Source organism: Triturus cristatus, chromosome 2_2 (genome assembly GCF_964204655.1).
Source record: "Triturus cristatus chromosome 2_2, aTriCri1.1, whole genome shotgun sequence".
Classification (NCBI taxonomy): Eukaryota; Metazoa; Chordata; class Amphibia; order Caudata; family Salamandridae; genus Triturus; species Triturus cristatus.
In genome coordinates, this window is record NC_140582.1 from 547573482 (window position 1) to 547634105 (window position 60624).

The 60624-nt window shown below is 45.1% G+C and overlaps 1 pseudogene across 1 annotated transcript; it reads right to left on the reverse strand.

Moving 5' to 3' along the window:
• Positions 1-13144: 13144 nt before the first annotated feature.
• Positions 13145-60024, reverse strand: LOC146862491 (fibrinogen alpha chain-like; annotated as a pseudogene). Its single transcript, XR_014978135.1, has 3 exons — positions 58264-60024; positions 25435-25580; positions 13145-18114 (listed from the first exon to the last, which is right to left on the reverse strand). The product of XR_014978135.1 is annotated as a fibrinogen alpha chain-like (transcript).
• Between the last annotated feature and the right edge of the window lie 600 nt (positions 60025-60624).

The window sequence follows — 60624 nt, forward strand, 5'->3', positions numbered from 1 at the left end:
TTTAATAATACAAGCCCCAAGTTAATACCAGTTAAAGAATCATCTATGTTAGTAGCGAGGAGGACAACCAGTGTAGGCAGTTTTAGAATCTTAAAGTCATTTAAAGCTAGTGATACAGAAGGAATCACCTACTACAAATGAAGCACTACATGCAGCTATTCCATGAATCACTACTCCCTTATCATCTATTTCATTTAAATGATACACCTTAGGAAATACTAAAGCTAAGTGGCAACTTCCAATCCAATTAATTGGAAGTTGGAAATAAGCATTCATTCTGTATACATGATAAACTCCCCTAATAAACTTTCCTTTCCCACCAAAAACTCAACTCCAATAGGCTTATAGGCCCAATGACTCTTTCTCAGAAGTTCTGGATTTTGAACTTCATCTTTCTCTTCTTCCAGTTCAAACTCAATTTTGGATGCACCCCTAAATTCTTCATTGCTTCTTCCTCTTTTCCCCAATTTTTCCATTCCTTATTTCTTTCTTCTTCTTAAAACGTTCAACTCCTCTCATTTAATTATTCTATAAAAATCCTTCTTGTCTCTGTTCAACTTACATGAAGCATTAGAACTAGAAGAGGTGGTAGGCTTAATGTGTGCGATAAGTCTCATATAAGGCAAAACTCAAACCACATACTTGGTTCCCTTTCGAAAATTCTAAACACTAATCATTGGTAAATTATCTATAGAGAGATCATACTTTGGAAAATAATATTCAAAGTGCGCATGAGGATAGATGAAATTCATGAATATGGCGCAGGACAAAGCACAGGTAAATTGCAAATAATGATAAGGCACCCCAGCTGCTGCTGAGGTGGGTCAACAAGTAGAAATAGGGCATCCCTTTCCATTCATAACATTCAAGTACTTGTGCAATAGGAGAAAGAACACATTCTTAGAAAAGTTTCCCTCAGAACCACCCCTAATCTCTTTAAAAAATTATATTTATTTCTTGCATTTTTATGTTTGTCAGGAAGTTACACAATTTCACATTAGTCGATCATTCCAAATCTTAGCTTCTTTTTTTCCAGTGAATTGCAGATGTACCAATAGTGTAGCAATAGCATATCATGTCCCACAGTTTAAAAGGAAAGCAAACATCATAGCCCTAATCAAGTAGTTAGTCTTTCAGTTGGAAAAGTTTTGCGTTAGGCACAAGGAAGTCAATTAACATACTGCCCATTGGTTGGGTCTCCCCTGTGGTATTCGCCGCAAGCATTTGTTTAGCAATTATGTGATTCATGTCCATATGTGGCTCATTGCCGCCCCCCCCCTTCACAGCAAGTGTTTCTCTGGGGGGAACCTTAATGTTCTAAGTAGCTCATGCCAAAGTTCCGAATTGTTCATGAGTCTGGGGTTAGTCTGGACTAGTTTAATTCTAGCCCCTTCAGCTGTGCAACATTCACCCGTACCTTTCAACCACCCATCGACCGTTTAGAGCCCTGGTACTGAGCAAGTGGATCACTAATCTCCTTCTGGCTCACAGCAGGGTGAGAACTTTTCTTGGTTGGGCGCTTCATGGGAGGCACCTCCATTCCCAGGGCCGGACTGGGAAAGCAAACCAGCCCTGGAAATTAAGTTACACCGGCGTGGGGGGAGGAGGGGTGCATGCGGGGATGGTGCTGGTGGGAAGCACTGCTGCTTCTGCTTTTGGTACAGGGTGCTGATATTGCAGCATTGCTGCAAAACCAGCCCCCTGTACCAAAAACATCCCCCACCGGTCCAAAACCGGCCCACACTCTTCTTGCCCACCGGGGAAATGCCCAGTACACGCTTTGGCCAGTCCGGCCCTCTCCATTCCCAGCAGAAGCCTCACGGACCACACTGTAGGTCTAGACGTAACCTATCGTTTGCATATGCCTGCCGCCTGCTCCCAGTATCCTTAGATTTTGATACATGCCCATGTCAGGTGATGGTACATCTTTCCATCTTGGTCATATTCTGGACACTAAAGTGATTTTGTATTGTCTAAGCTATGGAACATGAAAGGGTTATGCATGAAAGGTGTACAAAGTTGATTGTATCATACGGAACCTGCAATTGCTGGTTCCAGTTTTAACGAGCATGAGGCTTACAGCCATTGCTGATCACAGACCTGCATGTAACAGTCTGTTTGCCACTTTTAGTTTGAGTGTAGTATGGGCATGGCATTGTCTGCCCTGATAGCCTATAGGCCTATCACCTATCACGCCTGTGCCTCTGTTTGTTTGTAGGATTAAATGCAGCACTGCTGAGCTACATGGTTAGATGGCATGTGTGTCCCATGATTATTGGGCCACTAGGTGGTTTGCCCAGCAGTGCAAGAACTATCCCTCTTCCCCCTGAATGGGTTTTTTTCCTTAGACCCATGAAAACATCCGTCCATTGGCGTATAGGTCACCCGTCTCATGGCATCCCTCCATCTTCCAGAGTCTCCTATTTAGTACCCTATCTATGCATTGACACAAGGGGAGGTCCAAGATCACCATTGTCCAGGAGTAGTGTAAGTTTTGTCCCAGCAAGTGCATATTAAACCTCAGGCATGCAGTGAGAATCTTAAGATTCTTTTGTCGGGCATCTATGTGACCTTCCTTCTGTATATGGTCTGTGTCAGTTCTGACTGCATTCTTTCGCCTTTCAGTAGAGTTCAGCCTATACAGCAGTCCATGTCATATCATACGAGCCAGCCATAAGCTGCAGTTGCGAGGTCTGGTACACTTGCAGATCAGGGACCCGGAGATCTCCCTGCTCGTTTGTGGACTGCAGTAACTCCATTTTGACCCTGCTCCTTTTCCTCCTCCATATCAAGCTGATCAGTGCCAATTTAAGCTTCATTAGTATGTCATGGACCATCAGGAGCATGCTACACTGGAATAAATATAAGCATCTTGGAAGCACCAACATTTTGGATATGGATAGTCTGCCTGGTACAGACAGGGGTGCAGATATCTAGTGATCTAGTCTGCCCGGAATATCTGTTAAACGTTTATCTGGTTTTAGTGCTATCCACCTATCCCGGTCACTGGTCACTTGAATCCACAGATACCTAAATGAGGTAAGTTCACATGGTATCTCCAGTGGGGTAGTTGGTCCCTTGTCGCCCTACTCAGTCACCCCATGGGGTATATCACTGATTTCTCTCTAAAATTATCTAGTATCCCAGTTAAGATGCTCAGGTATATCCTCGGGTTAGTTAAATATCTCTATGTAATATCTTTATGTTAAGTCTATGTTGCTATTCCAAATGAATTACATTTGGCTTAGGTTGGGTGGAAGCATTCTCAGCAGATGAATAAAGACCCACTAACAGGCTAATCATTAATACATCTAAGGCACTTGCCACATTTTTTTTTATTGTAACTTTATATCTTTATTGTGCATTAAACACCATAATTTCTCTCAATTCAGATCAAAAAGAAAAAGGAACAAATCAAAGTAAAAGTCAAAACTCTACTTGTTTCTTCTACTGTGTAAATTCAGCTAAACTGTCAGTTTATTCAAGCTCACAAGGCACTAGCCCCCTTGCCACCACCGGGGACTCCACCCATGGCTCCCATTGCCAGAATCATGAACTACCAAGAAAGAGACGCCATCCTGAGGGCTGCCATGGAAATGTCAGTTAAGCAATTTGAAAATCAGAACATTGCTATATACCCAGACTACACCCAAAAGGTCCAGGAGAGGCGCATATACGTTTTTGCAGCAAAGAAGAAACTTCGGGAGATGGACATCAAGTACATGCTACTATACCCATTGAAGCTCTGAGTCACAGCCGCTGGAAAATTGCAATTCCTTCAGAGCCCTGAGGAAGAACGGTCCTGGCTGGATATGTCTGATCAGATCCTGGTGCACACATTGAGCAGTGCAGACCCAAATCAAATCAAATCAAAAATAACTTTATTCGATTGTTAAAAACAACCATAAAAGCATACATTAAAAAATCATTGCGTTTAAAAAAAATCACAACAGTTCATTTAGCGATAACTCAATGGCTTAAACACCAGAATTATTAATACTAATCATTCAAGGACTTAATAAAGTGCATTATATTATACTTTTCCTAGTGCAAATTAATTTTTTTTTAAACAATGTAATTGTGGCAACACAAAAATGATTATCCAAATGTAGGATATCTAACATAGACAAACGACATTGCCGATGACCCACCTCTCTCAAAAATGGCAGTAAAACTGTGTGCCTAATATAACTGTAAAATTTACAAAATAAAACAACATGGATAGTACTTTGAGGGGAAACATCATCACAAGGACAGGGCAATAATTTGTGCGTCCAATCATTTGTTATAGGAAAACTAACCAATCTGTGGAAGATTCCAAATCTGAAACGTGATAGTACGAATCTATCATAGTTACCAGGGACATACAGCAAATAGGGTTGAATATTAAAAGTTGTTAAAATTAATTGGTGTTGCAGGACAGTAGGTTTTAGGATTTCCACAGAAATTCTCGCGGAATCCAAAAAAGCAGGGCCCTCCTTCTTCAAATCCTTACGCGATATGGCTGAGATAGTTAGACAATTTAAAAAATAATCCAGCTTTCCCATGTCAGCTAAAAATTTACGTATATATCTCAGCCATGGTATCCTCATCGCTCCTTCCAATTCCAAGATATCTATCAATATATCTCTATTAAACTTGGTTTCATCTTTAGTCCACATCCTGTGCCATAGTAGCACTGGTTCAAGTTTAATAAGATCAGATATAAAAGGAAGACCCAATTCTGCATGACAATTATAGTTAGAGGAACTCTTGGGTATGGCGAGCATAAATTTCAAGAAGGAGTTTTCAACTGCCTGAATGGGAGCAGAGTCAGCAAAGCCCCAAACCCCACTACCGTACATTGCACCAGACACGCATTTAGCTTTGTAAATCTTAATTAATTCTACCAGCGGTCTGGTACCCAGTTTCATGGAGAAGGATTTAAGGGCGGCAGTCGAGCGAACCAATGCAAGTTTTTTCGCTGCCACTGCCGGGCCCCAAGAGTCATTCTGGTTGAACAAGATACCCAAATAAGAAAATTGTTTAGTGGAATCAAGCTTCTGTCCTGCTATAAAAATGGCCTTTTTAATTTTGGGAGTGCAGATCCATTATCCTCATTGCATAAGGAGGGGCTTTCGAGCCACCCCACGGGTCGGGGCAGGGGTTGGTGTGGGATGCGGGGGTCCACCTGCATTGTGATCAAAGAGGACAGCACCATAGCCTCAGCTGCAGACAGTCATTCCTTGGTGTACAAAACTCTGATTACTTCGGCTCCTGCTGGAGTTGGCGACTTTGACTTTCCAAATAATCAGAGGGGAATGGATCACTTGTACCTGTGTAACCAGGGTTCAATGTTCTTTCCGTCTTTAAAAAACCTCATTCACGTACAAAGGTCGTGAGGCGGTATATTTTGATTCTCAGCCTTATTAAAAACGTGACAGCATCATCATTGGGTTTCTTTTTTTGTTTGTATGCTATCCTCCACCCGGAAGAAAAACCGCTGGTTATAGCAGTAGTGATCAGAGATATAAAAAGTGGGGGTGCTCAAGTGAGGTGAGTTAAAAGGACCTCACATTGCCCAGAAGGCTTAGGGTGGTGACAGCTTTCCTGTGGAATTCCACCAGGCTTTTAACCCCTTCCCTTACCCAGCACTTGTTTGATGTGCGCCTGGAAGCAAAAAATGCCAGGGTACTGCCCGTGTCCATGCTCGAAGCTTACATATCTATGATGTTAAAACCAGGGTCAGATAATTCGGATACCTTCTCCTGTAGACCTTTACTATTATCAATAAGGATATGAATACTCTTTGGAATGGGCTCTCGCTCCTGGTGTGCTCAGTCATTAAACACTTTGGGCCTGATTACGATCTTGACAGATGGGAAAGTCTGTCACAAATGTGATGGAGATCCCATCTGCCATAATACAAGTTCCATAGGATATAATGGTATTGTAATTTGGTGGACTGGATATTTGTCACGTTTGTGACAGAGTAACCCTGTCCACCAAGAACATAATCAGGCCTTTAGTCCATGATGATCAATGTAGGTTCTTACCTGGTAGCAATACCACTAGGAATCTCCAGAGATTAACACATATATTGAACAAGGTTGAGGGCAGGAAGGACGAACTCACCATCACCTCAATAGTTATTGGAAAAAGCTTTTGATATGGTGGATTGGTAGTACCTCATGCAGGTACTAGGTGCTACGGGGTTCGGCCCTCAATTTTGCTCCTGCATGTACCTATTGCACACGGGCCCCACTGCCAGGGTGAGAGCTGGCAAACTATGCTCTGAAGGCTGGCCCATCGGTACAGGGACACAACAGGGCTGCCCACTATCTCTGTTCATTGTTGCCCTCGCCTTGGAGCCCTTGGCCATTTGGAATTGGCAGGAGATGGCATCTAGGGGGCTTATAGTTAGTTGATACTACTCACATCGGGGCATATTATCAAGAATGGCGTTAAAATTTTTGGCCGCTTTAGCGGCAGGAAACTGCCGCTAAAGCGGCGATAATGGGCTTTATAATATGCCCTAGAGAATTCCAATAGAAGCCCATGTTCACACCAGAACATGGGCTTCTATGGGAATTCTCTGCGGCATATTATCAAGCCCATTATCGCCGCTTTAGCGGCAGTTTCCTGCCGTTAAAGCGGCGATAATTTTAACGCCGTTCTTGATAATATGCCACTTGGTGTCTTTTTACGCAGACAACTCCCTTCTTTACTTACCGTCACTTAGGCACTCGCTCACCCTACTGCTAGAGTGGGTAGACAGGTTTGGGGAGATCTCTGGCCTCCAGATTAATTACAAGAAATCATTGCTCTTTCTACTGTGCACTTTTTTTAGTTACGGTCCCCTGGGACCTTTCTGGTCCTTCCCCCCCTCCCCGGTGGGAATGCAATAAATTGTGTTTTTTGGGATGATTGTAGCGCACACCACTCAACAATACTTACAGTACAATATTGTCAGGGTCATAGATGGATTCAGATCCTTCATCTGGTGTTGGAACACACTCCCGCTCTCTAGCAAGGGGCGCGTTGCCATGTCTAAAATGGTTCTTTTGCCACGGTGCCTGTACTGTATTCATCACTCATTTGACCGCCCCCTCCCCGGATATTTCCAGGCACCTGAATACCCTACTTACCTCTTTGATACGGGCATGGGGACACAGCCCATATCTGTTCCATTCTGTTCCATCCTTTGGGGGAGGGAGGAATGGCAGTCCCAAACTTGGAGCAATACTACTTGGCTTTGCAAATGCAACATGCGGCACACTGGCCGGCGGGAGGGGTTTTATTGGGAGACAGGGCTATTGATGGGCTCCTCTAGTGACTTCACACTGCCCCGGATCCTGGTGGTGGGAGGACAAAGAGAGGGTCACGTGCCATCCTTGGTGAAACATACTGCTCAGCTATGTGAACGCACCTTGAAGCTGATCCTCAAAAGGCCCCCTTTGCTGCGAAGTTTGTGTTCAGGGACCTGCCGGCATTCAGGGCACTTGCAGACTCAGGGGACATGTCCCCTCAGCGGGAAGGAGGGTGCAAAATGTTAGGGAACTTGTTTACAAATGTAGAATTTATATCCTTTGAAGCCGTCCAATATAGTTTTAGTCTGGAAAGAGGGCACTTCATGCACCATGCCAGCCTCACAGCTATAACTAAAGACATGGCCCTCTTTCCTAGCAGCTCGGAACTCTTCACACACACTTCAGGCCCTGCTGGACCTGGGAGGAGGACGGGACCTGGTCACATACCTCTACAAGGCCATGTCAGCAGACAGGCCACTTGAACCACCCCCTTCCAGAGCGGCTTGGAATGAAGAACTTGGGATACAAATTGAGGACGCACAGGGGGCAAGAATGTATGTGTGGCCTAGTACAGTCTGTTTTCAGCAACGCCAGATTCAAGCTCACACACTTTCATTTCCTGCGGCGCACTTACATAACACCTCTGACCCCGCACAAAATAAACTCTTCAAAATACCCACATTGCCCCCGCTGTCGACAGACGACAGCCTACTCTTTCCACCTACCTTGGCTTCTCCCTATGGTTTATGCCTTATGGATGAAGGTGGGTGAGAGGGGGAGGGCAGCAGTGACAATCCCATGACGTCCAGAACCCATGGCCGGTCTTCTGGCGAAAGCTCGCCATAAAAAGGCCATAAAATGGCTTTTAAATTCTTACATTTGCTCCTAGTCCTAGCCAAATGGCGAGTTGCAATAACTTGGATGGGTACAGAGGCCCTAAACTCGGACGCTGGGGGGCGACATAGCCGAATGGGCAGCAGTGGAAGAATCGCAATTTAAAAGATGCAGAAGTGATTATCAATCGGGAGAGGACCGGGAGACGTGGGAAGGGCAGCTGGCTGCATCTCTGGAGCCCCGGGCTCCAAGCTGGGGTCAATAGTTGAGAGCGACGATTCCTCTGGATCTACTGATGTTCAGGTCTTTCTGCTCTCCGTAGCCTGACAGGCCTGTGCGCCATGTGATGCATACACATTGGTACTTGACGTTGGGTATCACCCCCTGCACACCGATTCTTCTTAAACTGTTTAAGTGCAGTTTGTGCTGATTCGCCCTCTCACTGCGTTCTCAATGGCAGAAGAATGTTTGAAAGAAAAATTGATAACAAGATTTCTCCCTTCATAATTAGTCGTCTAAGGTTCGCTGAGGTCAAAAGGCTATGAGGTTCTGAAGTCAAGGGGGGGCTGAATCACCAAATATCAGAATTTCTGAATTCTCTGAATTAAGTTTCAGACCACTGTGTTTCATTCAATTTGCAACCAAAGACAAACAGCTGTGGAAATTCTCCATGACCGAGCTGTCGATTTGCTGAAATGACAGCATCACCTGGGTGACATCTGCAGAAGATACTAAGTTAAAGCCCCATTGTTCTACAACCCTCCCCAGAGGAGCCATATAAATGTTATCAAGTGAGCACGGAAAAGATACAGGTCAGTCTCATTAAAATATACAAAACTTCCGCAGGGTTTGACTGTGGCGTTCGAAATAGCAGATAAGACATACAGGCTGCTTGCACTCACAGGTGAAGCTCAGAGTCCTCCATTCAATTAAGAAATTCCATCATAATCTCAAAGAACAAAACATTCTTATTTACATGAGAACTTAGTAAAAAATGAGTATTACACGTTGTCAATGTTGCGACAGCTTTTCAACTAGAAAAGAAATGTTCGAGTTTCACAAACCAAAGTGGCAACCCATAGAGCCATTTTAAAACACAGGTCCACCTTAAACGTGGAAAAATATACATTCAATATATTTGCATCTTGCACGTCAATGTCGATATTTATGCAAAGCATTTAATAATTACAAATCGTCATCATCAGTGTCTTCTATGAATTTGACTAGTTTTCCATTTCTCTTCAACAGTCCCATATCGTCTCAGGCTGTCTTTCAGACATGTCCAGATCTGTTGCTAGTGTTTCTGTTTCCGCTGCCTTTCTCAGAGTCCCCCAGGGTTTATTTGGTTCCACTTGTACATTTCTCTCATTGTCCCAGACTCTTCCTGGTTTCGTTTGACATGCACGCACAGGCTCTGTAACTGTCTGTCCTGGACTATTTCTTCTCTCCTGCAGTCTCTGAATGTCTCCATCCCTCTCTGTTCCAGGCTGTCTGTGTCGCTGCTACCTCGCCATGCCTCCCAGGGACCCCTGTCCCTAACAGCCTCACTTTGTATCTCCTTTCTGCCAGCTCTCTCTCCCTATCTCAAGCTGCCTGTGTCTCTGCTCCCCTATCATTGACTGTCTGATCTACATTCTCATGTTCTGCTGCCTTTCAGCCTTTTCACTGCTCAATGTGCCAAGCTCTCTGTGGCTGTCTCTATCTCTGACTTCCTCAGGCTTTTCCAAGCAGTCAAAGGCTGCTTCTGCTCCCCCGCAAAATAACCGATCCCTCTTTCTGAATGTCTCAGGATATTTCTGCACGGTCAAAATGTGCCTGCACTCCAGCAGTCCTTCGGGCTATTTTTGCACCCCTTCCCTAGTCACAGTTTCCCTGGCCCAGGCCTCACTAGTTCTAGGGATGGATTTCTTTGCTGTTCCTGCCCATACTCTCCTACTACTCACGTTTCCAGATGTCACACTTCCACCCCGGTGGCATTCTTCTTTCCTGACTGCCTGCTGACACACACTGTGACTAACTGCACCAGGGCATGCATTATGACTGATCACCATGAGACTGTCAGTCACACTTTGGCCTACATCTACTGAGGATTGCATGGGCGCTTGCGTTGTGCTGCACATTTCTGCGTATCCTCATAGGCCTTTTCACTGGTGAGTACACTGTCAAAGCTATATGTCACTTTTCAATGCTTTGTGCCACACTGCCAGGAACCATGCAAAACATTGGTAAATAGCCCCCTATGTGTGTCTCAGCATGGCACCTGGCCCCTGGTTTAGCTAGATGCCCCTTGAAGGGTCTGGAGCTGAACAACACTGCTGTGTGTACATTGGACTGGACTCAAAGTCTTACTATAAGTTTGCCAGTATTTTGCAAGCTGCATTGCGGTGACCCCTGCTTTATGCAATTGAATGCTTCGGCCATCTTGGAACAAGAGGCACCTCTTCCCTGCAGCAAGTGTTGAAATGATTGTCTAATGTAGTGATTTTGATTGAGTTTTGAGAGATACTTGCGCTGCTGCCTCCCGTGCTCTCTAACATGAGGTCGCTGCGCGGGAAGGGCGTGTGTGCCTGAGAAGAGCTGTCGTTGTCTATGTTGTCTGCTACAGGATTCACGGAAGGTTGTTCCTTTCTGCCCAACTGTAAGTCTTACTGAAGCTTGAGAAGTCAACAATTAGCTTTGTCAATAATTGTTTTTTGGCATAAAATAATTTTATTGACCAATGCATTAATTCACATAGTTACTATCATACAAGCCTACAATTGGAAATTAGGAACAATATCCTAAGAAAAGTAATAAAGATATAACAGAACTTGTTGATTATACACATTTAGCATTAAATACAATTTTGCCCAACAAGAACAACTAGCACATTTCAGGATCTTAAATAACTTAATTCAATATACATAATGGGGGTTCATAAGAAGAGAGGGTACACATAAGAAAGAGAAAACAACATCTGGTAAAATGAACTACAAATCAGATACAACATAGCACACTGGATCATTTAAACTTAAAAATTCTTCACAGCTTTTGCTGTAAAGATCACCCTCCTCTTTAACACAAGTTGCAGCCCTCTCAATCATAGCCAGACTTAACATTTCCAGTAACCTGCAATCTATTGCAAAATTAGAAGCACACATCCAGTTGTCGATAACTCTGTAATGTGCTCTCATTATTGCTCTTGTTATCTTCAGTCTCCTGTGAGTGTCAGTTTCGTGCCAAGGTGAGCCATCTTTGAATTACATTTCCAGCTTGGATAAACTGATTCCTACACCACATACCAAACAAATATTGGCAAAACAGATAGGTCTGGTGGTGGCTGCCCGTCTTCTGGTTTTGTCAATTCCTGTTGTGTTTTGTGACGGTATTTGTAAAACATTTTAGTTGAGGACACTTCTAGGTCCTCGATCTCAACAATATAAAAACAAAATTGACTAAAATCAGTGGAAGGGTCTACTTTGTGTGAGGATGTGCTCCTTGTGAAAGAGCTGCCATCACTCACAGTAAACTCATCCAAGGCTGAATTGGGCGGACCCTTTAACCCATGCTGTGTACTATGGGTGGGTAAAAATATAAATGACACAACAACAGAGCAAAGGATGAGGAGGACCGTCCAAAAGCCCCCCAAAATAAGTATATATATATATATATATATATATATTCACTGAAAAAACCATAGGTTTCAGGGGCATTGTAGTTAGCTGGACATTTCCCTCATACAAAACCATTGAAATTCCCTCGTTATAGTTAGTTCAGCTAACTATAACTCGCACCCCCGCAATGCACTGCTGATGACGTCACATATTACATCACTCATGACATGGTCAGTGACATCACTGATGACATCTCAAATGACATAACTGATGACATCACTGATGACATCATTCAGTGTCTGTCTGTTTCTGTGAAGTAAAATTTTGTTTCATATATATGCCAAGCTGTATTGGGGAATGAGTGGGTGTATAAGTGTCTGTATGAAGGATTTAGTAGGTGCATAACTGACTGTATAAGTGAATGATTAAACGTATCTTACTGAATGCATGGGTTAGTGACTAAACTGTGTGAATGTCTGTATGCGTCTGTCTGTTGGTGTGTAAGCGGATGCATGGTTTTGTTAATAGGTACATGAATGTCTATATAAGTTATTGATTGGTTGTCTGAGTATCTGTATGGGTGCCTGAGTGTTTGTGTGGGTGGGATGTGTGTGACTCTGTGCATAGGTGTGTCAGTGGGTGATTCACTGGGTGCATGGTTTCAACACTAGGTCTGTAATGGACTGTATGGGTGGGTGAATATGTGTATGGTTGTGTTAGTGTGTGAATATATATTTCATTAATACATGTGTAATTTACTACATATGTGAACGGCAGTATATATGTTTGTTGGAGTACAGAAATGACTATAACAGAGAGTGTGTGATAGTGTGAGTGGTTGTATGGATGAGTGTGTGCTTGTATCATTGATTGTATAAGACCATAAGAATGTGCTAGTATGTGTATGAGTAATTGAGCTTGTGTGTGTACAACTGTGTAGGTGAGTAAATGGCAGTGTGATTAATTATTTGCATGACTGAGTATGTGTGTGAGTACCTCTATGGATGAGTAGCGGTGTGTGAGTGTTTATATAGGTGTATGAGTGCATATGATAGTCCTGTACTGAGCGACCATAAGTATGAGTGACTGTATGGGGGAGTGAGTGGATGGGTGTTTAGACCTACGACTCTGTGATGGGGTATGTACTTATTGGTGTTGGAGTGTCTATGGTTTTGAGAGTGGCAGTATGTAATTTAAAGTGGGTGTATCAAAGGTTATATTAGATTGTGAGAAGATGCATCAAATGATCACATGAATGACGTCATCAGTGATGTCATCAGTGATGTCATTTGAGATGTCATCAGTGATGTCATCAGTGATGTTACTGACCATGTCATGAGTGATGTAATATGTGACGTCATCAGCAGTGCATTGCGGGGACGCGAGTTATAGTTAGCTGAACTAACTATAACGGGGGAATTTCAATGGTTTTGTACGAGGGAAATGTCCAGCTAACTATAACGCCCCTAAAACCTATGATTTTTTCAGTGAATTTCTAAGGTTTTTTAAATGCTAATTCCTAACTATAACGTTCCTGAAACCTATGATTTTTTCAGTGAATTTCAAAGGTTTTTTAAATGCTAATTCCTAAGTATAACATACCTGAAACCTATGGTTTTTTAAGTGAATTTCAAAGGTTTTTTAAATGCTAATTCCTATCTATAAGTTATCTTAAAACCTATGATTTTTAATGATTTTCATAGGATTTCTAAATCCTTATTTTTCAATGTATCAATTACTTTTTTTTATATTGTTTTTCACCATTTTTTAAAGTTTTGTTCTCACTTATTTCTTTTAAAAATTAAAAAATATTATTTGTTTTTAATGAATATTTAAAAAAAATATTTGTACATTTTTAAAACTATTTTTTATATTTTTAAACTATATTTTGAATACTTTGTTATTATTTTTTTTTTACAAGTTTTTTTTGGATTTGTGCACCCTATGCGCACCTTTCTCGATCCCTGCGCGGAACATAGTCGCCATTTTACGATTGTAGTGTAGGATCCGCGTACGGTATGCGTTGGGTACGTATTTTCATGCGCGAATGCTATGCGATCGGTACGAGACTCCAAACCCATAAGCGACACGTACGAAGTAAATTACGCAACGCTCGTGTGCTTCCACGAAACGTCATGTGCGTGTTTGACGCAGTGAGTGCGCAAATCCCGCGAAATATTTAAATGTCAAAAAACATATATATATGTATTTCATGTAAATATTAAATGAAGGCATGAAATCCAAACGAAATTTGCTATGGGAGGGCGGGAGACTCCTGCCCTCTCATAGCAAACAACAGTGTCCTGGGGTGAACACCCAGGACACTGCAGGAGTCCTGTCCTGGGGTGGCGGTCCCCAGGGCCCTTGAGGGCTCCAGGATGGGGGCCACGCAGCCCCCCTCCCTCAAAACAATAAAGCCCTGAGGGGTGGTGGTCCCCGGGGCTTGGGGGATCAGTTCAGCCCCCCACCCTATTTATTTTCTAGCCCCAGGGGGTAGTAGTCCCCGGGTCTGAGGGGCCCCACTGGGCCCCCCATTAATTTTTATGCATTTTGCCCCCTGGATTTGGCCCCCCCGGGGGCTAATTATTAAAGAAGTGCGGAAGGTCGCACTTCGTTTTTTTTTTTTACGACCGGATCCGCGCACCCTGCGGACATTTTCCCGTTTAAAAAAAAAATGAGGGGCCATGGGAGTCCTTCTGGGACCCCCTAAGCAACTCTCGAGGGACAGAGTATTTCTACCCTGCCCCCTTTATATCTTTCAGCAGTTCCTGGTTTTGAATGTTCACAGACACTTGACAGCCAATTAGCATTCAGTGCGTGATCGGGAGGGTGCGCGCACGGTGCGCAGAGGGTGCGCATAGGGTGCGCGGAACCTCCGAGGCCATAGATATGTATGTACTTTTAACTCTCATTTTCTCAGGAACTACTGAACAGATTTACACCATTTAAGCAAAAGGCACGAGTCTGAACTGAGGACTACCTTTTTGCCAAATTTGGTGTAATTCTGTTCAGCAGTTCGGGCTGTAGCTGCGGCTAAAGGTCCTATCAGGAAATGCATGGGGAAAACGTGTTTTGGGTCCCCCCTTTTTTCTCGGCCCCTGCTTGACGAATCACCCCAAAACTTTTAGGATAGGAGCGGACCGGAGCTGGCCAAAAGTTTGGAAAATTTTACGAAGATTCGTCAAGCGGCGCCAGACTTATTAGGAATAGAATGTTGCGCATTTCCTATGGAAAATACGTCCTAACTATAACTACCTACTGGCGACCGCCAGTAGGTAATATACACTAGACATAAAAATTGTGTATGCAATATTTTTCTGAAAATATTGCTTTAATTCCACAATCATGGGAATCGAATAGAAGTGTTCCCTTTGGCAACACCAACTATTACCAGACTGTATTTTTTTTCCATTTTTAAGCGTGTCTAATAAAACAACAAAAAAATATTTGTTGTGTATCTACAGTTTGCAAATTGACTCTGAATTTGCAAGCATGACCTAGCCATTTGTCCCACTCTTGATCAGAAATTTTTGAATGAAGTTCAATCTCCCAGTCTTTTTTTGACTTGCTTAGATACATCAAATTAACTCCAGTTGTCTTCATGTTCATTGAAAATGCTAAAACTATGTTTGAGTTCTTTAATCCTTTGCACATTTAATCCCACTGGAATTAGTAACACTTGGTGCTTCTTTTTGGAATTATTGCTGGCACACATTTTCTGCTGGTAAGATTATTTGCACAACTTGGAGTTTGACAAAGAAGAATTTGGTAGTTCTTTCAAATATGATGAACTGTGTCTTAGAAATTGTGTGATTTAGTAGCAAAATTCTTCTGTCATCACGGGTCTCCCAGTAAATTCCTTTGACCACATGCAATATGTGCGAATCACTTCAAATTTGAAATAAAGGAAGAATATGATGATTGGTTAGTTTCCTTATTGTGACATTCACAAATTTCCATCTCATAAACTTCACAATGCCTACACGAACATACTGTTATTAAGGTTGCCATTAAAAACTCATACGTCAGAGGAATCCCAGGAAAGTATAAGCACTGGCAAAGCCAAAAGGTCTGGGCAAGCCTGTGATTTACAATTGCTGCCATCTAAAGGTGGCATGCATATGTTTCCAATAAAAAGTTAAAAATGGCTCATCACAAAAATAAATTAAAAAACAAATGGATAGCGAAAACGAAAGCAGAGAATGACCTATCAGCCCTGACACTGAATCAGGCTACTTTCTATTAAGCATATGTGTGAGAACAAGATACCATCACTGACAGGTAAGAGAGACAATGGCCAAAGTGGGCTATCCCACTACCTTATGCTATAAGTTGTGGTGTGGAGAAGCAAAATTTGAAAGATTTTTGAGCAGACCAATGGATAAAGACGGTGACTGAGAGCAACTCTTTATATATACATATATGCATATTTATTATATATTTTTAAACATGAGTATTGTGAGGCCAGGCCTAAAGGAATTATTACAGACTTGCCAATGCCTATTTCTTACAGTTAATCTTCTTTCACTAACTATATAAATAATTTAATTGATTGCAGTAAACACTAGCTAAACATTTGTAGTTTTGCAGAGGTAGAAATAATAGAATAACATTACAATGAGGATATTGAGAACAAGAGAGCTAATATTAAGAAACGTGAGGCAATGTATTACAGTGGATATTGTCACTTTCTGATGCCCACATTTAAAACGTTGAAGAACCATCAGGTAAAAGTAGTTCAGATACTGTGGAAATAACCCCAAAGCCGAAAGCTACTTTCCACAATGAGCACATGCAAGTAGATGTTATCACTACAGCAGGGCATATTCTCCAGCCTGGGCTGCCATTCTCCTGTCTTCAGGGCTGATGCCTGTCTGGGTTTTAAGAATAGGAATATTTTAGAATTAAATTTGCATACCTTGGATCTGATTCGGGATATTGGCATATTACTCTAAAGCACAAATCTCGAATTGTTGACTAGCTCAATTATTCGGAGGTGTTCAAAATGAATGAGGTATTCTAAAAGAATGGTGTGTTCATCTATATTCCATATGTTCTCCTGCGTCAACTTAAATGTGCATTACGTCGCCATCATAGTATAGTTCTATGAATATAAGATGATTTGTTCATATTCTCATGGTTATACGTTCAATAAACTTATGCCAAAGAAGCATATCTTCTTCAAGGGCGGTGTAATGCTGTCACATATCCTAATGACTGTCTTAAATAAAGTTTTGCCCAACAAGAATAATGACTTCATCTTCTAAGAGTCCAGTGCATGGTGTGGAATACAGTAAGATATATCAAAAAAGTCTACTTGAACCTTAAATGAACAGCAGTACTGAAGCTACATTTCTGCTAAATTCATGAACTGATGAACTTTATGAAGGTCACGGCCGGCTGATGCAAATGTTTCGGAAGAATAGGGCCATTTTGTCATATATTAGAAAACGTTTCTGTGTTTCTTAGATTTTTGTTCACAAAACATGATGGCTTTTCTATTTTATATTCTATATGATGTGTTTGAACAAACATAGTACAATTTTTGAACCAAGCCTCTATGTTCTATTCTTACTGTCCTGAATTTTCAATTAACATCAAACAGATAGATTGCATAACATGGAGGTTAAAACAAGTCTGAAAAGACAAAGGACCTTATTTAGAGTCTGGTGGATGAAATACTCCTTCAGAATTGTGGCTGGCATCCAGTCTGCCATATTAAAAGTGCCATATGCTTTAATACACTTGTTACACTGCGGATGGGATATCCGCCATATTTGTGATCGGGTATCCTGTCTGCCAATCTCTAAATAAGCCCCAACATTTGGGACAATTTGAGGATTGGCAAACAGATATGGTACCAGAATGTCATCCCCACAATATCACCCAATAGAAATATTATGTCCAAAATAGAGTTTACAAAATATTGCCTCAATGGCGTTAATAATCAACACCCAAAGAGACGATATTGTTGTAAATTATATTTATGGCACAATATTTTTGTCTGCCAATATCTGTGCTAAAGATATTCTAAGATACTCCTTGGCAAAGATATATGATTTGTGGATTGGTTAAGGGGGTTATGCTGTCGTACTCAAAGGATTCATTGAAGGTTTCCTTCCACGTCTTCTAGGTGCAGTACTGTTGAGTCAATTGTAACGAAACTACTCAGCTGCTCTCCTGTATAATAATTGATGGCATCTTAGCGCATCTGACATTCTGTGGAATTGTCGGGGCCATCGTCATCCGATGCAGGTTTTTCATTGGAAAGTGATTGCTCGTGTTTTGACCTCAGAGAGGTTTTTCTTCCATACGCTGTAATTATCTTTGGCGACGTTGTGTACAAGGTTTTTCTTGCAAGATCCTCTGCAGGAGCGTATTTTGATGTCAATATCCACCTGAAGAACAATTACAAAAATTTGATATTTACTTTTAAAATATGTTTTGATTTTTTTATTCAAACCAGAGGGCAAAAGCGCTACATCAGTGCATATGATACAGTCTGATGTTCAAAACACATCCAAGACAATCTTTGTCTCCCTATATGTGTCCGTATGCAAATATATGAATGGTGAGAGTAATTTTTATCTCACGGTAAAGCCAGGGTGTGTGTGTATGGGGATAAGTCAATGAGAATAAAGATTTCTATACATATCTATATACATATTAATTTGTAGAGTGTATTATTCTATGGGCCTGAGCGGTAAACTCCGCTGCGCTCTCAGAGTTCCAAAAAACTCCAAGAAGTGGAACAGAGTTTTTCCTCTCTCGCAGCTGGTTCTGGTGCCAACATGGGCTTCTATTGGAATTCTCTGCGGCATATTATCAAGCCCATTATCGCCGCTTTAGCAGCAGTTTTCTGCCGCTAAAGCTGCGATAATTTTAACACCGTGCTTGATAATATGCCCCCTCGTTTCTAATCAAAAGTGCTAACTTTATGCAATGTTATGCTGTAAATAGCAGGACAGAATTTGTGCGCTAGACGCTGCTAGAAAAACCTACAAACTAAAACCACATGGTCTGTTATTTCACATATGTTTGTGTTGTTCGTCTTTGCAGTTGACATGCACACACAGATTCGAAATATAAATATCTACACGTCTTTTTTTATTAAACTGAATTGTATAGGATTTTGATCACATAAATACAATGTTACATAGGCACTTGCCATGGGAAAGTATGGATTCACAAGTTGCACAATATAAAACTTTTCAAATGCGTACATGTCAAAGTCACGAAGGGTGATTTAGCCATATGAAGGCACACATTTTGACTTGAAGTTTGCGCCACCAGTGCTGTAGCAGGAGCAGCTGATCAATCAGTGACACTTGTAAAGCGCGCTACATACCCGTAGGGTCTCAAGGCGCTGGGGGGGGGGGGGGGAGCCGCTACTGCTCGAACAGCCAGGTCTTCAGCTTTTTCCTGAAGGAGAGGTGGTCTTGGGTCAGGCGCAGGTCGGTCGGGAGGGAGTTCCAGGTCTTGGCGGCCAGGTAGGAGAAGGACCTTCCTCCTGTAGTCGCTTTTCGGATGCGGGGGACGGCGGCGAGGGCGTGGTTGGCTGATCGGAGGTGGCGTTTGGGAGCGTAGAAGTTGACTCGGCTGTTGAGGTAGCTCGGGCCTTGGTCGTGTAGGGCTTTGTGTGCGTGGGTGAGGAGGCGGAAGGTGATTCTTTTGTTGACGGGGAGCCAGTGAAGGTCTCTCAGATGTCCGGAGATGTGGCTGGTTCGTGGGATGTCGAGGATGAGTCTGGCTGAGGCGTTCTGGATCCGCTGGAGTCTCTTCTGGAGCTTGGCGGTGGTACCGGCATAGAGGGCGTTGCCGTAGTCCAGTCGGCTGGTGACGAGGGCCTGGGTGACGGTCTTCCTGGTCTCGGTGGGGATCCACCAGAAGATCTTCCATAGCATGCGTAGGATGTTGAAGCATGCCGAGGAGACGTTGTTGACTTGCCTGGTCATGGAGAGGGAGGTGTCCAGGATGAAGCCCAGGTTGCGTGCATGGTCTGTCGGTTTGGGTGCGGTGCCCAGGGCGGGAGGCCACCAGGAGTCGTCCCAGGCGGAGGGAGAGGAGCCCAGGATGAGGACCTCCGTCTTGTCCGAGTTCAGTTTCAGGCGGCTGGCCGTCATCCACTCGGCTACCTCTTTCATCCCTTCGTGCAGGTTGGCTCTGGCGGCGGCGGGGTCGTTGGTCAGGGAGAGGATCAGCTGGGTGTCGTCGGCATAGGAGATAATGCTGAGGTTGTGTTTGCGTACGATGGCCGCGAGGGGGCTCATGTAGACGTTGAAGAGGGTGGGGCTCAGAGATGATCCTTGGGGGACGCCGCAGCTGACTCCGGAGGCCTCTGACTTGTACGGTGGTAGGCGGACTCTCTGTGTTCTTCCGTCGAGGAAGGAGATGATCCATTCCAGCGCCTTGTCCTGGATTCCGATGTAGCTGAGGCGCCGTACTAGGGTGCGGTGGCAGACCGTGTCGAAAGCCGCGGAGAGGTCTAGGAGGATGAGGGCCGCTGTTTCTCCATTGTCCATCAGGGCTCGGATGTCATCGGTGGCGGCGATGAGGGCGGTCTCGGTGCTGTGGTTGGCTCGGAAGCCGGACTGTGAGGGGTCGAGGGATCCGTTCGTCTCGAGGAAGGTGGCCATCTGCTTGTTGACGGTCTGATAGTTTTGCATGGTGTACAGCAGGCGAGATAGTGCAATCATTTTGAACAGAGCTATGTGACTAGACTAGAAAGAGGTAGTTTCGCACACTGATTGAAGTCTGTCTTAAGTCTGGACATTAGGGGCCATATGTTAAGACTCCATGTAAGACATGGGTCAAGAGCCAAGTGCATCCCCAAATACCAAAAACTAAGTCTGCATACCTTGAGCCATGCCTGCCATTCTGGGTCTATAGGCTGTCCTGTCAAAGGGACCTAGACTGATTTAGGCTAGTTAATGTGAAGACCTGATTTGTCACCATACCAGGTGAGTATCTGCAACATGTAGGGAATCATAAGATATGGTCAGGAGATGTATAAATGCACAGCATCTGTGTATAGAGCAATGCGGTCCTCAGTCACCAACCCCCAGTCGAACCCCCCACACCTGGGCATCACTTCTGACCCATGACACCAGGGGCTCTATTGCCACTGCAAAGAGAAGCTGTGACAGGGGGAATCCCTTATGGGTGCACCAGCCAATCGGAAAAGAGGTGGATATGGTACCATTGACACAGACCTGGGCTCAGACCAAGGATCTAAACCTAGGCCCCAGGCCCTCCTTTGTCATCACCTCCTCCACAAATACCCAGATGACAGAGTCAAATGCCTTCTCAAAATCTAGTAGGAGGAGAGGAGTTGGGTCCCTAACAAGGAGAGGCGAGCCACAGCCAGTGTTTAGTGCTCCTGTTGGGCATAAATACACATTGGTCTGGGTGGATCAGGTGTGTGAGTACCGCAAGTAAATGGTTGGCCAGTATTTTAGCATCCATTTTGACTTCAGAATTAATAAGTGAAATGGGGTGATAGGATGCACACTGGTTTGGAGGTTGGTTCAGTTTAGCCACAAACATTATGGTAGCCAGGTCAAGCTCAGAAGGAAATTAGTTTTGTCCACCACTTCCTGATAAAGGCCCAGGAGGTGGGGAGTCAGGTGGGCCTGGCGGTGCTAATAATTCCCCATTGTGGTCTTCCCAGAGTTCATGTCCTCAAGGGCCAGAGTAATTTCTTCCGTTGTAAGGGGGCGGTCCAGATGTGCCCTATCACTCTCCATTAGTTTGGGCATAGGAATATCTAACTCAAGCAGAGTGGTTGCCTCTCTAGCAGACCGCTCCCTGGGGGCATATAAGTCCCCATAAAAGGCTGCAAACGCAACCTCTATGTCTGAAGCCATTTCTGCCACTGCTCTTTCCCCAGTCTCAATAAAAGGAACGATCCAGAAGGCCGTCTTCCGTGTCGCCAACCAGGAGAGGAGCTTGCCAGACTTATCCCCCCATTCATAGACCCTCCGTGTCAAGGCCAGCCCACACTAGTGGGACTCTTCAAGAGCCAATTGCTGAAGTGATCTCCTCTACAAGGCAAGCTGGTGCTACTCGGAGCTGTCCATACTGGCGTAGACCGTATGTTTAATCTCAATGATGCATGCTGGACTCTAACTCAGTAATTTGCTGGCGCTTGGCCTGCTCCCTCCCCTTCAGGTGAGATCTCACAAAGCCTCACTGGATGGCCTTACTGGCCATCCATAGTGTGCCCTGGGAACTCACGGTTCCCTGGTTCAAGTCATAGTATTGTCCAAGCTAATGCCCTAGGAAGTCCCTGAGCTCGATTTGCTGCAGAAACCAGGCATAGAGTTGCCACATCGGATGAGGCCCATGTGTTGTCTGCCAAAAAGTGAGGGTTACAGGGGCATGATCCGAAATACCTTGAGGACGTATATGTGAGCCCTTGGTGAAAGGGAGATTGGAGGCCGGGAGAAGGATTAAATCGATGCAGGACAGGGATTTGTGAGCTGTGGAGACATGGGTGTATGCCGAGGTCCTGGGGTTCCACACCCTCCATGCGTCACAGACACCTAGGCTTTCTGATAATTTTTGTAACCCCTTCCCTTCCCTACCTCTGGTGGCACCCAGCACCATTGAGTCGGTCCCGGGAATCATGATGTCATTGAAATACTCTCCAATAGAGATAATCCCTTGAGGGTGTCGGAGGACCGGTGCTTGCAAGTCATCCACAGTATGCTGCACCAAAGTGGTAAGGACATTTATGCTGATAAAATGGTGAATGTGCCCATTAAGCATGCCCTTCACCACAACTTACCTTCCGAGGGAATCCAGATGGACCTAGGAGACCACTAAGGGGAATGTTTTTTGCAGGAGAACTGCTGCTCCTCTTGAGCCCTTCGTGTGCTCGGCATGATAAATTCTATGAAACCCATATCTAGCCAGGAAGGAGCAGTTGGCACCTAGCAGGTGAGTGTCCTGTAATAGAAGGACCGCCGGGCCATGCCGTATGGCAACGTCGAGTACTGCTCCCATTTTAATACGATCATGAAGACCATTGGCACGCCACGTCATCAACATGAAGGGGTCAATCGCACAGGGGGGAGGGATAAGTGGTGAGTGTCAACCTGTCTTCGTGTGTGATTGGTTATTGGGGAAATAAACCGATGTGGGATTAGAGTGCAAGTTCTGTGCTCGTGGTGATCACAAGGGTGTTGTCCTGGGTAAAAGAACATCCTAAACTGTAACACAAAAAACCCCCAACCAATAAGCGTAGTGAGCATTCCTATTTCCCCAACCGCCCCACACTTCCCCCCAGAATCATCTGTCGCCCTCCCCCAGAACAAGAAATTCAAACTTAGGTGTAAGTTCAGGAGATCGCTCCCTGTTTGGATCCGCGCTGACCCGTTATGAGTGAAGGAGACTGTGGTGCTGGAGTGATGTAACATAGAGGGGTTAGTGAGGTTTTATGTCTTATCCATCAAGTCTGCTGACAGTTTTTGGGCTGTGGGCTGACTGGCAGTCGCTTCAAGGATTGACCCTGGGGACCACAGGGCCCAGGCCCCGAGCATGGAGCATCCACCATCCACTTAAGGGCCGGAGTCCGCAGCCGACCCCCAGACTCCCCGCCTCCTCAGGCGGTGAGCAAAGTGCCCGGCACATTCCCCACTGCTCGGGTTGGCCGTCAAGGCCCACTGTTCTGTCTCCCACTCCCAGGCTGATTCAGGGGTGTCAAAGGAGATAGTTTTGGAGTTGTGAACGACCCAGGATCTTCACTTTGACTTTGTCATAGGATTTCTGGGACTGTTTCACCTGACTGGTATCTTCTGGGAATGTCATGCTTCTCTGTCTCTGGGAATATCATGCTTCTCTGTGCTTGATGAGTAGTGTTTCTAGATTGTTGAGTCTCCTGCAGGATTCGATCCCAGTCTCTGTAATTGAGAGTTTTGACGGTGATTGGGCGGGGCGGAGCTCCCGGAGTTGCCTGGGCGCCAAGGACCTGTGGGCCTGGTCAATCATGGAGCAGGCAGACAACTGGGAAGCCAGCATGCTGGAGGCGATCCAATACTCCAGAAAGTGCTCTGGGGCCGCTCCTCGCCCTCTGGAAAGCCATGAAGCGAAGGTTAGAGCACCACTGACGTCACGTGGAGCCCACCAGCCACGAGACCGTAGCCTGTAGTTCGCTCAACGTGTCCTCCACCACTGATATCTGTCCCTCGTCCTCCGTCACCCTGTCCGCGACACCTCACAGATCTTGTCGCAGGAGGGACACCTCCACCCCCACCTCGCCGATTTTGTATTCGTGTTCCAGTTGGGAGGCCTAAATCACCAGTAGGATGGTCAGGCATCTACAGTCGGGGAGTGGGATCGCGGGCAGTCACTGGTTCCTGGGCTCTACGGGAACTTGATGAAGGGGCAGTGAGTTTGTCCATTTTAACATTTTAAACTGGCCCTGCAGTCCTGCAGGTTTGTCACCACCCATTGCTGAGCGGCGCTGGCAGCGCAGCTGTCCGGTGGAGATACCAAAGGCGAGATGTGTGGCAGGTGAAGGATCTCACAATGTGGTGGGGAGCTGCTCCACAGCCTGCTTGCTCCATCAATCCTCCATGTGAGGAGAAGATGCAGCCGGAGCCTGCCCCCTGAGTCCAGTCTCCCCCTCACACCTGGGTTGTAATGCATGTCTCAAAATATGGCAAATAGGGAAAGAGCCCTTCCCCTATGCGGTAAAGGCCGAGAGGAACTCTCAGAAGGGAGTACACCCTTCCGTGTATGCAGGTCGTTCAGCTATTCAGTTGTGAGCGGGGCACCCTGCAGAACTCCAGCATGTGTGTCCTATTGGGCCAAACCCCAGATGGTATGCCAAATCTCTTTTCTTGTGATCAAGGGGGGCCCCGTGCTAAGGTCCAAACCGCAGCAGACCCCGTCTGCCTTCACCACGCCAACCAATGCAGGCACCTACCCGTGGCTTCACCTTCAGGGCTACAGGGCTCCAGCAGCTCTTCCTGGGTCTAGGAGTGGTCCACACCACAGCAGGAGGCAGCACAGGGCATTATCCTCATATCCCTGGTAGGCCTGAGTTCCCGCAGCACCTTGCGTGAGGCACGACACCCCCCTCTGGGCAGGGCAGAGCAAGAAGGAGGTAAAGAGCCAAGGGCCCACCCCCCCAGCCCCTTGGCCCTTGATGGCCGTTGTTACAAACTCCATGCAGCAAAAGAGGGGGTCTGGACTCAGAGTCCCCCAGCAGGTGGCAAGTCGTGGTCACTGCCACACGGCCTCCATCTTGGCTATAGCATCTTCCTCTCAGGCCACGGCGAGCATGACGCCCTTGTCTTCCGCAGCCACCACCACAGCCTCAGAACCGCAGCACTATCGCCTCTTCGACAGCACCAGACAGCCGCGACTGTGGTGTAGCCCTAGATGCCGCTCAGGGTACCGTCAGCACCAGGCTTCTGTGGATCATCTAAGGAAGAGCAACCACCATCTTGGCCCACCATGCCACACTCCCAAATATCTACATGTTTAAACAGCGCACAAGAACGTGTGGCTTGGCCTGGCCAACAAACTTTGACCATTTGACAGTTGTTAAAATAACTGTTGTCTAAAGCAAAAAAGGGGCATATCAGAAAGATGCATTTTCCTACAAGACTTTTCGTTTTCAATGAAAGATGGAGACAGTCTCTTCAAGACAACTATTTCGCCCAGGGTAATAGTATTTGGAGAACAAATTTTCAGAGAATAAACCTTACCTCAATTTGCAACATCACAGCAATCTGCTTCTCCAAAAGCTTATGTAAATCACCAATTTTGATCAACTTCTCTTCCACGCTCTGTCTGAGAATCGTTATTCGTTTGTTCAGCTCAGCTTGAACATTTATGTATCTCTTGTAGCTATCTGTAAGGAAAGTACATTTTGAAAATGCTTATTAGGTCCATACAAATTAGATTTTAACTGAATTTCAATTTGTAGTGTTGGTAGTAATTCTACAATATAAAGAACTAAATATCTCTGCAATTATAATATAGTAAAAACAGCAGACAAATATCACAGAAAGCTGATCTACAACCTACAACCACAGTAACTCAGACATAATACAAAAAAAATGAAAGTGCTAGAAGAAAAATCAGATAAATGTGTTGTAATTCAAATGAAAAACACAAATTACCATTTTTGATGAGAAGACTAATTGCACTCGACAAGCAAAAAGCAAAACAGCTGAGATGGCGATAGGGACTTTGCCTTATTTATAAGTTAGCGTTAAGCCACTTAACGTGGCTTAATGCTGCCTTGTAATAAGGCACCCTTTCACCCTGTACTTAGCGTGAAAGGGGAGGGCAATGGGTTTTGCCGTGGGCGTTCCACCGCAATACCCATTGATTTTGACGCTGCCCCCTATTTTCAAGGGTGGCGTAAATAGGAGGCAGCACCAAAACTAAGGCCAGGGAAAACCTGGTCTTAAACAGGCAAAACGATCAGAAATGATTTATTTCTCCTTGTTTTTGCTGTTTCCATGTGGGCTGTGTTGTGCAGCACACATACAAACAGCAAATCGCTATTGATTGTTTATGTTTATATATGGTAGACCTTTCTGCACATAAACAATCTTCCCCTCAATGCAGACACCCTTGCACTATGGTGCAAGGGTGCCTGCGTTGTCTCTAGGCTGCTAAGTTTAGTGCCATCGAAGGGGGAAATGCAGGGCTGCACCATATTGCTGTAAATATGGTGCAGCCCTGCGTTTCTGAAGTGGCGGAGTGCAGCGCTAAGCCAGGAAGGCTAGCACCGCACTCGTTGTCAATATTCCCCTTTGTGAGGCTCCAGTGTGACACTACCTGCAACGGCCCTGCTACCATGTTGAGGGGCAGAGGGACACCTGTGTTCTTACCAGGTATGAGTCTAATGATGCACAGCGAGTGAGGGGAGTGCAGAAGTGTACTGAGGACAGCAACACAGCCTGATTACACCTGCTGAGGGGCTGGCCAGCCGGCATCCTGTAGTGGGGCCTTCTAGCTGCTTCACTGATTCCCAGCTGCGGGGCGTAGGGAGCCAGACACTCTCTAGCTCACGGCCCGCCGACTGAGAGCCCTGAGGGTGGTAGTGTCTCTCGGCGGCTCTTGGGGTAGTCCAAACAGGCCGTTGGCCTCATTCCCTGGCGCTTCCAACTCTGGGCCACTCTCCAGCTCTCCCTGTGGGATTGGGACAAACGGTTGCTTCGTCACCATGTATTGAGGCTGGGTGTCAGGTTGCACCACGGGGGAATCCCGACTGCCCCAGTTGGCACTGCTGGCCTGCTCCTATAAACTGCTGTCTGCATTTCATCACCTTGCCTCCCTAGGCCTGCCAGCCTCCCAGACAGGGCACACACAGTGCTGCTCCTCTGCATCCTCTTTGCCTGCATAGACCCATGTCTGGTATATGGTGTCCTACCCTGTAGGTGGACCCAAGCTTATCCTCCCTGCTTCTGGAACCATGTGCACATTATTTCTCCACTCATATAAGGCCCTTAGATAGCGCCCTAGCCTAATCTCAGGTACTGTCCTGCCAGATGCAGAGCTCTCCTCTACACTAGTGTGCTGTGTGGCCCTCATTTGCTCTCCTCAAATTCTCCTCCAATGACTTGACTGGCCAACAGTGTCAGTGGCCTGTTGTACCCGCACCTGGGTGCCCGTGGGCATGGACTGGAATGGCTGGATGGTGGGGTCTTCGCATTGTGCATATGCAGTGATCTGGTGTGAGATGCCTCACTGGTGATAGCACTTCTTCTCCTTTACCTCTCTGGAGAAAAGGCCACCGGTGCTGGTCTGGAGTTTGTTCTGTGAGGTGAGCCTATTGCTGGGGTCCTGTGTGACCTGACAAGATTGGAACATCACATGCAGCACTTATAGCATGGATCCGTTCCCTCACGAGGGTCTGGGGTAGGGGTGCTGCCTACCCAGCTACCTCGCTCTCTGGAAGAGACTGAGCATTTCCTCCTGGCTTCCCCATTGTCTTCATGAAGACTGACAGTTTGTCAGCAAATTTTTTTGTGCATCGGTTAGTCGCCCCCAACCCTCACAGGCTCCATCAACTCCTGCCACTCCATCAAAAGCGGAAATGGAGGCGTTCTTGAAGGAAATCTCTGCCATTGGCATGACCCTGGTAGCCATGGGCTCTATAATTGCTGATGTCAAAACAGAGGTTAAATCTCTGAGGTTTGACGTCTCCATCTTTCACACTGGACTGGAAAAATCGACCAGAGGATGGATGATATTGAGGCCCAATATAAGGCCCTCCCAGATTGGGGTAGGGATATTAATTACCTGAGGCACAAGATCACCGACTTGAAGGACAGATCAAGAAAGAACATTTTTCTCATTTATGGCGTCTCTGAGGATATGGAGAAAGATGGCATGACATCCTTCCCACGGGATCTCCTCCCCAAACTCCTATTTGGCATTTCAAAGGGCTTACTGCCTTTGTTCTAGCAATATAGCATGCCACTCTCTACCATGCCAAATCACTGCTTGTGCTTTATGTCATCAGCACCCCAGGGCTATCCTTCAGGCCGCCCTCTCCTGTATGAGGGGTGGCATCTCTCCTTCTTTGCAGGTTATGCCTCAACCACCAGTCTCAAACAGAAGTTGTATTTGGCACTCAGTCCCCTCCTTCAGAAACGGGACCTTAAATATGGTCTCTTGGAACCTACTCAAATACTGGTGAAGGTGGGTGGGGGAACCAGAGACTTTTCTGACCCGGATGAGTGGGAATCTGTCTTGGATAAAATGGAGAAGGACAGCATCTGCATCACCAGAAGCCATCCTTAGAGCCACATAGGGGCTCAGATCTTCCATGCATCCAGCAGATGGAGGACTCTCTTTGTGAGGACAGAGACAGGGGTAAATCCAGATCACCTCTCAAACAAGCCTTAATGGATGTCATGCCTAATACCCAGGACCCATTATTGGGTCGTGTTCTACAATTCCTCTTTCTCTTCTCCCTTGGGGCAGCCACAGGAAGGCCAGTTTGAGCACATGTGCTGCTTCTGCTCTCCTCTATGGTATGGTCAGTGCCCTGTTTCCCTCTCTCCCCCGCAGATTTGATTACTCTCCTTCCCTTGGTGCACACCTCTGAGATGAGGTGGGGGCAATCCCATATGACCCTGGCTTTTCATTGTATGCCTGGCACATTATGATCTGGGCCCGCACCACATACCTTCTCTTTGTTCCATTTCATGATGTTTGCCTCTCATTTTGCTGGTGGCCGTCACAGGATCAATCACTCAATCAGGATTTATAAAGCATGCTAATCACCCGATAGGGATCTGCCCACTAGGGGTGGGCAGCGGCTCCGAGGCCTTGGTTTTGTGAGCTCTCCCCTATGACCGACCGTACTGCCCCCTCCTCTTTGCTCTTCACATATTTTTCCCACTGTGGCCATGTGTCCTCATTGGGATTGTAGGGTGGTGCAGATTGGCGTCACCTGGTGCTGCAGGAACTAGCTCCCCACTTAAAGGTTCCCTTCTTGTTCCCTTCCCTTTTCTCTTTCTCTCAACTTCCCTTCTCCCCCTTGTCTCGACACCCCTCTGTTGCTGGAGTTAGTGGACCCCATGGTCTTGTACTCTGCCCTAACTGAGTAACCAGAGTTTGGGCAAGGGGACCTCCGGATCTCCTTTTATTTTGGGGCTCTCATTAATTTGCCCTTCTAGCTACAATCTTCCCGTCATTTCCTAAAGACTCACTGTTTGCTCCTTTGCAATGTCCATACCCTTGTCTCTGGTTATTTGAAATGGTAATGACATGTCGCACTATGTTAAACAAAAAATATGTCCTACATTATCTGAGCACAAGTAATACAGACATTTCTCTCCTCTAGGCGGTGCACTTCTTTTGGGGTAAGTCCCTCAAACTCAAGAGAGATTGGCTGGGTACGGTGGTGAGCAGCGGTAATGTGGTGCATGCTTAAGGTGCATCTACCCCCTCCACAGTTCCTCCAGGAGATATGGGGTTGCCTTTTAAACCAGAAGCTCCCTTGCAGGGTTCTTAGAACTTGGTTGGACGAGGAGGGGCGATATTATGGGCAAAACGGTGACAGTGGGCTTTATTTATGCACCTAACACTGATCAGTCTCACTTCGTGGCCAGCCTTTTCCAACTTCTTTCTGGCTTCCGGCCACCCCAGGCTTTTGGGGCAACTGGAATCTGCAGAAGACCCGATTCTAGACTACTCAAGACCCAACAGCCACAATCAGACTGATCAAGCCCTCTATCATGATCTTTTGAAAGATCATGTGCTGCAGGATGTGTGGCACCTTCTCTACCCATGACTCAGGAGTACACATTTCTCTCCCCCATAGGACCCAATCACGAATTCGCTGCTTCCTTCTCCAAGGGCGGGTGCTCTCAGACATCATGGGATGCGATATCCTGGACATTGGTCTCCTGGACCATAGTCCGGTGAGACTGGAATAGGATGTGAGTCTAGTCTACCTCCACCGATTCGATTCGTTTAAATGGATCTTAAAGAGTAGGACCTACTCCAGTCACATATCAGCTCCTACCTCAAGGACAATGAGGGGTAGTGGGTTCTGATAGAGTTCTTTGGGCATCCAATAAGGTGAACCAGGGGTACCAGATGATGAGGGATTCCATCATGCGAAGCTACAGTTACAGTTACAATCAGTTACAATCCAGCGTCTGGATGAAGAGGTCCGTGACCTTCAAAGTAGATATGCACTGGCGCCCACTCCCACACTTCTGAAAGTCTGGATGTGGACAAATTTCTTGTGCCTGCCCAAAAGGCCTTGGTCAAGCTCCAGTAGAGAAGGTATGGCATTGAGAAAAGGCCAGGTTGCCTTCTGGCAGCTCAATTATGCCACTGGGAATCGCAGATGGCAATTCTGCCCATTCGTGAAGCCCATGGCGTGCTCATGATGACTCACCCTGGAGATCATGGCCTGCTTCACCTCGTTTTACCTCTTTCTCTATACTTTGGAGACCTACACCTCCCTAGAGTAAATTGATGCCTCTCTGACGCCGCTACAGCTTCATCTAAATGTCGTCGGCTCGGGGTACCTGAGAGTGGGACTTCATGGAGGAAGAGGTGGCAGAGGCCATTTCGGCCTTGCCGACTTGTAAATCTTTTGGAGAAGGTGGCAGGTGGCTATCTGGGCGAGATTTATAAGACTGGTCAAACTTTGCTAGTGCCCCTACTGATAAAGGCATATTGAGAGGACAACATGGTGGTCTCTTTGGGTACGCTATCTAATACGGCTATTATTGCCCTTCCCCTTAAGAAGAACAAGGATACCTTGGATTGAGCTAGCTGCCATCCCATTTCTCTGATTAATGTTGATCTTAAAATAATAGGCCAAAATCCTGGTGACCAGGCTGCTCAAACTGATCACAGAGCTCATTCACAAATCACAGGTGGGTTCACTGTGCATAGCTAATAAACTGTTTTACTAGGCGGTTTGGACCCACAAAGGGATTCAATACCTTGATCAATTGTTTCAGGGTGACGTTTTGAAATCCTCCCAGTCACTGAGGGAAGAATTTAATCTGCTTGCCACTGATTATTGGAAATCCAGACAGTTAGCCCATTGGCTCCAAGTCGCCATGGGTCTCCGTCCGGTTATCCTCCCTACCTATCTCTTCCAACAGTGTCTCCAGCTCTGGAGTCAGTATAAGGGAGATGTCTCAGGACGTTATGGGGTTTTGATCCAGACTCTGTCACCTCTCTAAATACGACTCATTTACATTCACAATCGCTTCGAGGTGGCGCCCCTCTTGCGCCATGATCGGGTCCTTCAGGAATCGAGACTGAAGTCGCTCTATTTTTAGGTGCTTAATGACTGGTATTGATAACCTCGGGAGCTACATCGGGCTTATTTGCTGCTTCATGATCAGTGCACAGGACAGAGGCTTCTCCTCCTTGTACTACCCCACTTTCCTGACTGGGCTGTTTGGTTGGGGAAGAAGGATGCAAGGCACTTGTACTCCCCACACTCTTCTTGCTCATGCACTCCACTGACTCCTCATACTTTAGGCTGTTTTAGGACAGGGTCTCACGGGCTGCACAACTGGTTGCTCCGTGTTCCAGGTTGAATCCCCCTTCCTCGGACCGTGTGTGGACACCCATTTCTATGCTTGTCTGTTTCTTTTTTTTTTAAATGGCCTATGCACTTGTTGTGACTGGGACTGTTACTGTATTGCATTTGGTTGCCTGTTATTGATTCTGGGGCCAATGGGGCCTTTTTCCTCCTTCATTTTGTTCCTACTCTATCCCATACTAACTTTCACCCCTTTCCGTCCCCCCTGCCCAGCGCCTCCACCTTCCCCTCTCCTCCACTATTCTCTCTCTTTTCTCCTCATTGTATCGGGGAGGGAGCGTACTGCTGGTAATTATTGACAGTAGTTGGTGTAACTGACCCTTTCATGTATCTTTATGTCACTCTCCCTCATTTGAGCTGGTTTGTCTGACTTCTAGCTGAATAACATCTTGTTTTTTCTATCACACACTTTCTCTGTCATACTTTTTCCCCCTTTTGCCATTATAGATCTGTCTCTTGATTTCCTTTTGGTTTTCTCCAAAAATGAATAAATGAATGTTGCAAAAAAAGGAGCCCCCTAAGCAGAGAGGTAGGATACATGCATGCTAAAGTCAATGTGAATCTGTGAATAATTACACTGAATGAACACTCAACAGAAAGAAAAATGTATAGTTTTGAGCCACTTTATGAAAAGGTGTTTGAAGCACAATACATAGAAATATAAATCATGAACCATGTTGGGGTTCAAACATTTCTGCTCTCTGGTGTTCCATTGGGCACAAGAGCCATCCAGTCTTAATCTAGATCTCCCCTTCAGTCCTAGCAACTCTGGCGCCCAGTGGCACAGAGGTTCTACGAACATGGGCGTATTACTGCTCCTCAATTTTCTGTTTATTACTTAGACATATGCTGTGTGCTCATTTTGGAGTCTGAGGAATAAAAGGAGAATGATCATCTGAGAGCAGCAACTTTCAGAGCACATACCAAACGGTCTGTGGCACTGTTGCTCTTTCAATATCTTGAACCCTTTTAATATTTAGGATTCAACTACCATGCAGCTTTTCGCTGTCGGTAGGTGAAATCCTCTTGTAGAAAATACCAAAAACGTATAGTGGGCTTAGAGCCCTACCATTGGTTAGTTTTGGTTGGGTTTACATCTCATTTAATAACTTCTTATTTGATGACTTGTCTTCCTCTTCTGGTGTTTATCCCTTGCATGGAGCATAGCTTCTTTACCATCCTTTTGATTGACTGACTTATATACTTCCACTGCTCACATTAAGGGAACAATAATGTTTTGCAAAAACTATGACAGACCAAAACAAGAATTGCCAAAGTCAAAAGGCTGGCAACCAACGCACAACCTCTTAGTTTTAAATGCTTGTTTCTTTTGCCTTAAGAACTCCATGAGAGTGTGTATTTTCTTGCTCTCTCTGACGCCATGCAGGAGCTAGGGTGACTGCACAGAGGGGTCCCCCTGCATGCACCATGCACCCCATGGCCCTGAGGCAACAGGGGACCACAGTTTTCATAGCAGGCTCACTGCCATGAAAACTGTTGCTGTGAGGAAACTCAGAATATGCTTGGTGGTGCCACATGGCACTGGCAGCATATTGCTGGGCCAGACCACCACTTTGAGGGATTACGGATCCCCAGCGGTTGTGGTGGTCCTGTGGCGGTGGGACTGCCTCACTCGTAATGCTGAGTCAGACCACCAGTTAGGCGGTTCCCGCCATGCCACCACGAAACTCGTAATTAGATCCTTAATTAATTGGAGGGCCTGGAATCAACCTTTTGCTACCTGGACACTCATTAGTTCAAAGGAGCTTTTAGCACCTCTGTTGCTTCCATGCTCTCTATACACTGTCAATAGCCTGCCCCCATCCAATCCTACACACTCCTCCCCACCAATGTGCAATCACCCATACAGGACCAAGCCTCACACAAGAGTGAGTGAATATAATACCTCTATGAAAAATTGCCATATATGTCCTGAGAAAACCATTTTTGCACATGTTCGTACCCTTTACCCACTTATTGGCCCAGAGAACATTTCAAGAATGAATCACAGAAAGAATCTGGTCATCATTGGAAGTACCCTATAGAATACATATAAGTTGTCAATAGGTCCGAGACAAAAGTGTCAAAGAGTCTACTCCTGTAAATGCCACCACTCTCTTACCTAGTTGCATTATTGTTTAACAAAATGTAAGCCTTTGGCCTAGAAACCATCCACTCGGGAACATAACCATATTGTAAGGTACATAGTAAGAACCTGCATCTTGCTATATGATCAGTTAGTAGGCTTTAAAGAACTATACTATAGAGACTCACCCAGGAAAAAAGTCAACAGGACTCAGTTACATTCCTTAGTACTGCACATGCCAAAAACATTCCAGGTCTGTCCATGCATCGCGTCCAGTGTGTGATGCGGATCAAGAAAACAGCACACCTGACTCTGCCCATGGACCACTGCATCGTGGAAGCCTAGTCACAGCCTCTCCACCATGGCGGACATGTTGGGATGGCCCGCTTAATTGGTAAGTACGTTTATCTAAACCAGTTTTAATGTTCACATCCCTACGTGTGCACTTAACCATATGACATGCACTTCAAATTATGTACAAAATCCCAGAGTCTGCTCACAGATTAATTATTTCAGACAAACAGACATTTTAGATGAATGATGCTCAGACAAAGCTTTCTAGGTATGGCCATGGATTCTTTATTTGCGAACAAAGAAATAATTTTTGGAACAAAAAAAACATTTTTTGATTAATGGTACTCGGACGAAGCTCATCAACGTGTTAAAAAGGCCAAATATCTATTATGTCCCATAACATTTGTGTTGTCAAATGTAAGTAACTCACATGACTTGTCTATATATTACCATCTTATAAAAACATGAAGGTGCCACGAAGTAATCCATGTAATACATTAGCACCTAATCTGCTATTGGAAAGTATTGTAGGACAACTAACCAGCTGCTAATACCCATCTAGACCTTATGTAATCAATGCCCATATTTCATCTGCATCATTCAGTCGTGCGTTAACTGCTTGGAATTTTTAAGTCGGAATTGGAAAATAATGTTGCAATTTGGTCTTATAAACACTTTGGTGTCCTTTAAAAAAGGTGAAAATCTAAGAGACTTGTTGATGAAAGCCAATACAACAGAAAAGGATCAAAATTACCTCCATCATATGTTGGGTTTGTCACCAGTTACAGGCCACTTTAGATGCCAACAATGCATGACCTGTAGATTTACCACTGACTCTAAGAGCTAGACGTTGGATGGCATTAGTATTAGCTAATCTGTATTTTCTAATTGTAATACTAGGAACGTTGTTTACTGCATCACTTGCATATTTCAAAAGTCATTTATAGGACAGACAGCACAGCTAGTGAAATTGCACTTTTTTCAGCATCTGTCTAAAATAATAATTTTTTACATTCATGGTGTTACTTATACATATAATGTGTTTGAAGTGAAGTACTTTCCCTACTCTTGTTTAATCTGCAGTAGGAACAGTAAAATTAGCCTCTTTCTGATTTGACACTTTCCCTACTTTTGTGCTCTTTGGAGTTGGGAGTAGTATATTTCACCCCTCCAAATTCCAATGCTTTCCCTACTGTTGCACAATCTGGAGTGGGGATAGTAGACCTCCTACCCCCTGAAATCCAACTCTTTCTCAACTGTTGCACAGACTGTAGTGGGAAAAGTAAATTTCACCAAAATCCATCACCTTCCCTGCACAGACTGGAGGGGAAATAGTAAGTTTTACCTCTCCAAAGTCCAACACTTACCCATTAGTTGCGCTGACTGGAGTGGGAATAATAATAGATTTCACTCCTCCGAAATCCAACCCTTTCCCTACTATTTCATAGATTGTAGTGGAAATAGTAAATTTTACCACTTTAAAGTCTAACACGTTCCCCACTGTTGTGCTGTTTTTGGAGGGAATAGTAGATTTCACCCTTCTGAAATCCAATGTTTTCTCTACTGTTGCACAGACTGGAGTGGGAATAGTAAATATCACCCCTCTGAAATCCTAGGCTTTTCCTACTGTTGCAGAAACTGGAGTGGGAATAGTATATATCACCCCTTCGAAATCCAGCACTTTCCCTACTGTTGCACAGTTGTGCTGTTTGGAGTGAGAACAGTACATTTTACCCCTCCAAATTCCAACACTTTCCCTACTGTTGCATACACTAGAGTGAGAATAGCATATTTAATATTCATAGACGCCAGTAGTTTTAATAATGTTGGTTAAATGGAGTTTATAGCATTAATTGTTTTATTTTTTACATTTTAAAATTCTTTTTTTATTTTAAAATGTATTTTAATATTTATAGTGTTTTTGAAAATGTGTTTTTTGGATTTATACATTTCTAATACTTTACTTGTGTACATTCATTCATATATTTTATCCTGTTTTTTTATATTGTCTATGGTGTTATTGTGTATGTATGTTGTATACAGACATATTTTTTTCTCTCTAAAACACTGAGGCTGCTGGCCTGCTTCCAGATTGTTGGTGGCCCAGAATGGATCTTCCCCTTGCGCCGACCCTATTCTTTATGAGAAAAAGGAAAGTGGAAGGAAACCAGACGATTTTTCTGATTGCAAATTTTCCGCATGCAACATCAAGAGGTCAGACAGATTTTGAAAAATCACTTGCATCTACTCCAGAGTGATGGTAGTAGAGTCAAGTACACAAAACAGGCCTTTATCAGCATTCCGCAGAGCCATATCCATATCCATGAGAGAACAGTTAGTGGTCAGTTGTCCCGAATTATAAAGGAGTGCGAGTGGCTCAGTGGGAGCATGGGTTTCAAGAAATACCACAGATGTAAGGCATGGGAACCATACCTCCCAGGTATTTTCACCTTCCTCCAATGTACGATTAAAAATCAATAAGCCACTTTACCACAAGAGTGAGTATGCTGTGCATGCTTTGAGATGTACATGTCCTAAGATGTATTTTTTTTTTTAGTACATTTTTTATTAAGCAGAACAGATGGGCAGTTTAAACAATATACAATACTCAATGACCAGGAATAAAATAGTTTTAAAGACGTCAAGCAAAGTCTAGTAAAGTCCTTTGATCAATAACATTTGATAATAATATTGATATTGATAGAAAGCAGAATAGGAAGAATAATATTCCAAATACCATAATTTCTAAAGTGCAAACAGTGCTGAATGTTAAAATATAGCAGGGATGCCCGAAAGCCTATAATTAATGTTGTTATTAGACTTTGTCCTGATCCAGGATAAACATTCTATCCATTCTAAGACACCCCTGCTTCTTTGCAGTACCAACATGTCTTAAATTAAATAAATAACAATAAAGTGCCGAGTGCTATAATTTCTGCAATCGCAGTTTCAATAAAGTGCTAACCGTATAAAATACTTTATTATTGCAGGTATAAACATCCTTATTGTTATAGTTTACCTTTGCCCACCAAATGAACATATATTTTCTTGATTTAGTAGACATTCTGCTTAGGCAGAAAATCCAACAGCACTAAAGTGCTAACGTGCCTGTTCTAAACTTTTATACAAATAAAGTGCCAAGTGCTAAAGTGCTATATGGCGGCAATGGGTTGATCACTTTCAAAGAATTTCCAATTATTAGTAAACTTTTTCATTGCCCAACCATTTTGGCGTAAGCCTCTTCAAACCTTCTTGTCCTTCTCATTTTATTCACCCATTTTGAATAAGATGGTATATTCTATGACCTCCAATTTTGAAGGATTAGGGAAAGGGCTAATAAGGATCAAATCACCGTGTATGTCTTTTCGGCTTTGGATAAGTTAGGTCTTTTTATAGAAATGCTCAAAAGAGCCACCTCAGCTTCGGGATCAAGCGTCTTATCGATGGCCTGGCTCATAGAAGAGAAAATCTTGCCCCAAAATATTTCGAGCTTCGGGCATGTGAGAAAAATATGGAGCCAATTGCCCCCATCTCGAAGCTGGCAACGAAAGCATTAATTTTCTACTCCCGGGAAGCGTTTATTAAGAGCTTTTGGAGTGTAATAGGCCAGCCAACGGGATAAAAACTACATCGTTTTAAAATTGGCTGCTCTAAGGGCCTTACTTCCTAGCTGGGCAATCTGCTCCCACTCCTGCTTCGAGAAGGAACAATTAGTTTTGTGGGTTATTTTGGCCTGTATATCGGAATTGCAATCCTCTAGGTTCATTTGCACACACTGCAAGACATCAGCGCAATTAGCAACAAGATCCAAGCATACCCTGTAGTATGCCATTTTGAAGAGGTTCATGGGGGCAGGGACGAAGATCTATGTTACTTTGTCCTGGATATGGTTCTGAGCAGAGTCAGGTGTGGGAATAGAGAACGTTGCCTTAGACAACTAGAATCGAGGTACATCCTCAAATTGAACACCAACACACCAGTAAGATTAAATATTGAAGACGATTTGTTTGTTTATTTGTCGGCCGAGCATTGAACTCAAATTTTGACATTTCCTCAGGTATGTTCAATATCAAGGCATGTAGATGTTTTGTGTAGTTGTGGAAGTGTTAGTATTTCGGGACTAGGTCCAAACAGAATGATGGTGTTTTAATGCATTGAATAGTAGAATAGATTTCATTAATTTTTACCAGGAGTTGATATATTAATTTAACAGTTATGTCTTATTTGCCTGAAATTTTATTTTGATGATTAGTGCACTTTTGTGCAATAAGGTTTTTTTCCTTCTGTTTTCGGGGGGGAGCTTTTAATTTGGCTCTGCTTCTAGTGTGTTTGAGGTGGTGCAACAAGCGCATGGGGCCTAATTGGTAGCTCTGTCATTTGAGCTATGTTTTAGTATATAACTGAATGTGCAATAACCATGTGATTTTCTGAGTTTGGTTTTTAATTCAGCAAACTTCACCTATGGAAGCATCGATGGGCATAATAGGGATTCTGGCCCACAGGGGCTCAATTCCAGAACTGAATGTAGGCATCTGAGAGCTCGTTCTACTTTTTGTGTTCATGGTAATATTTTTGATTTATCATAATAATTAGTTGAAGGATTTTACTCCAGGTACCTTTTTACACACAGCTTCTTTGCACATAGCCATTTTGTACACAGCTTTTCTGCACATAAACGTTTTTGAACACAGCTATTTTGCACATTTACATTTGCACAATTTTGCACAAGTGTGAAAGATGAAATGGCATGATGGTGCACAGAATGTGACTTGTTATTATGACAATGAGAAATATTAGGCTATTTAAGATGTATTTAGAGAGTAAATGCTGTTCACAATGATGTTGTAATTGTAACACAAGTACAACGAAATGCAGTGGATTTCACGAAAGTAGTGAATCTTTCTGTTATTTCAATGGAATTTTTAAGTTGCACATGTCACTTTAAGACATTTTGAAACAATGGTGTATAAAAGGAACAAAATGGCAATTGCTCTTTGTTGTGAGAAAGGCCGCTTGAATGATCTAAATGAGTTACCTTGGAAGCTTAACGTTGCCACAGCAAAGACAACTTATTGTGAACCCGATTGTGCTGGAGACTGTTTCTGAATATATATATATATTCACTGAAAAAAAACACAAGTTTCAGTGATGTTATAGTTAGTTGGACATTTCACTCGTACAAAACCAGAGAAATTCGGCCGTTATAATTAGTAGAACTAACTATAACTCGTGCCCCCGCAATGCACTGATGATGACGTCACATATTACATCACTCATGACATGGTCAGTGACATCACTGATGACATCACTGATTACACCTCAAATTACATCACTGATGACATCATCCATGTGATAATTTGATGCACCACTTCACCCCCTAATAAAACCTTTTATACACCCACTCTAAAATACAGACTACCAAATCGAAACCAAATACAGACCAATAGCTGTTAGTACATTCCTGCTCAGTCATTCCTAGGTCTACACACACATCCACTCATTCACCCATCCAGTAACTCATACATGCAGTCACTCATCAATACAGCACTATCATATGCACTCATACACCTATACATACACTGACACACCGCCACTCATCCATCGACTTACTCACACACCTACTCAGTCATGCAAAGAATCAATCACGCCCATTTACTCACCTAAACAGTTATACACAGACCACCTCACTTATTTATACAAATACTAACACATACTTACTCTCTTATACAATCACTGATACAAGCACACACTCATCCATACAGCCACTCTCACAATCACTCACTCTCACGTATAGTCATTTATATACTCCAACACTCACATATACTGTCTTTCACATATGTAGTTACTCACACATATACAACTGAGACATCCATTCACTCACCAACACACCCATACATACACTCACCCACCCATACAGCCCTTCACAGATGCACTCTTGAACCCATATACCCAGTGAATCACCCACTCACACAACTATGCACAGAGTCACCCACCCTCCACCCACTCAGACACTCAGGCACCCATACGGATACTCAGACAACCAATCATTAACCCATATAGACAGTCATGTAGCTACTCACCAACCCATGCAGCCGCTTATACACCAACTGACAGACTGATAGACATTTACACAGTTTACTCACTAACCCATGCATTCAGTAAGATATGCTTAATCAGTCAGTTATACAGTCACACACCTACTAAATCATCCATTCAGACACTTATACACCCACTCATTCTTCAATACACCTTGGCAGATATGTATATATAAAACATTTAAACTTTAAAGAAACACACATTCACTGGATGATGTCATCAGTGATGTCATTTGAGATGTCATCAGTGATGTCACTGGCCATGTCATGATTGATGCAATATGTGACGTCATCAGCAGTGCATTGTGGGGGCGTGAGGTATAGTTAGCTCTACTAACTATAAGGGGTGAATTTCTTTGGTTTTGTATGAGTGAAATGTCCAACTAAATATAACGTCCTTGAAACCTGTGGTTTTTTTCAGTGAATTTCTAAGGTTTTTTAAATGCTAATTTCTAACTATAACGTCCCTATTGAGTCCCCTTGAATCCTAAGGGTCCCTTGGGGACAACTAGCCGACCAGGTACCTCCAGTAAGTGCCACAGAGCTGCGTTGCAGAGAGGTGTTCCGAGGCCATCCCCCTTTTTACACCACACTGCAAACGCGGCTTCTGGCTCACTGCTGCTCGGAGGATGAAGTCCACTTGTGTCTTGCGGTCCTCAGGACATAAGAGGACCTCATCGCCCCACCAGCAGAGCACCAGAAGCCGCGTTTGCAGAGTGGTTTACAAAGGGGCGTGGCCTCAGAACACCTCTCTGCAACGGGACCAAAAGTTTATTGAGTATGAAATGAAAGCTACTATTTGAGGCAAAAAGAGTGTTGTTTTGCATACAATAAGCTTTTTGGGGGGAAACTGAGCTTTCACTGCGCCACTTCAAAGTTGCCTGCGTCAACACATTACGCCTCCTTCACAGCAGGCATGAGGACTGACGCAGGCCCTTTTATATGGGACTCGCCCATTTGTGATGACACATTGCTGGAGTTGCGTCTGTTTTGCAAAACACTCCAGCAATGCGTCATTACTGCGCCACCACATACATCAAGATTCCTAACGTATCTGGCCAATCCTTGTCACATGGAGCATCGTACTGTAAATACGGCACATTCATGGTGTCGCAAGGAGGGCGCAGTGAAAAGTGCTGCATCACTGTTTTGAACCAGCGATGGTTTTTAGGACATTCCTTTTTATACCACTGTTTGATGTTGTACAGTGATCACTACTGGTAATCCTGCAAGGGGTGGGCATTATTGCAATCTTGTCTACAAAACCAATAGCTTTCCATTCATCAATGTGAGTCTCATTGGCTTCGCCACTGCTTGTTAGACTTGATGTGTTGTTATTCGGATATTTTATAGTATGATGCTTTGGATATTGCAATATTTTTCTATACTGCTCTTAAATGTTTTATGTGACGCAATGTTGCATGTTTTTTTCTAACTTATGATCAAAACTTTGATTTACAGCATTAAAAAAGGGAATGAACAAGGAAAGAGGTAAGCAATGACATTGGAGAGAGATGACTTGGAGAAGTAACGTGAATGAGGGGAATGGGTATAGAATAATTACAATACAAGAAAGGCGATGCAAGAAATGGGGAAGAGAATGCCAGCAGAAGAGAATTCCCTCATGTAATTTTGCAATTTCCATTTGCAGTTCTTGCCTTCTATATGTTCATGCAATACTTAAGGATAAAATGGCAGTTTTATTTGTCACAGATTTCATATGTTGTATATCTCTAGAGGAATGGTGCTTAAACAAAATATAGAAAAGAAACAAACATGTGATTATCTCAATTACTTCATGTCATGTACATGTGTCACTGGCGTGCCATTGTAGGGAAAACATTTCCATGTAATAAACAGTGTATTTTATAATGCAAAAAGCAGGATTGGAAATAAAGTTGCATATTCTAGTTTAGGTCTGGTGTTAGCCAACACCTTTTGATTTTACTGAAGCTGTCTGCAGTTATCCAAGAGCTTTCGATTTAAATGAAATTATATGTAATGTACGTACTTATTGGAGCTGTCATGCCACCCTCTTCATCTATTGGTCTGTTGTTGCATCATTCACATTTCTCTTTTGCCTACTATAGCATACAGCATGGGACAGTGGGTAAGCCCTCTTCAGACATTGTAAAACTTCACTGTGAGTGATGGCATTCTGTTCTTCCCAAGGTGCACATTCCCCTACAAAGTAGTTCCCTTCGTACAAGGCCATAGAATGGCAATATTTGCTTTTTGAGACCAAGACATATTTCAGTTTTTAGCCATTAGTGAGGGCTCAGAAGCTCCCCAAAAATAAAGTTTTACAAACACCATGATAAAACAAACATTGACAAAGCCAAAAGGCTGGCAGCCGAGGCCAGTGCCTTTAAAAATGCTTGTTTATCTCAGAAATGCGCAAGAGTGACTGACTTAAAGAAGAATTTTAGGATTTAGAAGATTAGATGGCTCATAATTAAAGTGAATGTATGTGGTAAACTATGAGTTCTAAACATATAGCACCAATCTAGGACATGTTTTTCGTTTACTTTACTGTGATTGCTTTTCTAAACAGACTAGATTGAAGTGTTGAGGGTGTCAAAGGGAAAGAATGGTGGGCTAAGAGGATGCAGTGTAAAGTACAAACAATTGTATCAGGATATGGAACCTTATGCAGAGTGGAACTGACAGGCTCTTGATTCCCTTCTGACCTTCATACAATGTATTTCTGATTACTGATGTACGACATATCCTTTTATAATATGTCTAGATTAAACAAATGATAGACTTCATTTTTGCTTGATGTTGTCCCTAGTTACTTAAGTCTGCAAAACCAGAGCAGAATAGGTAACAGATTACACACCCTAAGGGAGAGAGAGCAGTCTTTTATTTTTGGCCTCCAATACATAGTATTACTGAAATACTGTATTCTACTTCGAAGGATTACACTAGATGTTTCTGGAAGAGCTATACTTTTAAAAGGGCCCTTTTCTCTCCCCTCACTGGTACACATCAGATCATTTTGTAACGCAAACCCAACACAAAGTGTTGAATTGGGATCCAGTATTCAACACGAATTAGGATTTGACAAAGTGTTAAATTGGGATCCAGTATTCAACACGAATTAGGATTTGCGTTGGATAGTTTCCCAAAATAACACACAGTTGCGAAATGCCCTGCTTTACATTAGACTGCATCAAGGGGGGCGTTCCATGGATAGTGCATGGGCATTCCTATGCAATCCTCCATGGGTTTTGATGCAAATCCCTATCTACACACAATGTAGTTCGGGATTTACATTAAAATAGTATGCCTGCTTGAGGCAGGCGCAACAAGGTGAAATGTTTTAATTTCTTCTTGTCTTTCCTACTTTTCATCTGTGCTTCATTGTCCAGCGAACACACAAAGCAGGGCAAGTGCTAAAGGATAGTTTTGGTACCGGAAGGCTCACCTTACCGAGTGCAGAGACGCTTGCACTAAAGACTAAAGTGTGCCAGACCATGGAGAGGGGAAATCAGCACAATATCTTAGAGGATATGGTGCTGTTTTGCTCTGTCCATTTCACGCAACGCAGTACATCAACTTTAGAAGATAGCTTTAATCATCCCACCTTTAGCCTTAAAGGATTGAATAAACAATAAAAATAAAAGTCACTACAAACAAAATCAAAACTGATTCATGGCAAATGTATCTAAACCCAACTTGAAGTTGACTACCATCAATAGCTATATGGAAAAATCCATGTAGTTCAAATTACACACAGAGATAAGGGTTAACCTTTATGAGCATGATTATGAGGATCAATGCTTGATCGTTTGCCTGGTCGAATGGAGGAAAAAAGCCCTAAAAGGACTGAATCTGGAAAAAAATTGTAACGCAACCCAAACACAAAGTGTTACGTTGGGATTTACTATTCAACATAAACCAGGATTTGCGTTGGATAGTTTACCAAAATAACACAAAGTTCCTCAATGCCCTGTTTTGTGTTGGAGTGAATCTGAAAGATATAAATTTCCAAACAAACAAACAAACAAACAGAGCCAGGGTATATCACAGATACGTCTTTGTTTTTTACTTGCGCATGTGATTGTCTGGTACATTCTCATGCTTCCAGGAATCTGATCATGGATTTCATTTGTCTGGCTGTGGAAGAAGCGTGCAACAGAGCAGACGTTACCCAAGGAGCCCTTAGGATTCCTTCTGATTTCTGCAAAGGCTTCTGTGGTCTACATATGTCTTCTTTCACTAGGTTACCCGCCCTAACCTTACATCAGATAGTGCCATATTTAAACCTCAAACAACCATAGATGAACTGCTTTGACTGAGCCCACCTAAAACGTTGCTCGTGTCTCCCTCATTGGCGAGTTGTCATTCTTTACCATCTTAAAACAATGACATTTTTAGAGCCATCTCAGAGCAGAAGCATTACTGTTGCACTGGCACACTGTCACCAGATCACAACATTAGAGGAATGGTCATCGGCATGGATCCCGCTGAGCACTAGAGCTCACATTAAAGCCCAGACTACCACATCTGTAGGCAGCAAATCCAAAACGAGGGCTGCACGAACACCCAAAATGAAATTTGGTCTCTTCTATGAATGCAAGAATTTATTGAAGCATTTCAATTATCCTAAACCAAATTAGAGAATGTACAGATTTACAGTCATATGTAGGATTTGAGCTGCAATGTGTAAAAGAACCCCTTCTTATGGCTCTGGTGGCAGAAGAAGTGACCAGATGATGGGCATGCTCAGATAATTCTTGTAGAATACAGCAGGTTCTTGCCACATGAATGATTAAGAAGGTGCGATCCTCTGAGGTGTGTTGTGGCACCATGTCAGGTCCCTCTGCAGCAGTGGTGCCTGAAGTGAGAATATCACTCAGGAATTCTCTCTACAGAAGTGTGCATCATTGCTATCAGGCACTTGGAGATGGGTGATTTCATAGGGGTCTGGCGCTCATAAGAAAGTCACACAATATCTAAATAGGACTGGTCTCTCAACTGCTGTGCTTTAAGAAGGGGGCGAGAGGGGGCGTGGCTAACCACCGAAGGGAATGGCTGCTCGGTAGCTCTGCTCCGGGTGCCACTCCCGAACCATCTGATTTATTGTACCTCCTGCCGGCCTAATTCCTGCCCCACTGCCCTAGATGAGCTGAGCAGGTGCCCACCAACACTCGGTCCGAGTTTGGAGCGGATCGCTGCTGTCATTTTCGTGGAGCTCCACGGACCAGACTCTGGCTGAGAGGCCCGCCGCTGCGAGGCTGGCAGCTCGACAGGCCCGATTCACGCGAGGCCGTGGCTTTGGCCTATCTCGGCTGAGGTTTTCAGTCATGCCGCAGTTTGACTTGGCTGTTACCGTTTGCCGCCCGGAGCCTGGGTGCAGCGGCTGGGGACCCCGGATGGCCCCTGGAGGGCCGGGAGCCCGGGTGTGCCGGTGGGAGCCCTGAAGACGACCTGGATTGAGGGATTTGGTACAGCTCCGGTGTCCAGGCCAGTGTGCTCTCCAGAGACTGGTGCAGGCCTCCGGGAGCCGGAGTGAGGTGGCCCTTCATGTTTTACACGGTGGAGGTCCCGGAGGCCTGAAGGCTGAACGCCTGTGCTCCGCGTGGCCCTGGGTGGAACCCCTGGAAGTGGCCTCATGATTTGTGGGTGCAAGCTTGGATGGACATAACGAGCCTGAAGTCCGTGAGGAGAGGGTCAGGTGTGAGAGTGACACCCTGGGGTGTGGGGCTGCGTTTTGAGGAGGCACGGATTGCGGCCGGACGCTCCAGGGTGAGGGTTAAGTATCTCGGGCTTTGCCCACTGCTTCAGAAAGATGACACCTTCCTCATGCTGGACTTGCTGATGTGTTGGGGGCACAATATATGAAGGGGATATCACCGGCAGGCGCAGTCCCCCGGAACCTCACATCGGAACCCGGGCTGCGCGGAGGACCACAATATTTGGGGTGAGACTTTGATGCCTGGGGCCTTCCTTCATTGTCCATACGACGCTTCATTGTTGCCTCCTCTCCATTGCGAATTCGGCACCACTGACGTAGGTCTCTGGCTGGATACAGGGGCTCCACGACGGGGGTGGCTACCCTGACGACAGAGGACATCCTCTGGGCTGACATTCTATCAAAAAGTGCTGGATGTCGAGGGCCCCCATAGTTGCTTGGCTGGAGAGTAGAGTCCTGTGCTGCTCCGCTCGGAGGGGGGTGTGCCACGCGAAAACCGACAGGCCGGGTTGAATTCTCACCGCAGGCGGCAGGGAGTAGCGAATGCGCCCTGACTTTGGGTGGGGCGGCCCTGAAGAGAACCATGGCTACGGGACGCAGCGGCCGGACGGTGACCCAATCTAAGCTGGATAAATTTGCCTGGCAGAAACAACAGACTGATGACCGGGCGGATTCGGCGACTCCAGGAATAACGACGGAACCTTCAAATAGAGATTTCCTCGATGCCATTACAGCGATACGAACCTCCCTCGAGGTAAGAATAGATACGGTAGCCACGGATGTGGGACTGATCCGGGAAGATATGAAAAAAGTGGTGGAAAGGGTGGCCACGGTCGAGAGCACTGCTAAAGACTTGGTCAGCGACACCACCCTCCTTAAAACCCAAGTCTTCGAACTGCGTGCCTCACATGAGGCGATGGTCCTGCAGCTGGATGGCTATGAGGGAAGAACGCGACGCAATATCATCCGCATTCTTGGAGTTCCGGAGCGAGCGGAGGGGCAAGCAGCGGGCCTCTTTGTCGAAGAGCTGGTCCTCAAACACCTTCAGCCCAGAGGACTCTCCAAATGTTTCACGATTGAGCGGGCTCATCGGGTTCCGGGGGGCTGTCCGAAGCCGGGGGCGCCCCCCCGTCCCCTCCTGGCTCGAGTCTTCAACTTTCGAGATCGCGATGTAATACTCCAGACTGCGCGGGCAGCCCCTCCATTAACTCTTCACAATAGCAAAGTCATGTTCTTCCCGGATTTCACTTTGCGGGTGCAGAAGCAGCGCCGTAGCTTCCTGGACGTGAAGCGGGCCCTGCGTGATCAGGAAGTTAAATACGCCATGATGTTTCCCGCTAAGTTGAGGGTGGAATCGAATGGAAAAATGTGGTTCTTCACTGGTCCAAAAGACGCCTGGGACTGGCTCGAAGGATGGCGTGTGGCTGAAAAGAAATCAAGGAAGGGGCACTCGGTGGCCTCTGATGCAGCAGACTGGCGCCAACAGAGACGTTCTCCTCCAAGCTCCGATGTTGATTCCCAGGGCCCAACGGGCGGACGCTAAATCATGGTAAGGTAAGGTTGCACGGAATGGGTCCTGACCCCTTGGGGTGCTCTGGAACTTTGCCAGGCATGTTCGTGTTGATTTGGCCCCTGGGTGGAGGGATCGTGGAGGCGCTGCTTCGGATGGGACTCGATGGGCGCACTGAGATCATCGTGTGGTACTGTGGACTGTGGCCCTAGGGACAGATCGGGGCTCACCAGGGACCTACCAGTGACTCTTATTGATTGGCCGGCCCACAGGTTTCCAGATATGCAAGTACTGTAGATGGAACTCAGGGGCACGAGGGGTGGAAGCACCAGGATTTGGGCACTAAAAGTCTGCTCCGAGGCCATTTTAAGCCTCAATGCTGTATAATGTTTGGTGGAGAGGACCGGGCCGGGGGGTGGGGGAAATTGTTCTTTTCAGTTTTAGAGTGTACGGATGGGGAGAGGGGGTGGCGCACGCTCCTTGAAGTTGTTTATGGGTGGGCGACAGGCACTCTGCATGTTGGGGGGGCGGGTGGTTTTGTACCCGCTGAGCAGGGAAGCAGGGAGGTGGGTGTTTTTAGGGGTCAGGGTCAGTTTGGGGTTTCCTTTTTGGGGGTGTTCACCAGGCAACTGTGTTTTTTTTACTAAGCTTATCCTACGTGGCACTAGTAAGATGATCAGAGGTACACTATTTCCAGATGGGTACAGAGTTGAGGAGCGCTTTGGGCTGACCCGGGAGGTGACTGATGCGCTTGGAGTGCGGTCGCCCCGCCTTTGAGGTCCAATTGAAGGGGGATGGTTGTGTCCTGATGGCTCACGGACAGGGACTTAGAGTGTCCACTTGGAATGTTAACGGCCTGGGAGATAAAATCAAACGAGGTGTAGTCATACAGTACATTCATCGACAGGCCCTCGACTTACTACTGCAAGAGACTCATCTGATAGGGAATACATTTAATGCACTGAACAAGAAGGGTTACCGCATGTGCGTCCATTCTGGGTTCTCGACAGGCTCCCGGGGAGTGGGGATACTACTTCGTAAGGGCTGTCCCTACATTATACAGCGCACCTGGACTGATCCACTGGGCAGATATGCAGCGGCTTCAGGACTCTGGGAGGGCAAAGTTGTAAATGTCATCTCAGTATATGCACTGCCGGGCTTGCAGCGTCCAACCCTGCAGGAGATTGGAACATTGGTCCTGGCATTGCTGATGGGCTCTTTGATACTGGGGGGGGACTTTCACCTAGTTGTGGATGGTCTCAGAGATAGACTCCCGCCTAGACAAGATCCACCACGGGTCTCCCAGCTCCAGAGGTTTGCGGATGCTTTGGGGATAGTGGATGTGTGAAGATGGCTAAATCCTCAACACACACACTACACACTTCAGTCGGGAGTGCATGGCAGTCAATCCTGGCTAGATTATTTATTCACACATGCACAAGACATACAAGATTTTGTGAAACCCGCGACGCTCGCGCAAGGTATTCCTGATCACTCCCTGGTTATGGCGGTCTTTGGTGCCCGACAGTTCGTACGTCCTGCTACCATCAGGATGCAGCCGTGGGTGTTGAAAGTTCCTCACATTAGGGAGGGACTCCGCCAAGACACCGACTTTTAATTTACAGAAAATAAGGGGTCACTCGAGTCGGCGGCCACACTTTGGGGGGCGTATGGTGCAGTGATTAAAGGGAGTGCATTGTCGCGGATGGTGGGGCATAAACGTGAACACAACAAGAGGGTGACGGAGCTGGAAGCCGATATTCTACAATTAGGAAGGGCCCTGGCCTCGGACCCAAATCCGGAGACTCAACATAATATCGGCTTTAAAAGGCACAACTACAAACAGCTCCTGCTAGAAGACACCACTTTGCGAGCCCTGGTCACGCGCCATCGCATATATGAACATGGGGAGCGCACGGGTAAGCTTCTTGCGTGGTTGGAGCGCAAGGAACAGGCGGCTAGGTGGGTAAAGGCGATAACGGGTCAGGGTGGCGAGCTAGTCACGGACCCCCAGGGAATTGCTGACGTGTTTGCCGCGCATTTTGAAGAAGTCTACTGGGTCCCACAGAACTCTCAGGCCCGATGGGCCACAGACCTCCTTGCCACTATAAATGTGAAGTGTCTGTCACTGCAAGATTGCGAGTCACTCGAAGCTGACCTTTCAGCGGCAGAAGTCCAAAAAGCTATAGTAGACATCAGGTCGGGCAAAGCGATGGGCCCTAATGGCATGCCCATTGAGCTCCTCAAACTTATGGCTGTTAAGTTGGCACCCCACCTGCTGAACCTATATAACGAATGCTACGAACTCGGCCGCCTACCGCCTGAAATCCGTGATGCGGCGATTGTGGTGATCCATAAGCCTGGCAAGCCGGCGGAGGACTGCAGATCGTAGCGCCCCATTTTGCTGTTGCCGGTAGAAGCGAAAATCCTGGCTAAGCTGGTGGCCAATTGCTTCATGCCGGGTAGGAATGCCACCAGGAATCTCCGTCGTGTTAATAGTGTGTTGGGACGGGTTGATAGCCTTGAAGAAGAAGCGATCATATTGTCACTTGACGCCACTATGGCGTTTGATACGGTAGAATGGGAATATCTTTTCGCTGTGCTTGCCTGTATGGGGTTGGGCCCTAAATTCATTGGTTGGATCAGGCTGCTGTATGGGCTACCTATGGCGCATGTCTCAGTTAATAACCACCGTTCTGCCTCTTTCCCTCTTCAGCGGGGCACGAGGCAAGGTTGCCCGCTGTCGCCCCTCCTTTTTGCCATGGTGCTGGAGCCTCTGGCAGTCTGGGTAAGGAGTGACCCTGAGATTAGGGGCTTAAAATGGACCCATGACCATGAAGATCGTATATCGCTCTACGAGGACGATATATTACTGTATCTGGCCTCACCGGCACGATCCATACGTCGGGCTCTCCATATCTTCCACATCTTCGGGGCACACTCGGGTTACCGGATTAACTGGTCCAAATCACAAATGTATGTCCATTGGGGCGAGCCCCCGCCCAGCCCAAGGGGTTACCGCATCCCAGTAGTGAATCAGGGCTTTGTATATCTGGGCTTATTCCTCACACCTGACGAGAATCTTTTTTATGAACGTAACCTCAAGAAGCCCCTGGAGCGTCTGAGATCGGATGTCATGCATTGGAGGTCACTGCCCCTGACGTTGCTGGGACGCACCTCCCTGTTTAAGATGCTTGCGCTTCTGCGGTTTTTATATGCCCTGGAGAATGCCCCATATCGGATCTCTGACTCCTATTTTTCCCAAATCGATGGGGTGGTACGGGAGTTGCTCTGGGACGGTCGGGCCCCTAGAATTGCTGTAACTAAACTCACTATGGGCTGGTATGATGGGGGTATAGGGCTGCCAGATGTGCGCCTTTACTATCGGCGTCACAACTGGCACCCATCAATAGATGAGCATTCGGCTCTCACGAAGACCCCAATTTCCGCACGTACCATTGGCTGATGGGAAGGGGGGTTACAATAGGGCTCTCTACACCAACCCCCGTAAATTGCGTTTGACTGGCCCCACGGCATTTTGTTGCTTGTCTTATTTATGCTGGCCTTAGGACTCTGTACACTTTACCACTGCTAACCAGCACTAAAGTGTGTATGCTCTTGCCTTTAACCATGGTACAACTGGCTTACACCCAATTGGCACATTTAATTTGCTAGTAAAGTGGTACTACATGTACCCTAGGCCTCTAGATTAAATGCTACTAGTGGGCTTGCAGCACTGATGGTGCCAGCCACTTAAGTAGCCTTTTAATAAGCCTCAGGCCTGCCATTGCAGCCTGTGTGCAGTTTTAAGCTGCCATTCTGACCTGGCAAAATAAACCTTTTACCGGGCCTACATTTTCCTTTTAATACATACAAGTCACCTCTAGAGTAGGCCCTAAGCAGCCCTTAGGCAGGTGCAGTGCATTTAAAATGTTGGATATGTACTTTTAACTTTCACATGTCCTTATAGTGAAAAGCTCTTACATTATTTTTTCACTACTAAAAGGACTACCCCTCTCATAGAATAACTTTGGGTTGCCTCATTACATTTAATATGTGCCAACTTGCAATTAGGAGCAGGTAAGAATGTCGAGCTTGGTGTTGGAGAAATTGCAATAAAAAATCCTCTTTAGACGTGTTGGTTCCGCATTTAATGGACCTGTTCCAACATTTGGTGGACACGGGGTCCTTCCCCCCAGAGACTGATGTGGCCCCTATTGTGGTTCTCCCGAAGACACAACCCCCTTTCCTTGACTGTGCGGACTACCGCCCCATTTCCCTCATCAACACAGAGGTGAAGATCTTTACCACTGTCTTGGCCCAACGTCTCCGCCCCCTTTTGCATGATTTGGTTCACCCAGACCAATGTGGTTTCATGCCTGCCCGGGGTACCCGGCACTGCATACACCGCCTCCACCTCGCCCTTGCGCACTGCCATCTTCTCACCCCGTACTTGGCCCTGCTTTTCATTGATTTTGAAAAAGCTTTTGACACTGTTGATTGGCACTATCTGGAGGACGTGATGGAGGTGTTGGGTTTTGGCCTTCCACTTCAGCGCCTCATCCATGTTTTATACTCCAGTACTAAATCGAGGGTCCTAATTTATGGTGTGCTGTCGGAGGCATTGCCCTTACAAAGGGGCACTCGCCAGGGCTGCCCGCTCTCGCCGCTTTTATTTGGACTACCAATGGAGCCCCTGGCCGCTCTCATACGCTAAGACCCCCGCATCCGGGGCTGGGCCTGGGACACTTACCAGGTCGACAAGGTCGTCCCCTACGCCGACGATGTCCTTCTATTCCTGGTGGACCCCGAGAACTCCGGCCCACGGTGCCTGGATGCCCTCTCCACCTTTGAACGGGTCTCTGGCCTTCGGCTCAACCCAGCAAAGTCCACTCTGGTTCCCCTCCATCCGTCCCGTGCCTGCTTTGATTGGCAAGTGACCATTCCTCTGCGTAGGCAGTCCTTCAAATATCTGGGGGTTTGGGTCGCCCTGTTTCCGAGAACTTGAGTGGGCCCTCAATATTACACCCCTGGTTGCCAGGGCCAAGGCAGACCTTAGGCGATGGCAATCCCAACCTCTTAATCCCCTCTGCAGAAGTGCCCTTTTCAAAATGATGGTCCTCCCCCGTTTTTTATATATTTTACAAAATATAACCTTTCACCTCTCGGGGAGCTGGTTCCGTGAGATTGATGGGTTCCTCACCCGTTTTTTTATGGAAGGGCGGGAGACCGTGAATTTCCCTGGTGCACTGCCGCATACCTCCTTATGATGGGGGCATGGGTGTGACTAACCTCCACCTGTTTTATCTGGCCACAAGACTCATCCTGGTTCATGAGTGGTACGCGGGCGGCTGGTCCAATCCGGCATACTGGGATGAGCTCCGATCGATGGACTTTCCACAGCTCCAAACCCATACCAAGGGTCCTCCCCCCATCACTAGGACGGTCCTATTGGCTTGGCGCACTGCCCTGCGCCACACTAAATGGGATGGGAAACTGACCAAACAGACACCCCTGTGGCATGGTACTTGGCTGCGAGAGGCCTCGACTCTCCGGGACTTCTGTCGGTGGGACCACGTTGGGATCTCGCTTCTTGGGGACGTCTGGGTAGGGGACCACATCAGAACCTTTGGGGACTTGCAGCAGCGCTACTCCCTCCACCCCTCCCAATTTTATAAATATCTACAGCTTAGGCATGCCCTTAAGATGCATAATCCGTCTCCCACCTCCCTCCCTGAATTTAGTCCCCTCGAGGCCCAGGTGATGATGGGGAACCTGGGTAGGTGGGGTGTCACGGAGTTATCGCTCTCTTGTGAACAATGGCCCCACTACCCTAGATTCACTGCGTGCCCGCTAGGAGGTTTGGCTGAGCCCCTTAGAGGATGCGGACTGGAGGGACACTCTTATGGCTCCCAAGACCTTAACAACCTCCTCCAAATTGCATCTAGTCCAGCTCTACTACTTACACATGGCATATCTAACCACTGCGCGTCTAAATAGAGCCCAACTGTGGCCCTCCCCGACCTGTACACGATGCAACCATGCCCCAGCTGACTTTTATCACATGATCTGGATATGCCCAGTCCTCGCACCATTCGGGCGGGAGTGGAATTGGAACTAAAACAGACCCTGAGGTGGACGGTTCCCCATGACCCAATACCTCTGATTCTAGGTGTGTTTGAGGTCCTGGATGGCTCTCGGGCCGATAAGCACTTCCTTGGGACTGCAGTGGCGGTGGCGAAACGTGACATTGTGGCACTCTGGTCTCAGGCCAAGCTCCCTAGTATATGGAGGTGGAGACGGGGGTGGACTGGTACGGAACTCAAGAGGAACCCCTCTTTGAGGCCCGGGGCTGCCCTGAACTATTCGGAAAGATTTGGGGTATATGGTTCAATCTACTGTCCTGAGGGGTGTATGTGTTTTTATGAGTCATGGTAACTTCATGCAAGAATCCTTCCTGAAGATTGATTTACAGGTCTCTGCCATTGTCCTTATAAGTGTATATTATTCAGTTACTGTGCATGATTTTTTTACCAATGTAAATTTGTGGTTCCCTTGAAAATCAATAAACTTGATTATAAAAAATCCTCTTTAATGGTAAAGTCAGTTTTTAAGTTACAAGTTTGAAAAAAAACACTTTTAGAAAGTTGGCATTTACTACCTTAACCATTTGGTGCCTGCAGCCTGTTCCTGGGTCACATGACATGGTGGAGTTGGCAGATGGACTTTTTTTATTCCTCCCTCACAGCCACATAATAGAGGGATTTGTGTGCCTGGATGGGCCATCAACTGGCAGGATGGGGGCGGAGCTGAGCACTGCCCCACTTGCAACTAAATAGACTGTGCTCTGCCGAACTTAAGGGTGGCTTATATGCAATAACAGGGAGGTTTAAGGCTTGGCAAGGAAGTGATATTACCAAGCTAAATTGACAGTTTAAAACTGAATTATTTCTGCAAAGGTAGGTCTGGGACATGTTTAAGGGGCTACGTAAGTGGGTGGCACAATAAGTGCTGCAGGCCCACCAGTAGTATTTAATTTACAGGCTCTGGGTATATGGTATATCACTCTACAGTGGACCTAAAAGTACATTAAATACACCAATCAGATGTATGCCAATTTTTCAATGTTTAGGGGGGAGAGCACAAGCACCTTAGCACTTGTTAGTAGTGGCAAAGTGCATAGAGTCATAAGGCCAACAATAATGAATCTCAGCAAAATGTGGAGGGCAAAGGCAAAACGTTTGAAGGAAGACCACCTTACGGCTGACATGTTCAATAGGAACTATAGCAATCTAGGTCATGCGATGATTTAGGTAACCCAGTTGAGCAATAGCAGGCTCAGTCATGTGTCAGGTTTGCCTACTATCTGGCCCAGTCCATTCCAACCCTAGCTGCATTTCAAAGCCTGCGAACTACTGAGAATTTTCCAGATATACCTGTAGGCCGGTCTGCCTCAGGAAATACAGGATGAAATGCTAGGATGGATGTCATTTAGGGGTCACTACGGGTTGCAGCTGGACCCCAGACCTCAGATGTGGCAAAAATAGTCTATAATTTACTATTAGTGTAATAAATATGGAGCAGCAGGATCTGGAACTGGACCTTTACTGGCATTTTAGGGAAGATAAATAAAATGCTTTTAAATGTATTGTGCATGTGGGGGAGAGAGTTTGGGTGAGAGAACATGTGTTTGTGTGAAAAGGTATGTTGGTACGCAGGACTGCGTATGTGTGTGAGTGTCTCAAAGTGAGAGAGTGAAAAACGGTGTGAGTCAGAGTAAGAGTAAGCGAGAGAGTGCAAATGACTGAATCAGAGTAAAAGTCGCTGAGCGGAAACAAATGACTGCACATGAGTGCCAATGAGCGAGCAAGGTTGAGTGTGAGTGAATGAGAGTGTGTGAGTAAGAGATGTTAGTGAGCTTGAGTGAGAATGTGTTGTTATGCTTGCAAGTGTGCTGTTGGACCTGGAATGCTTCTTGGTTTATAGAGGCACCCATAGCAGAATGCTAGCACTGGCACACTGGAGGCGATACTTGAGTTGGCACCTATGGCAGAATGCTGGCACTGGTACATTGGAGAAAATTACTGGCAGAAGCGAGGACAGCTATGGCATGTGTCAGGGAAGCATAAATGCTGTCCATGACACACTAGATGTAATATTTGACATAAAGGGCACCTATTTTATGTGAAATGCATTAAAGGCAAATTTCTGACACTAGCATATTGTATATAATGTTTGGCAAAAGAGGCATCCATGACAGAAATCTGACCCCAGCAATGGAGGTAATGTTTGATGTATGGGGAAACGCATAGGACATTTAAATAAAATAATGGAGTAAACTTATGGGGACTGTCAGGTTTCATTAGATTGGCACATTAAGATAGAACTTGAATATTTAATGAGTGCCTTTTCAGAGCCTGGGGCTTTTTAGCACATTTGTGTGAAAATCATGTTATAAAATGCACTATTAGAGTCCATTTTTTCAACATGTTCTTATTGGGGAGAAACCGCGCACCCACCCTGCACCTTGTCCCTCTAGAAGATGTCAGACTAACTCACTGTGCTTGCTTACTTTAAATCAGGTTAATGTTCCCTTGACATATCATTTGGCACCTTAAAATAGATATTTGTCTGTGTTGTGTTGTTATAGTAATCAAAAATACGTAAAGGGTAGGCCCAATAAACCCTTGAGGGCTTAGGCAGATAAATTGGTAAGGTGAGGTTGCCAACAAGGGATTTTGTTTATGATCACTTAGTTAAATTCCTTTCTGATTAGATTTAGGGATGTACTTAAGGTCAATTGTACCCGTAACATAAATGTTATCAACAAATTAATTGCAAATATAAAGCAGAACTATAAAAGGTACACACACGGGATTTGTTTTTGTGAATAAATCACAAATTCTTTTATATAAATCAGAATCAAACAGAAGAGGGGGAAAGGGAAATACATGAAATACAATAAATTTCCGGCAATAAAGCATGAAGGATGGGTTGACTTAGAACCACATTTCATCGGATAACATCAATTCCCAGATGATTTTAACAGAGACTAATTTCATACAAGAAATGAAATCAACTGTGGTTGCCTGATACTGGGGAATTAGATGGTGGTGTCGACGTTTCGGTCTTTGAGGCAGAAGTCCGTTAGACCATCTTCAGGACGGTAAATGATTGCACAAAACACCCTTTAAGGGTTCAAGGAAACACATGTGGCTACTTATTCGCGTTCGTATGCTTTTGCAATTTTGGTTCGTATATTTAGGCTCGAAAAAATCCGTCTGAGTCAGGCGCTCCTGACTCAGACGGATTTTTTCGAGCCTAAATATACGAACCAAAATTGCGAAATTTGAAATAACGAGGGCTTCAACTGTGTGAATCCCCTTGTAGGAGAAAGTTTGTCAGCGAATAGGTGATATATTCAACCAACACGCCTTGACAAAAGCATACGAACGCGAATAAGTAGCCACATGTGTTTCCTTGAACCCTTAAAGGGTGTTTTGTGCAATCATTTACCGTCCTGAAGATGGTCTAACGGACTTCTGCCTCAAAGACCGAAACGTCGACACCACCATCTAATTCCCCAGTATCAGGCAACCACAGTTGATTTCATTTCTTGTATGAAATTAGTCTCTGTTAAAATCATCTGGGAATTGATGTTATCCGATGAAATGTGGTTCTAAGTCAACCCATCCTTCATGCTTTATTGCCGGAAATTTATTGTATTTCATGTATTTCCCTTTCCCCCTCTTCTGTTTGATTCTGATTTATATAAAAGAATTTGTGATATATTCACAAAAACAAATCCCGTGTGTGTACCTTTTATAGTTCTGCTTTATATTTGCAATTAATTTGTTGATAACATTTATGTTACGGGTACAATTGACCTTAAGTACATCCCTAAATCTAATCAGAAAGGAATTTAACTAAGTGATCATAAACAAAATCCCTCGTTATAGTAATCAGGCAGTTATTATGGAACTTCAGCAATGTTATGTATTGTGATGTCATCGGGTTTAGTCATATGACATCACTTCCTGGGAAGATTCAAGGCCAACTGTCATATAATGTCACTTGCTGTGATGGCATTAAGGTTAAAGGGTGTTTGATGTCACTTCCTCTTCACCTGACATCATACTAGACTGTATACCTGAAGGTGCAATGTACTGTAGACAGTACAATTGTTTGGAAATGACATCTGTTGGAAATGCCTGGGGGTCCTCAACATCTAGTGACCTGCTTCAATCAGCTAATACTAGAAGTAAGCTTGCAATGTGAATCTAGACCGCTGGAAAACTTTAATACAGAAGACAAAAATTTCGGCAGGGACATTCTGAGGAGATATTCCACAATCTGATTTTCCTTCCTTTACTTCGTTTTTGACTTAGGTTTCTTCTGTGTCTACCAGTTTCTAACAGATAAGGGAGAATCTGGTGGAACATTTCACATTGTCTTGATCATAAACCAGACTGATAGTGGCAAGAGCATGCAATACATTTGCACAACAAATATCTAAACCATGCGCAGAGCTTTCTGAAACGTTCGAGCCAAGGCTCTTCCCCAGTTTTTTAAGTATCCAAGAAGTGAGAAGTAGACTTTGGATTAACAAATATGTTTGAAATGAATAATCTTAAACTCAGGGTAAATCTCAAAATAAATGTGACAATATATGCCCATTACTTAGTCATTTGCTAGTAAGAATGTAATTTACCATTAAAAAGAGTATGTGGTTTATTGCTTAAGTATTATTTTTTCTTAAAGAAATAACATTTTCAGGCTTAACGAAGGGGTTCTTTTATACTTGCCTTGATAGCTAATCAAATTGTCCTCAATGGTTTGATGTGTCCTTTTGATTAGAGAAAGCGCTTGCTGGTAGCTTGTGTTAGACTCCATCCATGATCTTTCCGCTCTTTCCAGTCGACTAGTAATCTCTCTTTTCATCTTGCTTATCTGTCCTTGTACCCTACACCCAGAAGGACACTGCGCGACCTGTCAACAGGCAGAGTTTGTGCATCACTGATATGTGCTGCTGTGCAAATGTGCAATTGTTTGCTCTTCAAAGTTCATCTGAAGGATGGGGCAACAATGTAGGGTCTTTGACTTTTGCGGATTACGTATTAATCACGAGATTAGCATGTATTTCATTTTAAATAAGAGTATTCATAAATGTTCCTATCATGAGCAAATGTAACTACTGAAGCACTACACAACTAATGCAATTGGACCGCCCAGAAAGCGCTTCGGGCTTTGCAAGGATATTGAAAGTCCTATATAAAAGCCTACAAAATACAACACTACAACTAAGTGAGCCTTCATGGGACTTCCTACCTACGCCTTTTCTCACATTTATAGAGTTATTAGCTTTGGAAACAAAGTTATTAGCTTTGCAAACCAGGTGTCCCCCCTCCCAGGGCGAGCCCCCATCTGCCCTTGCATCTTAAAAGTCTGCGGGCTGCCTGCCATCTGCAGACTCCAGTTTAAAAGGCTCACCATACTCTGAAAAGCAGTACATAGCCTACTACACGCACCCCTCACCCGCAGCACCCCAAGTCACTCACTATGATCTGCAAACCTTCACCTGCTGAAAATAACCCCCCTCAGCACCTAGTCCTGCTTTTGCTCACACTAACTGCTATGAGCCCGATTACAAGCACAGGTGCTATTTATTGCACCTAAATATCGATCCCGCAGGGTTCATTATTTATCGGGTGCTATAAATAGCACCTATTAAGGGTTTCTGGGGAATAACATGCGGATTTTGGTGTTGAATCCACCAAAGTATGCACAATATGGCAATTACTGTATGGTTTACTCCGGAAAAGAAACGAAGGATCAGAATTTTAACTCATACAATTATTATGGGATGCATTAAATAGCACTCAAAGTGTAATTCTGACCCGTGCATTAACAGGGGTTTCACATCTCTTATCTACTTTCAGTTCAAATGTCAGTTCAGAAGGTGCAATAGTTATGATGCATTCCAATGGCTAAAACCTGATAATTTTCCAGACTAGCATTTTGGTATATGGGTTCAACACTGTTGATTAGGATTGGTCAGAGCACAGCACGTGAGGCCATCACAGTCTTCTGATGACCGTCTTGAGGTCACGACCTGCAGATTTGAGTAACCCTGGTATATGAAAAGGGTGCTTGCAATACTGCGTTTAAGGATCATTACAAAATAATGTGTCGTCTCGCTGTTTTTATGAGGCAATTCAAAAGTACAGTGGCCAAGAAGTGCAAAATGCAGGGGCAAAAGAAAAAGCAAAATCAACTGTGAAAATTCAGATAGAAGAACTAAAAACTGGTGTTTTATCCAACTAGGCACCTTAGAAAAAGCCTTTCCTTGAAAATAAAACTGGAAGCTTACTTGACTCACTTTAGCACCCACCTGACAGGCTAGCTGGGATGCAGGGCACTGACAAGGATCCCTGCCAATTGCATAGTGTCTCTTAATGTTACACCCACACAGGAAGAGCATTCAGTCAGTCACATGACCCTACTTAACCAATTGCATAATGTCATTGTCTCAGATGAAACACGTTAACCACAAATGAAGCACTGTGCTTTCACTTTTATTTTGCGGGTCGCTTCGTGGTTCTGCCCCGCAGACTCTCCTCATAAGAACTGCGGGGCTTATTTACAAGGACATTGCGCCGCTGGTGCGTCACTTTTTCCCATTTTAAAAGTGACGCACCGGCGGCCCAAGGGGCTTGTGAATAAGTCCCCGTGCATCATTTGACGCCCCCAGCCGGGCAGTTGACTACAGGAGAGATGGGCATCAGGTACAAGGGGCCATCTTCCAAATGAATGGACCAATAGTGTGGAGAGCTTTACAAAGCAGTGTCCGCACTCTCAAGCCTCACACCCGATTTCTTGCATCCCTTGGGTTGTAGTGTCCTCCAGACCCCCCACCCCCCTCCACCTCTGCAGACTTTAAATACCAAAAGATGGGCGCGACTGCACGGGTCTGCCGCGGACTGCAGTTCTTTAACTGAAATGTGGGCATGTCCTGTGACACAGGGGATTGAAGGGGCAGCCTTCCACTTACTTGACTGCAGGTGGGTATGAGTCCCCTTAACTATTAAACGGTCGGTGTACACTTCCTTTGCACGGATCTCAGATACAGATTATGAAATAGCGAATATTCAAAAGCAGTTGCTTTC